Source organism: Letharia lupina (genome assembly GCF_014066315.1).
Source record: "Letharia lupina isolate WasteWater1 chromosome Unknown contig_8, whole genome shotgun sequence".
Lineage (NCBI taxonomy): Eukaryota > Fungi > Ascomycota > Lecanoromycetes > Lecanorales > Parmeliaceae > Letharia > Letharia lupina.
This window is the reverse complement of record NW_023502977.1, coordinates 818,936-879,883: the sequence shown is the minus strand read 5'-3', so window position 1 is coordinate 879,883 and position 60,948 is coordinate 818,936. Positions and strand designations below refer to the sequence as shown.

General features: G+C 32.2%; 12 protein-coding genes across 12 annotated transcripts; 6 read left to right on the top strand and 6 right to left on the bottom strand.

Moving 5' to 3' along the window:
- Nucleotides 1–12,592: 12,592 nt before the first annotated feature.
- HO133_010075 (uncharacterized protein) lies at nucleotides 12,593–13,210 on the top strand (the record flags this gene model as incomplete). Its single annotated transcript, XM_037300931.1, has 3 exons — nucleotides 12,593–12,795; nucleotides 12,854–13,070; nucleotides 13,130–13,210. 3 exons carry the CDS (start codon nucleotides 12,593–12,595, stop codon nucleotides 13,208–13,210), a joined length of 501 nt encoding a protein of 166 aa, XP_037153748.1.
- Nucleotides 13,211–13,599: 389 nt separating this feature from the next.
- On the bottom strand, nucleotides 13,600–14,150 carry HO133_010074 (uncharacterized protein; the record flags this gene model as incomplete). The annotated part of the gene is made up of 4 exons (XM_037300930.1): nucleotides 13,600–13,740; nucleotides 13,802–13,939; nucleotides 13,998–14,033; nucleotides 14,091–14,150. The coding sequence occupies 4 exons, from the start codon at nucleotides 14,148–14,150 to the stop codon at nucleotides 13,600–13,602; spliced, it is 375 nt and encodes a 124-aa protein (XP_037153747.1).
- A 578-nt stretch (nucleotides 14,151–14,728) lies between these two features.
- Nucleotides 14,729–16,117, top strand: HO133_010073 (uncharacterized protein; the record flags this gene model as incomplete). Its single annotated transcript, XM_037300929.1, has 2 exons — nucleotides 14,729–14,992; nucleotides 15,050–16,117. The coding sequence occupies 2 exons, from the start codon at nucleotides 14,729–14,731 to the stop codon at nucleotides 16,115–16,117; spliced, it is 1,332 nt and encodes a 443-aa protein (XP_037153746.1).
- Nucleotides 16,118–16,948: 831 nt separating this feature from the next.
- On the top strand, nucleotides 16,949–19,524 carry HO133_010072 (uncharacterized protein; the record flags this gene model as incomplete). Its single annotated transcript, XM_037300928.1, has 2 exons — nucleotides 16,949–19,360; nucleotides 19,516–19,524. 2 exons carry the CDS (start codon nucleotides 16,949–16,951, stop codon nucleotides 19,522–19,524), a joined length of 2,421 nt encoding a protein of 806 aa, XP_037153745.1.
- A 48-nt stretch (nucleotides 19,525–19,572) lies between these two features.
- On the bottom strand, nucleotides 19,573–20,937 carry HO133_010071 (uncharacterized protein; the record flags this gene model as incomplete). The annotated part of the gene is made up of 5 exons (XM_037300927.1): nucleotides 19,573–19,673; nucleotides 19,728–20,075; nucleotides 20,139–20,592; nucleotides 20,652–20,794; nucleotides 20,856–20,937. 5 exons carry the CDS (start codon nucleotides 20,935–20,937, stop codon nucleotides 19,573–19,575), a joined length of 1,128 nt encoding a protein of 375 aa, XP_037153744.1.
- A 980-nt stretch (nucleotides 20,938–21,917) lies between these two features.
- HO133_010070 (uncharacterized protein) lies at nucleotides 21,918–23,427 on the top strand (the record flags this gene model as incomplete). The annotated part of the gene is made up of 3 exons (XM_037300926.1): nucleotides 21,918–22,150; nucleotides 22,211–22,391; nucleotides 22,450–23,427. 3 exons carry the CDS (start codon nucleotides 21,918–21,920, stop codon nucleotides 23,425–23,427), a joined length of 1,392 nt encoding a protein of 463 aa, XP_037153743.1.
- A 320-nt stretch (nucleotides 23,428–23,747) lies between these two features.
- Nucleotides 23,748–26,224, top strand: HO133_010069 (uncharacterized protein; the record flags this gene model as incomplete). Its single annotated transcript, XM_037300925.1, has 4 exons — nucleotides 23,748–23,847; nucleotides 23,901–23,932; nucleotides 23,983–24,057; nucleotides 24,113–26,224. 4 exons carry the CDS (start codon nucleotides 23,748–23,750, stop codon nucleotides 26,222–26,224), a joined length of 2,319 nt encoding a protein of 772 aa, XP_037153742.1.
- Nucleotides 26,225–28,060: 1,836 nt separating this feature from the next.
- On the top strand, nucleotides 28,061–29,183 carry HO133_010068 (uncharacterized protein; the record flags this gene model as incomplete). The annotated part of the gene is made up of 3 exons (XM_037300924.1): nucleotides 28,061–28,610; nucleotides 28,667–28,789; nucleotides 28,840–29,183. The coding sequence occupies 3 exons, from the start codon at nucleotides 28,061–28,063 to the stop codon at nucleotides 29,181–29,183; spliced, it is 1,017 nt and encodes a 338-aa protein (XP_037153741.1).
- An 826-nt stretch (nucleotides 29,184–30,009) lies between these two features.
- HO133_010067 (uncharacterized protein) lies at nucleotides 30,010–33,069 on the bottom strand (the record flags this gene model as incomplete). The annotated part of the gene is made up of 3 exons (XM_037300923.1): nucleotides 30,010–31,071; nucleotides 31,127–32,726; nucleotides 32,792–33,069. The coding sequence occupies 3 exons, from the start codon at nucleotides 33,067–33,069 to the stop codon at nucleotides 30,010–30,012; spliced, it is 2,940 nt and encodes a 979-aa protein (XP_037153740.1).
- Nucleotides 33,070–33,773: 704 nt separating this feature from the next.
- On the bottom strand, nucleotides 33,774–35,351 carry HO133_010066 (uncharacterized protein; the record flags this gene model as incomplete). Its single annotated transcript, XM_037300922.1, has 3 exons — nucleotides 33,774–33,981; nucleotides 34,032–35,184; nucleotides 35,300–35,351. 3 exons carry the CDS (start codon nucleotides 35,349–35,351, stop codon nucleotides 33,774–33,776), a joined length of 1,413 nt encoding a protein of 470 aa, XP_037153739.1.
- Nucleotides 35,352–35,965: 614 nt separating this feature from the next.
- Nucleotides 35,966–36,607, bottom strand: HO133_010065 (uncharacterized protein; the record flags this gene model as incomplete). The annotated part of the gene is made up of 2 exons (XM_037300921.1): nucleotides 35,966–36,352; nucleotides 36,410–36,607. 2 exons carry the CDS (start codon nucleotides 36,605–36,607, stop codon nucleotides 35,966–35,968), a joined length of 585 nt encoding a protein of 194 aa, XP_037153738.1.
- Nucleotides 36,608–37,033: 426 nt separating this feature from the next.
- HO133_010064 (uncharacterized protein) lies at nucleotides 37,034–40,409 on the bottom strand (the record flags this gene model as incomplete). The annotated part of the gene is made up of 2 exons (XM_037300920.1): nucleotides 37,034–40,035; nucleotides 40,088–40,409. The coding sequence occupies 2 exons, from the start codon at nucleotides 40,407–40,409 to the stop codon at nucleotides 37,034–37,036; spliced, it is 3,324 nt and encodes a 1,107-aa protein (XP_037153737.1).
- Nucleotides 40,410–60,948: the final 20,539 nt, after the last annotated feature.

Sequence of the window (60,948 nt, the reverse complement as noted above, 5' to 3'; positions counted from 1 at the left end):
AGAAAATAAAAGGCCTCTTAATATATTGAGAACTAATTAAATATAATCTCTTTTATAATAAGTTTTATTATAGATTTAACTATTTTAGAGAAGTCTCTAATAAATTATTAATAAAAATTATAAAATCTAATAAAGGCTTATATCTCTTTAAGGTTAATAGATATAGTTTACTCGATAATAGTCTAGATTTTAATAGAGTTTATTTATAATTCGTCTATAGATATTAATAAACTTAAAAATTTAATTTTCTAGATATAGAATTTATATTTAAGAATATTTATCTAGAGATCGATATCTCTTAATTTCTAAAGAATATATTTAATATATTAGATGTATTTCTTTTTTATCTTACTATAAATAAGTATATTATTAAGATAAATCTAATAGAAGTTATTTAGATACTCGAAAAGAATATTATTTATATATTATTAATATATAGCTAGGCCGTTAATTAGATTAAAGAAGAGAACTCGACATTTATATACTCTAAGAAGAATAATAAAATTAGTAAAATTCTCGCTATTGAGATATATACGTAGTTTATTAAATGCGGCTATAATATCTAATCGAGTAAGATATTTATATCTCTAAATTCTTATTAAAATCTTATTTATTAATAGAATTAAGTATTAGTTTCTTTTAATAATAGCGTTTAACTTTCAATAGTTTATATAAAAATGTAATTCTTTATTCGACTTTTTCGTAAATAGAATAGATAAGATAAATAGCATATAGCTTAATATTATAAATCCCTTCTTTAAATATTCGTCTAGATACTTCTTTATCTATTCTAATTTATATCTTAATATTAAATAGATTTTACTTTTCAAAAATTTTATTTTATCGAAGTTATTATTAAATTCTAATTTATAATTATAAGAATAATATAAAGAAAGTATATTCGCTTTAATTCTATTAAAAATATTAAGATAGTCGTAATACTTTATAAATAGCTTACGTTTTATCTTCTTAGAACTAATCTCGTTAATATTATTAATTTAAATAAAATAATTAGAATCGTAATATTACGAGCGTATTCTTAATATACCCCTTAGCCCTATAGCTAGCGGGCCTTAACGGAGACATCTCCTATTATATTATACCTTCTTTCTATCTATATAATTCGATATCTTAATTATCTTATTTAATATATCTATATTAATATTATATCTATATCGATTCTAATACTATAACTAAGATTAACTCACTTATTTCATTTATATTAATAAACGAATTCAAAGAAACGCGCTAGCAGAGGCTTTAGCAAGAAATTAAATTAAGCTATTATATCTTTAGATAAATCTATTAAATAGATAAATCGATTTTAAAGAGCCTAAACGAGATAGCGAAACGATCTCGATAAATAGTAATTGAGGAATAAAGAAGATATTAGATTATTTATATAACTAGCGAATTGAAAGAAATAGCTAATATTATCTTATATTTTTATATTCAAAATATACACTAGCAGTATTACTTATAACTTTATATATTATAATATTTAAGATTTTAACGAAGTTTTAATTAAATAAGAAACGATCGAGTTATAGTTAATTTAGAATATTATTCTTCGAAACTTTCTTATATATAACTTTTTTATAAAATAAGAGACTCTCTAAGCGAAGTAAGTATACTCGAAAAATTACTATTTAAAGTACTTATAATCTTCTTAACGCTTTAAATAATTAAGAAATAAGTATATTAAATCTTTATAAAGAAATAACCTTATCTTAGACTTTATAGTAAAAAAATTTATTCTTAATATCGAATAATTTCGACGCGCTTTTAAAAAACTTTACTACTCTCTAATATATCTAATATTTTTAATATCTATTCTTTTAAAGTATTTAAACTCCTCTTTACTTTATTTTAAATCTTCTTTTTTTTTTCTTATAATAAAGTTTAATATCGAAAGAATAAATTAAATTAAGACTTTATTTAAATAAATTAAATTTTAATAAATATTAATTCTATTAGATAATATAGCCGACGAGTTTAACTCGATAAAAATATTTTAAAATATTATTAATACTCTATAATCATAATATTAAATTAAATATTAACTCGATAAATTTATAATTATACTAAATAAGATTTATTAAAAACGAAATAATTTTCGAAAGATTATTACTTAATATTATATCGTTATAATAAAAAAGAATTTAACTATAAACGATTTATTTTAAATCTATAAAATAATCGAGAAGATAAATTAACTAGTTTAAGACTTTTAGAAGAATATAATTTCTTTATAGCGAAAAGTTAATAATCTTAATCTATAATCTATAAAAGATTTATAACTATTTTTAATTAAGAAAAAATATACGCCTAGATAATTAAAAGAAAAATTAATTAAAATTCTAGATTTATCTCTATTTATCGATAATATTAATTTTATTTAAGATAACTAATTCTTTAAAATAGAATAGAAATTTAAAATTAATAGCGATTATTATTTTATTAAGAACTTTAAGATAGCTTATATAATTTTATAATTTAATAATAAAACTATATAATATATAATATATAGAAGACTTTAAAACTCTATTAATCTATATTAATCTTTTATTAAAATTATAAATAAGTTATTTAATATTTATAAAAATTTAGATTAACGTAATAATATATTATATAATATATATACTCTATAATAAAAGATTTAAATCTTTATTAATTTTTATTTAGACTTTATTTAACTAGATATTATTCTTAATATTAATAAAACTTTTATATTAAAGAATTATCTTCTTAAGAAATTAAGAAAGAAATTAAGAGAGTTATAATAGATTATAAAAGATTTTATTATTTTAAAAGTTATAAAAGAATATCTTTAGAAATTAAATAACTTATAACGTATTAAATATAAGAATTTTAAATTTATAAAGGTTATTATTAAGTTAATTATAATACGAACATCGACGATAGTATCTATAATTAATATATATCTTATATTCATTATTAAGTCTAATTTAAATATAATTACTATATCTCTAAATATTATAATTAATTTAAAGCTAAGAGAATCGATATACTATAACTACGATAAGAAAGACTATTATCGAAAGAATTATATAATAACTATTTAAACTAAGATCGATAAAAAGATCGATAAAAAAGTATAACTTTACGCGATAGAAATAGACGAAGAATTCGAAATTAATAATATCGATATTATAAATAGTAATAATTCTTCTTTAGATTTAAGAAATAAATAATCTTTTCTAAAGTTATAATAAGAAATACTTATAAAGTATATTTAATAGATACTCTTAATAACGTCTTAACACGTTATTCTTTTCATATATAAATTATACTTTTCTTATAAGAGAGAATTTATTTACTTAAAAACTCTCTTATAAATAATAAATATATCGATATTTATATAATTATAAATAAATTCTTAATTCTAGCGATATATAAAGCTTTATATTTAGAATTACTCTTACTATTATAATCTAAATTATTAAAAAATTATAATAACTAGATTATAAAACGACTAATTATATATTACTTATTTTTAATAATAATAATAAAAGACTATTAAGAAGAAATATATTTAATATTAATTATATTATTAAAATATAATATAATAATTAAGAAATCTTAAATAAATAAATATAAGATAATTCTTAATATATTATAGAATAAAATACTCTTTCTATTTAATTAATATAATTATAATAATAATTAAATATTAATAATAAACGAACTCTTTTTTCTACTAACTTCGGAGCTTTAACTATTTATATTACTTACTTTTCTATCTATTATACTAAAATAATAAAGCCCTCTTTTACTTATTTACGATAATAAGATTAATTCGAATATCTTTTTATTAAATAAGAATAAGAATAATAAGAAGTTTAAATTTATTAATATCGCTAAGATTAATATAGCGATTTACTATTAACTAATCTATAAAAAAAATAATAAACTATTTATATTAATAATAAATGAGATCTATAATAACTTATTAATATTATATATATCTTTTATTACTTAAATATCTCGCGATCTTCATATATTAATTAATAAACCTTATCTCTATAACTTAGAAAAGAAATATAAAAGATATTACGATTTTAATTATTCTATTTAAATTAATAGTATTAACGAGATTAGTTCTAAGAAGATAAAATATAAACTATCTACGAAGTATTACGACTATCTCGATATTTTTAATAGAACTAAGACGAATATACTTTCTCTATATCGTTCTTATAATTATAAGCTAAAATTTAACGATAGCTTCGATAAAACGAAACTTTCGAAAAGTAGAATCTATTTTAATATTAGAATATAAACTAAAATAGATAAAGAAGTATCTAAACGAATATCGAGAGATTAGGCATTATAGTTAAGCTATTAATAGTCTTCTATTCTAAAATCGATAAATAGACTAAACGAGCGAATTAGAATATAAAGCGTTATCTTCGAATATACTATAACTATATATAGGACGATTAAATAAGATAGCTATTTATTACTAAGTTTATCGATAATAATACTATCTTATCGACTATTAATATTCTATCTTTCCTTATAAATAAGAGATTCTATTTTCAAATAACTTTTAGCTTAAATATTATCGACTACGAGATTATATATAAGCGTCTTAATATTATTTAAGCGAAGAATATTACGAACTATATAAAATAAGCTTTTAAATATATTTAAAGTAATATAGATCGCGTTTAGAAGACTATAATTATATAAGTTAATAAATATTAATAAAAGATTACTTTTTAAATAGATAATAAGATCTTTCTAAATAGTAAGAATATTATTTTTAATTATTCTTCCCGTAAATTAGAGTATAAAAGACTCAATTTATTTAAGATTATAAGTCTTATAAAAACTTTATATCGTCTAAAACTCTCGCTAAATATAAGAATTTATAACGTTTTCTATCTTAATCTCTTAAGTCTTATAATAAATAATCTCTTATTAAAATAGATAAACTCTTCGTCAAAATATATTATTATTAATAATTAAATCGAATAGATTATTAAAGAAATACTTATTTTTAAATTAATCTATAATTATCTTAAGTATAAAGTTAAATAAGAAGATTTTAATAATAATCTTATCTAATATAATACGAATAGCGATAAATTCGAAAATTACTAGAATCTAATAGACGACTTCTATAAACGATATTCCGAAGAGCCTTATCTATAAAGAATTAATTAATAAAATTTTAAAACTACCTCGAATACCTCGTTTTTAATTAAATTAAAACCGTTTAATATCTTTATAATAGCCTTATTTTTTTAGAGCCGAGAATCGATTTCTTAGACTTATATCGATCGGAAATTATATTATATATAATCTTTCGCGTAAGATTCTCTTACTAACTAATACTTAAGTATCTTTCGAAGTTATAATATATTATCTATAAATCTTACTATCGTCGTTAATAGTCTTTATTAATATCGATTATATAGCACTCTACGAAGAAACTTACTTAATATTAGATTAGAGTTTTTTAATATCTACGATTTAATTCGATTTGAGAGCTCTTAATTAATTACGTCGTATTATTCCATCGATATTTTACCCGCTTAGATATAAATTTAAAAATTATTATTATTTATCTCTACGTCTATGAAATTTATTTTCGCTATATTATATCGATTTCCTTCTAGCTAAACTTTTTATATACGTCTAAATTACGATTAATAACGTCGCTATAGTACGACTAAGAAGAGCTACTATTATTATTAATACCGCCCTTAAAGAAAGATATTATACTAAGAAATCCTAGATACGATTATTTCTTTACTACTTTTACTATTTTTTCAGGCGTTAAGCGTATATATATACCTATTTTTCTATCTTTTCACTTACTAATTATAGAATATAATTTAATAAAGAGAGGGGGTAGTATTATAAACGTATTCTTAATATACCCCTTAGCTCTATAGCTAGCGAGCCTTAGCGAAGACATCTTCTATTATATTATACCTTCTTTCTATCTATATAGTTCGATATCTTAGTTATCTTATTCAATATATCTATATTATTATTATATCTATATCGATTCTAATACGTAATATCTTTTATATTTCTTTTTTAAGTTATAGAGATAAGATTTATTAATTAATATATAAAAATCGCGAGATATTCGAATAATAAGAGATATATATAATATTAATAAATTATTATAGATCTTATTTATTATTAATATAAATAGTTTATTATTTTTTTTACGAGCTAGTTAATAGTAAATTACTATATTAATCTTAGCGATATTAATAGACTTAAACTCCTTATTATTCTTATTCTTATTTAATAAGAAAATATTTAAATTAATCTTATTATCATAAATAGATAGAAAAAAGCTTTATTATTTTAATATAATAGATAAAAAGATAGATAATATAGATAATTAAAGTTTCAAAGTTAATAAAAAAGAGAGTTTATCTATTATTAATATTTAATTATTATTATAATTATATTAATCGAGTAAAAAGAGTATCTTATTTTATAGTATATTAAAAACTATCTTATATTTATTTATTTAAGATTTTCTAATTATTATATTATATTTTAATAATATAATTAATATTAAATATATTTCTTCTCGATAATCTTTTATTATTATTATAAAGAATAAATAATATATAATTAATCGTTTTATAATCTAATTATTATAATTTCTTAATAGTTTAAATTATAATAGTAGAAGTAATTTTAGATATAAGACTTTATATATTATTAGAATTAAGAATTTATTTATAACTATATAAATATCGATATATTTACTATCTATAAAAAAGTTTTAAAATAAATACTTTCTCTCTTATAAAGATAGCGTAATTTATATATAAAAAGAACGATATACTAAAGCGTTATTAAAATTATCTATTAGATATATTTTATAAATACCTCTTATTATAACTTTAAAAGAGACTATTTATTTCTCGAATTTAATAAAGAATTATTACTATCTATAATATCGATATTATTAATTTCAAATTCTTTATCTATATTTATCGCGTAAAGTTATACTTTCTTAAAGACCTTTTTACTAATCTCGATTTAGATAATTATTATATAGATATTTTAATAATAATCTTTCTTATCGTAATTATAATATATTAATTTTCTTAAATTTAGATTAATCTTAATATTTAAAGATATAGTAATTATAATTCTAATAATAAATATAAGATATATATTAGTTATAATTCATATTATAATTAACTTAATAATAGTCTTTATAGACTTTATATTTTTATATCTAATACGATATAAGTTATTTAATTTTCGAAGATATTTTTTTATAATCTTTAAGATAATAAATTTTCTAATGATATTCTATAACTCTTTTAAATTCTTTCTTAATTTCTTTAAAAGATAATTTTTTAATATAAAGATTTTTTTAATATTAAGAATAATAGCTAATTAAATAAAGTCTAAATAAAAATCGATAAAAAATTGGATCTCTTATTATAGAGTATTTATATTACGCTATATATTATTATATCGATCTAAGTTTTTATAAATATTAACTAATTTATTTATAATTTTATTAATAGATTAATATAGATTAATAGAGTTTTAAAGTCTTTTATATATAATATACTATATAATCTTATCGCTAAATTATAAGACTACGTAGACTATTTTAAAATTTTTAATAAAATAATAATCGCTATTAATCTTAAATTTCTATTCTATTCTAAAGAATTAATTATCTTAAATAAGATTATTATTATTAATAAATAGAGATAAATCTAAGACTTTAATTAATTTTTCTTTTAAATATCTAGATATATATTTCTTCTTAATTAAGAGTAATTATAAATTCTTTATTAATTATAAATTAAGATTATTAACTTTTTATTATAGAGAAATTATATTCTTCTAAAAGTCTTAAACTAGCTAATTTATCTTCTTAATTAATTTATAGATCTAAAATAAATTATTTATAATTTAATTCTTTTCTATTATAACGACGTAATATCGAATAATAATCTCTCGAAAATTATCTCGCTTTTAACGAATTTTATTTAATATAAATATAAATTTGTCGAGTTAGTTCTTAGTTTAATATTATAATTATAAACTATTAATAATATTTTAAAGTATATCTACTAAGTCTATCTTATTAAGAATATTATCTAATAGAATTAATATTTATCGAAATTTGATTTACTTTAATAGAATCTTAATTTACTTTATTCTTTCGATATTTAACTTTATTATAAGAAAAAAGAAAAGAGAGTTAAGAAGAGTTTAAATATTTCGAAAGAATAGATATTAAGAATATTAGATCGATTAGAGAATAATGAAATCTCTTTAAAATATTTCATAGTTATTTAATATTAAGAATAAAAAATTTCACTATAAAGTTTAAGATAATGTTATTTCTTTGCGAAGATTTAATATACTTATTTCTTAATTATTTAAGATATTAAGAAGACTGTAAATACTTTAAACAGTACTCTTTCGAGTATATTTACTTCATCTAGAGGGTTTTCTATCTTATAGAGAAGTTATATATAAAAAAATTTATAAATAGTATTTTAATAATATTGGCTATTTCTTTCGATTCGCTAGTTATACAAATAGTCTAATATCTTATTTATCTCTCGACTATTATTTATCGAGTTTAATTCGCTCTAAAATCGAATTATCTATTTAATAGATTTATTTAGAGATATAATAGCTTAACTTAATTTCTTACTAAAGCCTCTATTAACGCGTTTCTTTAAATTCGTCTATTAATATAAATAAAATAAGTAAATTAATCTTAGTTATAGTATTAGAATCGATATAGATATAATATTAATATAAGTATTTTAAATAAGATAACTAAGATATCGAATTATATAAATAGAAGAAAGATATTAAATAGTAGATAAATGTCTCTACTAAGATACGCTAGGCTCGAATAGATTAGAGGACTAAGTGGTATATTAAGAATATAGAATACGCTCGTAATATAATTAAGGTTCTTATCTTATAGTAATTATAAGATTAAATTTTAAAATTCTTAAATCTTTAAGACTCGTAAACTATACTATATAATTTAAAAAAAAGTCTTAAAATTTTAATAGAAAATAAGAAAGTTATCTTAAATTTAAATAATATATATTTAAATTTTTAATAAGAGAGCTTAAGAAAGCTAGTAAACTAACTTAGATAGTCTAGCTAAAAGACGTAATAATATCAAATTTATAATTAGCTATATATATAAATTTAAGATTTTTTAGCTTAGTTCTAACTTATTCTTTTATATATATTAATAAAATATATATTACGAGTAAAGACCTATAAATTAAATTTTTAATTTTTTTTAATTAGAACTATCGAGTAAATAGATAAGCGATCTTTGTTAAGCGAACTTTAATAAGCGATATTTGAATTCCTTGCACTTTAATAACTATAGAACTATATTTAAGAATTCTTTTTTTATCTAAAAGCTTATATTTCGTTCTAAAAATTAAAAAAAAAATCTTAAAAATTTAATAGAAAATAAAAAAGTTATTTTAAAATCAAATAATATATATCTAATTAAGGCTATCCGACTGTCGAGCGAACTTTAATAAGCGATATTTAAATTCCTTACGCTTTAATAATTATAAGACTAAATTTAAGAATTCTTTTCTTATCTAAAAGCTTATATTTCGTTCTAAGAATTAAAAAAAAATCTTAAAAATTTAATAGAAAATAAAAAAGTTATTCTAAAATTAAATAGTATATATCTAATTGAGACTGTCCGGCTATCGAGCGAACTTTAATAAGCGATATTTGAATTCCTTGCACTTTAATAATTATAGAACTATATTTAAGAATTCTTTTTTTATCTAAAAGCTTATATTTCGTTCTATAATTAAAAAAAAATCTTAAAAATTTAATAGAAAATAAAAAAGTTATTCTATATGTTAATAATATATATATATTATTTATTAATAGTTACGAATACTAATTTATTTATCCGCGATAACTTAATCGATTTAATTAAAGAGCGTAGTAATTCTAAGATTATAATTAGCTATATATATAAATTTAAGATTTTTAAGCTTAGCTCTATCTTATTCTATTATATATATTAACGAGTAAAGGCCTATAAATTAAATTCATAATAATTTTTTTTGATTAGGGCTATCGAGTAAATTTGATAAGCGATCTTTAGTAAGCGATATTTGAGTGCCTTGCCTTTTAATAATTATAAGACTAAATTTAGAAATTCTTTTTTTATCTAAAAGCCCATATTTCGTTCTATAATTAAAAAAAGAAATCCCAAAATTTTAATAGAAAACAAAAAGGTTATTCTAAAATCAAATAATGTGTATCTGATTAAGGCTGTCCGGCTTGGTGGCTGTCGAGCGAACTTTGGTGAGCGATATTTGAATTCCTTGCGCTTTAATAATTATAAGACTAAATTTAGAAATTCTTTTTTAATCTGAAAGCCCACATTTCGTTCTACAATTTAAAAAAATAATCTCAAAAATTTAATAGAAAATAAAAAAGTTATTCTATGTGTTAATAACGTACACCTATTTTTTTGATGAGGGAGGTGGGGAGGCGTGGGAGGGCGAGATTTTGATGGTTGCGGACGCTAATTTATTTACCCGCGATGACTCAGCCGATCTAACCAAAGAGCGTAGCGAACCCGAATTGATGATTGGCTACACATATAAATTCAAGATTTTCAGGCTCAGCTCTATCTTATTCTTTTATATATATTAATAATATTTAATATAAAGAATTAGATAGTAATTATATAATTAATAATTTAAAAAAAATTATATTAAAAAAAAAAAAAAAAAAAAAAAAAGATATAAAATAAGAGAGATTTTAATAAAATAAAAATTTAAAATTTATAGAGCTCGCTAATTAAAATATAATAATAAATTTAAATTTAAATTAATATATTCGAAAAGTATAGAAGCTAATAAGAGATTAAAAGAAAGTAGAAAATAAATATTATATTAAAATTATTATTAATTAAAGATTTTTAAATAAATAAGAATACTAGTATAATAAGAGAAATTAGAATTAAATTAAAGATATTTTTAATAAAATCTAATTAGAGTTAAAAATTTCGCTTTTATTTAAATATATATAAAAAAGATTAAATTTATATATTTTCTCTATATAAATAAAATATTAGATATTATTTTAAATAGTTATATTTATAATTAGAGAAAGTAAAATATTAAATATATTTTAATATTCTATTTAAAGTAAATAGAAAAGAGATAAATCGTAATAAGAGAGATTAAAGTTAGTAATATATTAGTTATATTTAATATTTTTTAAAAAAGTAAAAATAATTATTAGATAGATTATTTAATTAAATCTTTTAAATTAATACTAGCTCGCTAATATATAGCTATATAAATTAATTCTTTAAAGATAAATAAAGAAAATAATTAAATTAGAGATTTAAAAGAGAAATTAAAAAGTTCGAGATATAAATATAGTAAAAGAATTAAAATATATTATAGATATAATAAAAGAAAGAAAAATAAGAGTTTTAATTCTAATTTAAAGAGTCTAGATAAGATTTTCTTTATAAATATATATTATCTATTATCTCGTAACTCGTAAGATAGTAAGTTACACCCTCGAGTACTAAGCCCTATAGAGCTATATAGATAAAAAAGTAGTATTTTATTACTCTTCTACTACTGTTAACTATAATATTCACATAATTCTATATAAGCGTCTTTCTATACTATACGCGTCGACGAGTATAAGATTAAGAGGCCCTCGGACGATATTAAGTAAACTAAAGACTAGAAAGCGACCTATGAAAAGCGTTCGCTATTAGAAGCGATTAATTGTAGATTAAATATAGGCTAAAAGTTATAATATTAAGTATTTTTCTTCGAGCTAAATAAGTTACCTCTAATTTAGATAATTTATATAAAGAATTAAAATAGATTACTATAGTAATATCTAAATTTATAAATAAATCGCTTTATTTATTATATATCTATATAGCTATATAATAAGATCTTCTCCGCTCGCTTAGCTAGCTCTTAGTGTGAAAATCGAGAAGTAACGTTAAAAGTCGATATTTATATAGAATTTATATTATATTAGACTTAGTATTCGAGAGTATAACTTATTATCTTACGAGGTAATATAGTAACTCGTAATTACTCTTTATAATTCGAATAGAAATATATATAAATAATTAAATAATTAATTATTCTATCTATATTAATTTTAGTAATAATAATAAAACGTAATAAAAGAAGAGATAATAATAATTTCTTTTACGAATTAATAGATTAATAAGATTTAAAAAATAATAAATTTAAGTTTTTAAATATATTAATATTACTAGTAATAAAAGTTTAATATTATTTATTATTATTATATCGAGTAACTATAGAATTTTAGTAAGAAGTAGATATTTTGATATTACGCCGGATTTATCGGATTTTAAACCGTGCATTATTACTTTTAGCACGCCCTCGTCGTTTCCATTGATACATGGTCGACTTCTAGGTTATCATGTGAGCTTCCCCATCTACTCGCTCATCCAAGATACTCAAAAAACATTACAGATAGATCAAACTCCTCTTTTCTTCTACCAAGCCTTGACAGTCATTCTACAACAACTATGAAGCTCACTACCACCCTTTTGCCGCTCCTCCTTTCTTCTCTTGCCACGTCCAGCTCCCTTTCCTTTTTCGGTAGCAATCAACAAGTACTTGATGACGACCTCAAAGTGCCTGGTGACAACCCACTCGAATTCTGCGCTAAGAGTGACGACTTCATTCTCACCATCAACAACGTTGACCTAGAACCAAATCCTCCTTTGCCGTAAGTTCGCTATCCGGCGCATTCAAAGTCCGCCTTGGATTGCTAACGCCTCTCGCAGTGGCAAGACACTCACCATCAAGGCCAAGGGCAACTTCACAGAAGAGGTCTCGCAAGGTGCATACGTCGTCCTGGTTGTCAAGTATGGCTTGATACGTTTGATCAACCAACAAGCCGATCTTTGCGAGCAGATGAAGAGTGCCGTCGATGAGGAGTGTCCATTGATCGGAGAGAAGACTATCACAAAGGATGTGGATCTACCAAAGGAAATTCCACCTGTGAGTGGCAGCTTGTTACGTGGCGCTGCGAGCTTATGCTGACCGCAACAAACTCGTAGGGCCATTATACCGTGTCTGCAGATGTCTACACCGAAGATCATGTAAAGGTCACATGCTTGACCGCATCGATCAAATTTTGAGGTCCCCATAGCGTCATGTTTCCAAACTTCGCTTTCAAGGATTCATCATGCGTGACTCCCTACGCGGATTGTCCACTACTGTCTGAGGCAAGGCAAACCAGCGTGTACAGAGGATGTTCCGAGATGACTGGGAATCCTGTTTTGGCGTCTAAATGGCGGGTCTATGTACACAGACCTCTTAAGCAGCCAACTGCCTGCTTTGCGAGTACAATGTATATCATTGAATTTCTTCCTCAGATATTTGTGAATCATCCAGTTCCAACGCTCGCGTCCATTGACGAGGTCATTTTCCGATGTATACTCCTATCGCCTGTCATTTCACTAGGGTGTAACCATTTGGTGGGTAGCCTTGACTGGTCCAGAGAGCTTCACTGGTGTCGTCCGCCCTTTCACTCTCCGAACAACCTCCTCACCCTTTTCAAGACGCTATCCTTCTCTGGATCGTAGGGATGGTCTTTGCTCGGTATCTCCAATACTGCGGGAAAAGCTTCTGTGTAAGTATCGACCCGACCCCTTATCTTCTCCGCAATCTGAGTGTATCAGTCAGCTGAAAGGAGAATGTCATAGTTCGCCTTGAGAGTCCTGGCGCACATGTTGATTGATGAGTACTATAGCGATGTCCTTTCGCTTCTGTGTAAAGTTGTCGAAGGCTTGCTCTATAGTTGAGTTTTCTGTTTTGGCATCTACGACGAGAAAGTTTTTCTGGGCGTCTGGAGGTGGAGTGACATGCTGTTTTCCCATGGTCAGCCTACTTTCATAGCGGCTATGAGGTTGAAATTGGGCATACACCAATACCAGCAAGCAGCAGACCTGTCACAGAATCCTAGATCACATTGTAAGCATGAGGCAGTCGATTCACCAGAGGTAGATAGACGCCCACCTCATCACCTATGACAGCTAGAAAGTGGCGATCTTTGTACGCGGATGGTGGAGCTGCCATGACAATAGATGACTGTGTTAAGTGAAGACTGGGCTGATGAATGATTCCCTGCAAATCCTCAGAGGGGACTCCAAGAATGGGATGCTTCTAAACCTCAGCCAACGCTAAGTGTCAATACAGATATAAGCTGCCTCTTCACCCGTAGATTATTTCTTTAAATCTTCCACGAGGGAGAACTTAATAGCTTAACTACAACTTCTTAGATCTTATAGTATCTTTAAACCAAGATTATATCTTTTATTCGAAATATGTGTTTGATCCTCAAATTATAGCGTGGCGGGATCAGAAATGTAGAATCTCCTCTGTGTATACTTGGTCCTACTAAGTGTATTATTACATGCGCTATACTTTACATTGGCTGAGGTTTAGACGCATCTCCCCAAGACCGGCGCCCGCCTCAAATGCCTACCTAAGTAGCTTTTATTCTTCAACACCTTCATATTCGCGTTCTCAATTGCGCGTTCGTCGTGTGTCTCCTCGCTGCGAATGAGCCTGTGATGGGCTCACATTTCATGATCAATGTTGAAGACTAAAGATTGTTGTTTACGCTCTTCATTGTGATCAGAGAAACGTCGAGTATGGCACCACGACTCATTCGGCGACGGCCGCTGGTAGAACGTATCAAAGCCTATCTGAACCCGCTCGACTTCCTACTTTGGCTCTCCGAGGAATTGGATTCGAACGACTGGGATCAGTGGAAGAAGGAGTGGGCTAATCCTATCGGCTTTCTGTTAAACGTGGTGTTCCTGATTGCAAGAGCAAACACTGCATACAGCGCTAGGAATATTGGGGATGATGTCTTCGGAGACGAGGTAGCTTATACACCCTGGTTGGCCTGGTTTGTAAGTCTCCGTCCCACAGCAGATCAAACAACAGTCATCTAAGTGGGATTGTAACAGGCAGCCTTCCTTGTCCATCTCCTTTCCCTACTGTCCTTCGTGAACGCCGCCTATACTTTCAATCGCCGACGGCATTACAGACTTTTCGAAAGCTCTGTGGACGCTCCGCCGAGCACGCCGTCTGCTCACCGTGTCCATGTAGACTCCTCCCCTATGGCTTCATCTCCTCTACGCTTTTTATCGAACATACTTGCCGGCGAGAATGCAGAAGCTCGATCACATCCGGATGCCACAAGAGACGTCTGGGAAGTTGCAGTCTGGGACCCGACTCCAATTTCCCTTCGAATGTTTTGTTTGTTCAGTCCCGGACATATCTTGGTGTATTGGCTTTTCCTACCAACTGCAGTTTCCGATCCTAGACCGAGCACCACTGTTATAACAACAATGGTGCTTGCAGGCCTACTGTCTGCGCAAATGCTGCTCCTTCAATCAAGCTTCTCGCAGCAGTCGAAAGATGCATCTGTCATACATAAGGAGGTCATGAATGAGTACGACACTAAATACGTTCATCCGCGCACTCAGCCCCAGATGCGGAATGTTGGGACTCAATACTGTAATTCGGGAACGTCCACTGATGGCATGCCACAATACGCGGATGAAGATGATTCTGTGGATGTTTACGCGCCTACGTTCATCATAAATAGAGGTTTTCACACTCGACCGAACCCCAATTACGCCAAACATGTAGATCTTGATGGCTCTGCTTGGCGAGCGATGCCGTCAGGAGGTATCTCAACAAGTACAGCACCATCTGCGCAGACTCCAGCTCATCTCCGGGATTCATCATCGCCCATACGTCCACAGACCGCCATGCGACAGCCCCAATTCAGAGCTGCTGGTACTGGAGACGGTGGGAGCTTAGGAGTTTTCTCTCATGCAAACTCGCCACTTCGCAAGTCAGCGTCTACAAGTTTTGTTGGTCCGCAAGGCCAGCGGGAAAGAAGCCTGAGTCCCGCGAAGAGGGAGGGTAGTCCGTTGAAACGAAGTAGTCTTGCTCCATTGCCGAACGGACAGCGATGGGGGCATTTGCAAGGGGCTGGACCAAGAGGAGAGAGCAGGAGGTTCTAAGTTGCAGAAAACTGGAAATTGTGGCAGTACTCTCCGTGGTGACCTTCACGATGAGTCTAGCTTCAAACCACCACGTCACCCAAAAATAACCGATTCAGCTCAAAACATGCTCAAGTTCTCGACACCGAATCTGAACTGCGCACAAACGAATTAGACCAGCATGACCAATGTAACTATAAGCGTTTGGTATAGCTTATCTATCGTAATACCCCTGGACGCCTCAACCCTGTACCAGCATAGCTTTAGAATCCGCACTTGGGAACTCAGTGTCATCTCAAGCTCTCCAGTCCGGTGTGATAGCACCTGCCAGATGCGTTCGGAAGCGGGTATCGTATTATTTCGCGAAAATTTTCCATCTTATGTCAGAGTGTGTTTTCACAGTAATTTCGCCCTTCTGCTCAAGTCAGTTAAGACGAGCAAAAATCCATGACTCAAATTCGGGCCTTTAATGCGATCAGCAAGCTGGACGGTCAGAGTGTGTAAGAGCTCGTCGCGACCCAGAATGTATAAAGTGTTAGCTACATTGCTGACTCGATTTGTAGGGCTCAGGAACAGTAAGGCAGATCTGGGAAGAGAATCTTCAATATTTCGTGCGTAGAATAGCCATGGGCGAGAAATGACGATAGCGAGGAAATGTGTGGTCAACCAGTGGCTCTTTCCATCTATCGAATGAAAGAATTATGAAGAGATAGCTGCATCATCAACCCATCGAATTTTTGCAAATCAGTCTTATGAATGCTTCACCGTATATGTTTTGCCCTCATCTAATCCATTATTCTTAAGCGACTATCCCTGAGCATTGAGGAATGCACTGGCGTTTCCACCCAAACAATGTCGTCCCCGCCTACTCCAAACCCTTCTGTTAGAGCGGCTCCCTTATGCACCTCTAGGCATAAGAAAAGAGAAAATCCATCCTCATTTCCGTCAATCGCAACATTCAACCTCTTCCGCAAGAAGCCTCCTCAGCCTTCCTCACCTGTCGAGCCTTACGAGATCGCCCCTGAAATATGGAGTATCGATGCCACAGTCTTCGGCTACCTTGACACTAATGACAAGCGAGCCAAGTCGAGGGTCCAGAACGCAGGACCAGACATCCAAGCTCCCAGGCAGAAGGCCAAGCGGAAACCGGTGCCCGTCAGAGGTCTACTTGGCGAGTGCAAACAAGCACATTTTGCGGAAGGGACTGAGCAATACAAGACTGATACAATTAGAGACGAAGTAAAAGCTTCGAGTCAATTCAGGCAAGAGCGGAGAGACGAACAAAGGATCAAGAGAGGAAGCAATCGTCCTGGGGCCAGGCGAGGGAGCATGAGGACTGTGAGCAGAGATGATCAATTGGTGGAGCGTGGAGCCAACCCTAGGACCGGACTTGTGAGTCCATTTGTTGTTAGTGATGGCAGCGAGGAGTGCCTTGGGGGTGACTACATTGCTGTGGGTAAAGTCAGACCAGCCAGTCCATCGCCGAGGAGAAAGACCCGCAGTGAGAAGTGGAAGCAGGACAGCCTTGGATGGAGTCTGGTGGAGAGTCCGCTCTTGAGCCCCATTGCTCAGAGTATGAGCGACAAGACTGGTCGAACAGTTTCTATAAAACAGTTGGGAGATCGATTGCTGGTTGAGATGCCCGGTGTGGATAACCACGACCCACAGAATATGACGGATGGGCAGATCAAAAAATACCAAGAGGGGATTGCTCGGGCATACAGACATGGAGGAGGGAGTATTGCCATGCTTGACCCTGATACATTACCATCCCCCAGACAATGGACGCCGGAAGGACCTAGCACACCCCCTACCAAATTGCACAAGATCCAAAGAAAGGAGGTCGGAAGCGGTGTGGTTCGCAAGAGTGGTTCCGGTGACACGGTCATCATTAACGCAAACAGCCGAGAATCTTCTCTACCAACGCCGAGGAAAGACATCATGAAGCGGCAAAGGGTCAGGATTATCACTCCAAGCAACACACCAACAGGGTCGTCGTTTGAATCCCACACAGACATCAGCAACGCCATGAGAAAGACGGATCCTTATTTAGGCCGAGAGTCCCAAACGACGTGCAGCCAGACAGCGAGCGCTACCCAATCCCAGTCTTCTCTGGTTACTGGGCAAGCACACCAGTGCCTTCCAAACGAATCAGAATCAAGCCCATCCCCAACGCTGTCAGATCCTCCACCGGCTTCTCTGACCTTGAACCAATACCTCCCACACTTGCAATTTCTACATCCCAGCCATTTCGCCAACCTAGGAAAGTCTTCCTACCGTCGCCCAACGCAGCGATTGCCGGCAAGGCTGAGGCCTTTAGAACAACAAAGGCAAGCTGTAAAGGATGTGTGCACCACCACTTTCATTACCACTTCAACAAAGGGGCCAAGGTGGGGACAGAGGCCGAAAATGCAGAGGCAAGAAGAGAGCAGCGTCGTTCCGAGAGTGAATTACCTTTCTCCCGGGTGCGAGATGCCTCTGGATGGCTACCGTCAAGCAAGTGTACCCAGAAACAAGCAATCCTACCCCAGCACCAACTCAGTGGACAGTCTCCAAACTTCAGGCTTGATGACAGCAAGGAGCCGAGCAATCAGACCCACAGAGAAGGCCGATTCCGCAAGAGACCAAGCAGAAACAAGATATCAGAGGAAGGAACCGATGCCCGCAGACTGTCTCAGGCAACCACCGGGCGAGAACTGGCCGAAAAACCTAGCAAGCCCCACGCAATTGACTCAAGGACTAAGTATCGGACGTGCAAATGTTGCTCGAGAGCGCATTCAGCGGGACCAAAGTGGCGATGGATGCACCCCTATATACGGCCACCTTGGTAACGAATCTAGAGCGGTACCAGGAGTGAAGCTTCAATATGCTGCTGACGACAAGGAGCAGGCAACCCTACCCGCAGAGCTTGCTATTGGCGGTGATAGCGGGGCATGGTTTGCTGGACAATGGGCTGAGGCCGAGCCGGAAGGTGAACATCCAGACCTGCCGGCCTTGATGCAGGAGGACACTCTGGCGCATAGACGATCAATTTTGAGGAAAGCAGCAGACGTGAAGTGGTGGTTTTACGCCGCAGAAGCTTGCGTCGAACTTTCATCTAAACTGGGCTTTGTCCAGCAACTTCTTCACCAGATGATTTGCCATGTCATGAGGACACTGCATCATGCTTCGCCTGCCTTGACCACCTTGAGAACGGCAAATGCAACAACACAGGATCATTTTCGAGCGATGAAAGATCTTGCCCTTGCCGCCGCATACTTGCTGGTGCTTCTGAATTTATTCATGGTAGTGACAAGAATGCTTGTCTTTGTAAATAAAGTGCTGTACTGCGTCTGGCATCCCGTGCAGACGATCCTTGTGATCATTGGATGGTGTATTGTCGGCTAGGGAAGCGAACACCCTCGCTCTCGCTTCCGCAGGGGCTATGAGCCTCTAGCAATGGGGAAAACAGTATCATCACTCGTCCACTTCGTCCTTCACACTGGCTCGGTCTCTGCAAAGTCAACGTAGTCGCCACTTAAGCTCTGCTTCCATAAGTGGACCTTCCCGTCATCGCCTGTCGAAGCCAAAGCACTGCCTACGTAGGAGGTCAGACAACGACTACAACATATTCACAAATGCTTGTAATTACCGTCGTATATCCATCTTATCTTCCAGACAGGTGCCTCATCATGCGACAGTAATGCGGCTTGTTTCCACTCATGCTTGATGTTCAAGCTATTCATGACCTCGCGTGGAGGTGCATTGCGAGACATGTCTGCTAAACCAGCACCTATACCAGAGGGCGCATTACGCATAGTCGCTGGTAATGCTCTTCGCGGTCCATTGGGTTTGTATGCTTTAACGGCCGGGGTCCTTGACGATGCATCAACTTCATGTGGTGTGTTGACTTCGAAAATACGAATTGTACCGTCATTACAGGCCGCAGCAATTATATCGTACGGATGAAGGCATCCCGGTGCCCAGGCTATTTCATTGACTGTGGCATCGGTCTGTATCTCGATCATTTCGTAAAATAGGTAATTACTTTCCGAAGGCTCACCAGACTTAACGGCGCGATATATTTTTATGTGTTCGATCGCGGAGACAGCGAGTGAAATTGCATTCGGGTCCAAACCTGCGAAAACTGCGTTGGTACTGGGGCCCTCGCCTTGGTGGAAAGATAATCTGAATCTAGCCTCGGTGCCTCGATGGTGCTGCCCGAAGGGATAGATGTTGTCGATTACGTTCCATGAGCTCAACGATTCGGGATCTGCGGGCTCCAAAAGGGAAAGTAGTCCATCGTGGGTAATTAGAGAGAGGAAAAGGTCATGTCTGATAGTCTTAGAGCCAAAGGAAACATAGGAGACATGGTTGAGCGGCGACTGCGAGAAGATGCACCTGAAGCGTCGTCCACTCTTGAATGCTTGCGATGGGTCCTCTCGCCATAGTTTGAACTTGTTGTCGCCGCCAATAGTTGCAAAGAACTGTCCCAAGCTGGATGCAAGCCATTGGACCTTCAGATTACAAACCTCTTAGCAACGCATCTCCACGGCAGTAGAAGGGCTATACTTGCATCCAGCACCTCGGCATCATGTCCACGCCATTGGTCTACTAAGAAATACTCGTTATCTTCGTCTATATTGTACACCCTGATTTTGTGATCTGCCGAGCACAGGACTATCCGTGTGCCAGAAGAATTGAAGCTCGCTGCAAGCACTAGGGAGGTTTAGCAACAGTATCCAAAAGAAATACATAAATCGTATTACGTATTGAGTACCTATATCGGCGGCCGCATGCTCAAAGCTCTGAAATCCGTTCTTCCTCCCTTCGATGTCATTTACATCGCTATTTTCACCCATATCAGGCTTTTCAAACCAAACTTGGATTACGCACAGTGCCGCTGTCATCCAGAACATAGTACCTAATTGGAAAGCTTGCTTTCTCAATGCTCAAGAGTTGAAATCCCAAATGGCTTCTACGCTAAGAGGCTAGTGACCAATCAGACCATCGGATCTCACCATTTTCAGTCTAAAACACACCTTATTTCTTCATTTTCGATCTAAACGCGGGTGCACACGGGTATATCCAAAAGAGGAAGCTGGAAAAGAACTTCAAAATCCTCAAATCTACCTTTTTTGATTCCTTTTCTTTTATCAAAAATATAATAATAAACTAAATACGTAGAGTTATAGAGTTAACTATGCGCTTTCAAACAGTACAGCGTAGACGAAATTTGATAAAGTATTCGTAAAGATATACTAAGAACTAAGATTTTTACTTGAATTATCGAGCTTGCGAGAAGAGCCTCTCCGGCAGGAGCCCTCGGAGAGCCCTCGGAGAGCCCCCGGAGGGTTAGGGGGGTTTCAGGGGGTCTCCCCCTGATCAGTGAAATATAACATCTCTCTCTCGATTCTCAGGGTTAGACCACTTAAAATCCCTTAAGCCCTTCGGAGCTCTTTAAGGGCTCTCCGAGAGCTTATATCGGAGGGGCTGTCAAAGCAAGCTCGAAATCAATCAAATATCACTAAAACAATCAAATTTCGAGCTTGCTTTGACAGCCCCTCCGATATAAGCTCTCGGAGAGCCCTTAAAGAGCCCCCGAAGGGTCCGAGGGGTTTTAGGGGGTCTCCCTGAGAATCAAATATAGTCAAAAACCAGTACTCGGCAAGCTTTTCACTACTGGGAAGCCCGCGCCCCAGCACATATTTAATTAAAGTCCTTTACTCGGAGCAATGTCAATTGGCTGCGGCTATCGCGCTTATGACGACCGACTATTATTTTTGGCCTGTAGTTACTGCAACATCTTGGAAATAAAAAAATGTCTGTCTTTTGAACTGCCATGACTACCACCTTATCTGGGCCAGAGGCATGGAGCCTTTTGACACTCTCTGCGGCCTGTGTTGCCATCCTAATCAACACGTTCCATGGCGATGGCGAGCCTCTAATCGCCTCGTTGGCATTTAGCGGTCTAGCGTTCGCTCTCACCTTCAGCCTGATTCGATGGCTCGGAGACGTTTTCATGAAAGTGAATCTAAAGGGCCGAGACATGTCAAAGCTCAAACAGATCGAAATGTACATAGGCTGGTAGATATCTTTTTGTGCCTTTTTACGGTGCTAATTATTTGATCATAGCCCGGAGACTATGGGAGCTGTATGCGCTGTAGTCCATCTTCTCACGATAATTATTTTCATACCTTTTCCCTTTTACAAAGATATTGTGGCCGCCACTTCAGGCGGAGGCAACAAAGAACTCGTCATTGAACACCAGTTTGTCGAGACGGGTCGGAGTTTGCATCGCTTTCCACATAACAAGGTCAGAGAATAGCGCAACATTCCAGAACTCGAGATGACTGACTCTACCCCTCTTCTAGTTGGCATCGTATCTATCTGCAATCTTGTCCCTACAATCTGTTGTTCTATTAGGCATCGGCGACGATTTGTTCGACATTCGGTGGCGACATAAGCTCTTCATACCAGCCTTTGCTTCGATTCCTATGTTAGTCGTCTATTTTGTCGATTACGGCGTCACGAATGTCGTGGTACCGGTGCAACTGGAGCAGTACCTGGGCAAGATGGTAAATCTGGGCTGGCTGTATTATGCTTACATGGCTGCAATTGCCATATTCTGCCCGAACAGCATCAACATTCTGGCTGGCATCAATGGCATCGAGGTTTCTCAATCGTTAGTCATCGGGTGCCTCTTGCTCGCCAACGACGTCCTATCTCTCTACGCAGCTCCGAGTACTCCGAATCCTCACCCAGCGACCGATCCTCACCTGTTCTCAATGTATTTGCTTTTGCCATTCATGGGAGTTTCGATGGCTCTCTGGTGGCACAACTGGTATCCAGCAAAGGTATTCGTGGGTGACACATACTGCTATTTCGCGGGCATGGTCTTCGCCATTGTGGGCATCCTTGGACATTTCAGCAAGACGGTTCTCCTTCTATTCATACCACAAATCATCAACTTCATCTACTCTGCACCACAGCTGTTCCGGCTCATACCTTGTCCAAGACATCGTCTGCCCCGATTCAACGCGCGAAGCGGCCTCTTAGAACCGTCAGTGACGCAATGGCAACACCCGCCGTCCAAGCCTGTGGTTCTGCTGATGAGCCTGCTCGCCAATTTTCCCGTACCCTTACTTAGAATGGAAAAGAACAGTGAGGGAGAGATTGTCGAGTCTACCAATTTGACCTTACTAAACATTTGGCTTGTCTGGTTTGGTCCCAAGAGGGAAGACCGTCTTGCAATTGAACTTCTAGTTATGCAGGCATTGTGTGGTATTTTAGGCCTATTTATACGACATGAGCTCGCTCTATGGGTATTTAGACAGGATAATAGGGAATAGATGAGCTTGACGATAGGTCGTAGCATGACGCTGTAAAATATCTTATCAGGTACCGAATCGCGTCAAGTCAACTTCGGACCTGGCTCGTCTTGAGGACAGGAGACCGACTTACTAAGCGCAGAAACTGCGCAGAAACTACGCAGCCAATCAGCAGATAGCTTTAGCCGGTTACCGCGCCGATGTCGGAGGCACCTTTCTCCCCGTCGTACAGTAACTACTTTACTCTCTCTCTCTCTTCCATGATATACCCAATTGTATTCTTTGAGTGGCCGCACCGCCCAAATTGAAATAGTTGAAGCTGCGAACCAGACCCCTGAAACATGCCTTCTGCAGACAGAAAACCCCGAACACTTTACGACAAGGTTTTTCAGGACCACATCGTTGATGAGCGAGATGATGGAACAATTCTATTATATATCGGTATGAGGATTCTCGCAAACAAGGTTTTCTTCATGTACTGAAGTTCTACACAGATAGACATCTCGTCCATGAAGTCACATCACCGGTGAGTATTGCAAACTCATGCTGCCAAGTGGAGACTGATCGAGCCCAAAGCAAGCGTTTGAGGGTTTGAGGAACGCCAAGCGAAATGTGCGGAGACCAGATTGTACTCTGGCCACTACCGATCATGTGAGGATGTGGGACATCTTGTTTCCGTCTCGATTAGATTAGTAACAGCCTACAGAATGTGCCCACTACGCCCCGCAAGAACTTCAAGAACGTGGGACAATTCGTCGAGGAGGCTGACTCCCGCACACAATGCCTCACCCTGGAAGAGAACGTCAAGGCGTTTGGCCTAACCTACTTCGGCTTGGGCGACAAGCGCCAGGGCATTGTACATATTATAGGCCCAGAGCAAGGCTTCACTCTGCCCGGGACCACTGTAGTCTGTGGTGACAGCCATACATCTACACATGGAGCCTTTGGAGCCTTGGCTTTCGGTATCGGCACCAGCGAAGTTGAACATGTACTCGCGACACAGACGCTGATTACGAAGCGAAGTAAGAACATGAGGATACGAGTGGACGGTGCGATACCACCAGGGGTCAGTAGCAAGGACATAATTCTTCACGCCATCGGTGTAATTGGCACTGCAGGTGGAACTGGTGCAGTCATCGAGTACTGCGGATCAGCTATACGAGGATTGAGCATGGAGGCTAGAATGTCAATTTGCAATATGTCCATTGAAGCAGGGGCAAGAGCCGGAATGATAGCGCCAGACGAGACTACATTCAAATATCTGCAGGGAAGGCCATTGGCGCCAAAATTTGACAGCCAGGAATGGATGAAGGCCGTCAAATACTGGTCAAGTCTCAAGACCGACGAAGGCGCGACTTTTGATGAAGACGTTTTTATCGATGCTAAGGAGATCATTCCGACGGTATCTTGGGGAACTTCGCCACAAGATGTTGTTCCTATCACCGGCGTCGTGCCGAACACTGATGACTTTCCCACGGAACCAGCAAGGGACAGTGCAAGACGTGCGCTCGAATACATGGGGTTAACGCCTGGCACACCCATGGAGAATATAGAAATCGATAAGGTATTCATCGGCTCTTGTACTAACTCGAGGATCGAGGATCTTCGAGCCGCTGCTCGCATCGTTGATGGCAAAAAGATTGCGCTAAACATCAAAAGGGCCATGGTTGTCCCTGGCTCTGGTCTTGTGAAGAAGCAAGCTGAGTCTGAGGGTCTCGATAAAACATTCATTGATGCTGGGTTCGAATGGCGGGAAGCCGGCTGTTCTATGTGTCTGGGCATGAACCCAGATATCCTCTCCCCAAAGGAACGTTGTGCAAGCACCTCAAACCGAAACTTTGAGGGCCGCCAGGGTGCTGGCGGCAGGACCCATCTCATGTCACCAGTCATGGCGGCCGCTGCCGCAATTGTAGGCAAATTAGCAGATGTTCGAAAATTAGCAGACGAGAATGTTTCACCAGCAAAGGCTCATCCGAAGGTGCAGCTTGGCCCTGAAGTCTCTGACACTGATACCGACGACGATCTGGAGCGTCTACTCGATTTACCAGAGGACAGCCAGCCTCATGCCAATAGCGCCACTGCAAGTTCCTCAGGGGGCCAGCCAAAATTCAGTACAGTAAGGGGCATAGCGGTGCCCATGGAGCGGTCGAACGTTGACACAGACGCGATAATCCCCAAGCAATTCTTGAAGACGATAAAGCGCACCGGTCTTGGGACGGCTCTTTTCTACGCTCTCCGTTTCAATGAAGATGGTACCGAGAAACCAGACTTTGTCTTAAATCAGGAACCGTACAGGCATGCCAAGATACTTGTGGTTACAGGACCAAACTTTGGCTGTGGTAGTTCTCGTGAGCATGCGCCATGGGCATTGCTTGATTTCGGAGTCACATGCATTATCGCTCCCTCATACGCTGACATATTTTTCAACAATACCTTCAAAAACGGCATGCTACCGCTGGCTATCCCAGACCAAAATACCCTGCTCAAGATTGCTGAAGAGGCCAAGGCAGGCCGTGAGATTGAAGTCGATCTTCCAAATCAACGAGTCAATGATGCTTCGGGAAACAAGCTGGCTGACTTCGAAGTTGAAGAATTCCGGAAACACTGTTTGGTTAATGGTCTTGATGACATTGGCTTGACCATGCAAATGGATGACAAGATCAGGAGTTTCGAAGACAGGCGATCGATTGATACGCCCTGGCTCGATGGGAGTGGCTATCTGAAAAGAAGTAATAGGAATGGTCCTGTCAAGGTGGAGGCTGCACCGGTACCAAAGACCAACAGAGGAGAGCTGCTTGAGGAACCTTTGGAGTGGTAGATTGCCGTCAACTCATACTGAGCTATGAAATATCTTCTCCGAAAATTTCACCTGTCCTGGTACCTAGCGTCCATGCTCTGCCTCAAGGTTTATTGACCGAGGGAATATGTGGTTCACTTCATTTGTACCAAGGAATCTTTGCTTTGATGGTCTCTTGGTGAATGTGCTACTGCAGCAAGCTTCTTCGCAGGACGCCTGCTTACCGCTCGCCTTATCACCTCAAAGGTGGTTTTTGGCGACAGTTTTGGCTAATTCGGTGCTGTCCAGATCTTGCTGGATTACCTATCGGGCCTTTACTAAGTAGTACTTAGATGAGATTTAGACTGCTGCTTTCAGTGGGTTCTCATGGAGGAGTCAGAGCTTCTTTTCGAGCCGATAACATTGCGCCAACAAATCTACGAGACTAGTGACACCTTTGATCTTTTAGAGGAGAAATGACAATAACCCTGTAGCATGTTCAAAGTTGATGGAACGATGTCTGGGATCAAAATATGGAGTTGCTCTCGGTAAGTGACCTGCTGAAGGGACAACATGGATATCATACCACACAAAGTCAGTAACCGCACTGGCTAAGTTCGGCTGTCTCGTGCTCTTGGGGCCATTCGAGTTCCGCTGTCGGCCCTTACCTGCGACACCAACTACTACAAGCATCGAGACAGCTTCGTCCCGAAAAGCACAGAAGCACCCGCAGTCGCAGCGTCATTGCAAAGTATGATGAGGCTCCTGGCTACAGGAAATCTAGTCTACTCCTAATCAGGAAGCGTTCATATTGCCGACCATCCCTCCTCCTCTTTTCTCTTGGTACTTGTTCCTGTTAGATGCTGTCCTAGAGAATTCGTTGGCCTGATGCGATCTGTGCGAAATTAATCTGTTGCATCGCAAACGAGGATACATTTGAGCTTATTAGGTTGTTCGATTCCAGCACCTCGAATGATTTGAGGTCCTTCAAGCCAGCGGCTTCGGCACAATGCTGATTCGGCGCTTGAAAGACGGAAGAATTGTGCAGGGTGCGTCTTCGGATCAGGAACCGTTATCAGATGGATATTGGTCTCATCTCTATGAGCATCTTGTTCTGGCTCGCGGCGCCTTGTGATCCAGGATAACTAAGTTCTATACATGCGCCAGATCTTCTGAGGTGTGCGCTTAAGCGCCAGAAGGCACAGTGCGTGCAGAGGAGCAGTAGAAAGCTGTTAGACCGTCTGGCGCGAAGAAAAGAGTCATGAATCATGGTAGAAAACTTTCCTCAACGTATATCAAAATTTTCACCAAGCTAAGAGTGGCCCAAACCAGACACGGCATAATGCAGCATGACAGATGTGCTCCACGTTTGATCTTGCGAACGGCAAATGGCGAATGGCGAATGGCGGCGCGTAAGTCTTGTCAACGTCCTACTAAGCTATTACTGACCATTTACACTGCCGGAAGAGCTTGCGCACGGTCTTCCCCACATGATGAGCATGTGCATATATCGCAAGAAGAGTTGGCCCCATGTTTATTTACCCCATTACCCCATACCCCCAAGGACGCTAATCAAGCTATGACCGTCTTCAGCATCCATTGACCATGTGCAAGTGGCCAGTGTGCTGATGCACGCCAGGGTATGCTGGAGATAGGACAAAATCTGAAACCTGTGCGCATGTAGAATCTCTCAAATTCTCCTCTCAATGTCACCTCTCCTCCTCCAATCAGCAAGTGTGCAAAGATTTTCTAGAATTATATATTCTAATTGACTTGTACCTTCTTCCCATACCGAAAAAATCTCCCTTTTACCACCACTCATACGCCCTAAAGCCAAACATCCGTTCTCTCTTCGTATCAAGAGTTTCCGAGCCTCCCATGTCAACCTTCTACCTCTGCTCGAAGAATCACTCGATAGTCGGCCAAATGGATACATATCTTGCCTTCCACCGAGATAATCGTCACCGAAAGACCGAAGACCACGAGAAGAACTTCAACCCATCCTTTCCTTCCCGGCACAATGTGTCCGAAGAGTCAGCCCGCCCAAACTATGTGAACAACTCGCCCACGTCACCCTACCATCTAGGCAGAGATGTCCCCTCCGACGAAGCTATCAACAAGATCCGTACCGCGAACTCGGTCACTATTAGTCCGGAGTTGTTTGAGAAGATATACCTCAATCCGCAAAACGCCGTCAAAGGCGAGCTCCGGAACACATTCGCGAACCCCACGCCGTTGGCACTCCTAGGCTTCTTGCTTAGTCTCAGCCCGCTTTCGTGCGAGCTCATGGGCTGGAGGGGCGCCGGCGGAGATGGCATTGCCACTGTTGGCGCCTACTACTTCATTGGAGGTTTTCTGATGAGCCTTGGGGGTATTCTCGAATTCTTCCTTGGAAACACGTTCTCGTTTGTGGTCTTCTGTTCGTTTGGTGAGTCCTTCTCATGCGAACGATGCATCTCGGGCAGCTAATCTCTGGAATGAAAGGGGGGTTTTGGTTCACGCTTGGCTCGACACTGACACCATCATTCAACGCCTATGGAGCTTATGCGGCCGATCCAAATCAGCCCGCACAAGGACTCACCAGCCCCGGATTCCACGCGAGCTTTGGTAAGTTAGCCCCAGGATCGCCGCTTCCATACTAATTGGTTGTGATATAGGCTTCTTCCTCCTCTTCATGGGTCTCCTGAGTCTGATCTACCTCATCTGCGCACTTCGGACAAACCTCGTCTTCGTGGCCATCTTCCTCGGACTGCTTCTTACTTTCGTTATCCTAACTGGCGCATACTGGCACACCGCATTGGGACACACAGAAATGGCAGAGCGATTGCAGGTTGCAGCCGGCGCCTTTGGGTTCCTCGCAACTTTGGCAGGCTGGTGGATCTTCTTTGCTCAAATGCTCGCTTCTGTCGACTTTCCATTCCAGATCCCCGTAGGAGACATTAGCCACTTGATCACTCCCTTGAGCGAGCGTGTCAAGCAGAAGGAACGTTACCCAGCTTGAACATTGTATTGGCGTTTTCTCCGTGCTAGTCCTGCGCGCGTTGTCAGCCCGAAAATGAGATGGACGGCGCGAAGAGCTTTGGTCTTGATGTTCGCAAACTAGTCGTGGCAGCGGCATAACTACAGCTTCGTGTTAATTCTGTCATTCAAAAGCATGTTTTCTAAACTGTACAGTTACAATGTCCGGTTCTGAAAATCAAACCTGTTGCGCATCATCTAACTATCTTGTCGTTCATCATCTCATATGAGGCTATCCATGCTGTGATAGGCTATCGCCTTTGCTCTGGGGACACAGATCATACTCATGCAGATGCACCTCTAGACTTGCCAGACCAAACACCGGCGAAGAAAGCGAAGGTTTCTTCGATGCGCATGGTTGCGTCGTGAGTCGTGACACAGGCCACACAGGGTTTGTAGTCTCTGCGGCTCTACCCCAAGTTTCGGCAATCGCAGCTTCGACAGCGCGTGCCGGTTATCGCCACTCATTGGCGCCTGTTTCCGAACGTCTCAGATATGCTGAGGTGCAATGTTTGGACCATCGCTGTCTGAGAAGTGAGACAGAAGGTGATTGACGTGGAATTAGACAGGGGCCCTGAGCCAAATGGGATCCCTCAGTCAAAGTGCACGGATTCCAATTCATACATAGTGAGGTGATGTTTGCCTGCCCTGATGCGGTTGCGGCGGACTGCCCACCTCCTCGGTTAATGTCATCAGCTATCATATGAGATTACAATTTTTGATTGACTGTGGATAATGCGCTATCGTTTTCTATCACATCAATTCGGCCTGCCTGCGTAGGACCTTGCCCGATTAGTGACTGCTTATCATCACTTCCAAGCATTGAGCTCTGACCAGGGATCAGCCTGCGTTTGGGTAGTGCTGCTTTGCCGAGGAGGCACATGGTGAGCGTAGGCGCCAGCGCCGGGTGGATAGGGATAACCAGGAATGCCAAATTTCCCTTGCGAAGCTGGTGGGGGCCCAGGTGGAGGAGGGGGTGGTACATAGCCATGAGGAAGGTACTGATTTTGCTGCGGCGGGTACTGTGGGTGACTTTGAGCCGGCTGAGAAGGAGGCGAAGACGCAGGCGATTGATATGGATACACCATCGGGTTATAGGGATCGGAAGAAGAAGGCAATGTATCCCTGGTGTTTAGATGCTGGTGACTGACATCTGGCGTGTGCTGCGCAAAACCCTGATAGGAAGCCGTAGACACTGGTGACTTCACGGATACATTGCCATTTCCGTAATTTGAAGCTTTCTTCGAGTAGAATGTTGACGATATGACTGGAGATTTGGAGGAGTATAAGTCTTTGGACTGCGATGGCCTTGACGATGGGCTCGGACGTGATAAGCTAGACTTTGTTGGTGACGAGGATGATGGATCGACCGACATTCGCTCCATGAGCTCGCGCAACCTATCTCGCTCTCGGTCCGCCTGGCTTCCAGCATTGCTTGCCTTCTCTTGTTCGATTCCATTGAGCAAATTTGCGCCCTCTGTACGGCGATTGTTGACATACTGCTCGATGTTCTTTTCGAGACTCTCTGCAGTTTGCTTTATCTCGGAGTAGAAGCTTTGCGCGCTCATCAGTCCCTGGACTAGGTCATTGAAAGCTTGAAATACTTTCTTGTACTTTGTCAGGACAGAGTTGCGTTGTCTAGTGAAGGCCTCATATTTTGCCTGTTCTGACTTGACCCGCTTGTCTTGAAGAAGGACACCGTAAGTCTTTGTCAATTCTTTCATCAACGCCGTCTGCTTGTGAGTTGCCTGCAGTAGCCTATTTTGATGAGGTCTATATTTCTCGAGCTCAGACTGGAAAAGCTGGTTCTCATGATTGGATATCGATTTTTTGTTCAGAATAAGTACGTTAGATATATCATCGTTATGGGCCTTCAAAGAACGTCAATTAGCCTTATTTGAGTCGAGGGATTCAAGGGATTCCAACCTTTTCCTTGAGGTCTTTGAGCACCTGTGTCCTGTCCCGTCTGATCAAGTCCAGCTTTCTTAACAGATCTTCAACTTTGGCAATCTGGTCCATGACGCTAAGACCCCCTTCGCCGAAATCGTCGTCAAGGAGGTTTCCTTCTCTGTTTGGTGTCATTGGACTACCAACACCATTCCTGCTCTTACCGCGATTTGCCCCTACACTGAGCAAAGCGCGCTGATACAGCACATCAGCCTCATCAAGTTCGCCAGCTGAGCGCATTTCGTCAAAATCCGATTCATATTGCCGCGAAGTATGAAGTAATTGCGAGTCGCTACCACTCGCTTCTTCGACCGCACCTCTATAGCTCATTATATCGCTGCGAAGCGTTGAGGTCAGCTTGGAGCTTGGCTGTTGCGTCCAATCTCCACCATATTTGGATCTCATTTTCTCACAGATACTTTCCTCCATGTCTAGTTGTTTGGTACATCTCTCCAGCGTACTCAATACGCTAGATCTTTCTCTTTGAAGTTGATCGAATGCGCTTCCGAAAGGCTCGTGGCCTGCGAGCTCCTCACACCAAGTCCGAAATCCCTCATCTAAACTCGTCTCCTGATCCATACCCCCCTTCAAAACGTTGAGACTTCCGGGGAGCTTCAGGTAATCAAGACTGGCGGCCATCTCTCCGTTGGCAGTCTCCACGTTTTCTGCCTCAGCACGGACTAACTTTGCTTTTTCTTCATCGTACAGACTTGCTGACTCGGTAACGGACATTGGGACGATCTTTTGAAAGATATCGGGGCCTATAATGCGTTGGATATCCTGTCCTTGGTATAGATCACTCACGGGTATTGCCTTTGCTGCTTGCAGTTTTGGTATTCCGCTTAAGGCAGCTTCCGCAGGCACTGTCTGGTGATAGATAAAGTCATTGTCCTTGTTGCAAATTGCTAACCTTTCCTGGACGTTCGCTAGATGCTTTTTGGTCATCTCTACGAGACTTGACCCGGTCTCTGAGCCAAGATTCGAGGCAGCGGACACTGTGGACGGAAATGAAATAGCGATTCGAGCCGCGTCCTTGCCTTCGGTTTCTGCAATCTGAAGTCGAGAGATAGCGATGCCATGAGAATTAGCGTCGTCATCGGCAAGTGCTTGGTAGTACTGAGCGATAGACGACAAGTAGTTTGCTTTCACTTGAGTAAGATGTAGCCAAAGCTTATCAAACACTCCCCGAGATACATTGTCTTGGACGCCCTCGGCAGCTTGGGCATACAGAGACGCTGCTTGGCTTGCAAGTTTAGCAAGCAGGCCAACCTTTCTTCCATCAGCTATTTGCTTCTCAAGGAATACCTCTTGACCTTGTGCCAGCATTATGGCAATCAGAGTCTTGACTGTCTCTCGACTCAGGTCTGTAGATGGCGCATGTAAGAAGTTCTCGTTGATGTAGGTAAACATCCCAGCAGCTGCCTGGAATGAGTGATATGCCGTTTTCTGCCCAGTCTCGTCGGAGCGATTTTGGTAGGCAGCATGACACGAGAGCACCGCAGAAATGTTGAATATGATGGATGCTTTTTCATACGCAAGTGAGTACTGAGCAGTAGGCTTATGCGTGAAGGCATCAAACCTAGAGAATCCCACGCTATCAGCAATTGTGTGTGGGTAAATGTTTGCGAGTCGTACAGCACATACCATGTAAACGAAATCTTGATGTGATTCTCATCGACCGGAAACCTAAGGTCTAGCAACTCCAGCTGACCGTAATAGCGATATAGAAGATCTCTTCCAGCTGTGCTATCTTTGCCTGCTCCTCGCATGTCTTGTCGCAATCTATTGAGGGTATTGCACTCCTCTGCATACCTCTCAGGGTCATCGCCGTACGTCTGCCTGATGTAATTTTTTAGGGGGTAAATCCAGTCTATTTCATTCGTCTGCTTTAGCGGGCTCGAGATCATCGGAGGCTGCAACATCTTGGAGAACTATGTGACCGCAGTTCTCACATACACATCGCCTGCCCAGCTTGAAACGATTGCTTCGAGGGACAGTTCATCAAGTAACGGCGGCAAATGTGTATTGGCTACGATGGAGACCCTCCAGTGTGCAAGGCTTGTTTTGTTCCATCCAAGTCTTTGGAACGGTATCGATTATGCGCAGTATGTGTATCATCGATGCGGAGTAAAAAGTGAAATTCAAGTTCTTCGAGCCAGGAGCCGTGTGGTACGGAGCATGAGTGCCGTCAGTATTGAGTCACAACTCACTCTGTACGATTCACAGGGTAGGTTTGATGCATATCAGTTTTCGTGGAAGCGCTTATGTGTGAGAGACTCGATTGCGGGATAAGTAACTCTAGAAATGTAATCACCAGTGTCGTCTGCTGAGAACCAATACATTGACAGCTCCGCTAGCGCACTCAGCGGAGCCGTTTCTTCCTTGCCAACGCCACAACATTATGCGCCCACAACATCCCGAAGCTTTTGTACCTGGACATTCGTAATAGAATCTTTGATCTTGTGCATGTGGAGGGTGTCTGGATCTAATGTACATCTCTAACCTGTGCAGAAATGCCTAACAAGAACCCTGAACGTGCGCCTACACCATCGCTATGTGCCAGAACATGCATACATCGTAGGATTAAGAAAGAAAAAAGAATTCGCAGGCTGTGAGCTACACTCAATCACCCCGATCCTGATCCCGATGCTTTCTTGGGCTCCTCTTCTTGAGCTTTGTTTGCGGCCTTTGAATCGCGAGCCGCTTCTTCTGGCGGTAGATTATCGTGCTGCTGTGTCAGCCTATTCCACGCAGCTTTCAGAAACCCTTCGTTCTTGTGGGACTCAGCAGATGCCGAGGATTTTGATGCATCTTTCGTAGTGGATGGCGGATCACTGTCGACAAGTCAGCCTGAATATGCTTATGCATAGACACGATTTAGTACTTAGCCCTCCCAACGTTCATCACTCGTTTGGCATTCTTATCCTCAAGCTCGTCTGCAAGCATCTCCAAAATCGTCCGCTGGTTCGATGTTAGATACTTAGGCATTGAGACCTTGTATTCCACACGTAAGTCTCCCAGTGCATTACGCCGCCCTCCAAGTCGAGGCATCCCCATTCCACTCAGAGTGATTTTGTCACCAGTTCCGGTACCGGTCGCTACCTTGAGCTTCACCTCTCCTTCCAATGTTGGGACACTGATTTCACCGCCAAGTACGGCCGTCGTGAGTGGGATGGATGCCGTATAGAGTACATCTGCGCCAGAGCGACTGAACTTCGAGTCCGCAGCGACCCTGATGAAAACATAAAGATCTCCTCTCGTAGACTGGGCGTTCGGATTCGCAGCTGTACCAGTAGGCGGAGTGTCGCCTTCTCCGGAGACTCGAATTCGCATGCCGTCTTCTACACCGCCCGGTACATCGATGTTGACTGTTTTCCGCTCTCTCACTACTCCGTTCCCACTGCAAGAGCCGCACTCTCCACCCTTTGGTATCATCACTCCCTGGCCACCACAAGTCTCGCAGGTGCTCGCCATTTGAAAGCCTGCTTGCATGAAATGTACCCGTGTCCCCGTCCCACCACACTTTTTGCAAGGCGATCGTGTTTGCCCCTTCTTCAACCCTGCACCAGAACATGTCCTGCACTGTACGAGAGGTGTGATGAGAATATCCTTACTCGTTCCCTTTGCTGCATCCATGAAGGATATGTTCGTCTGCACCTCAATGTTTTGTCCAACAAGGACTTCCTCTTGAAATGGGGACTGCCGTGAACCTCTGCCCCTTCGGCCTCCTCCTGTGAACGCGCCAAAAAGGTCCTCGAAATTGATGTCGGCTCCGAAACCCCCAGAAGAGAAGCCACCAAACCCACCAGAGCCAGCAGCCCCGCTTGGGTCAAATCCTGCACCCTGATCGAAAGCTGCAGCCCCATATTGATCCCAAGCCTCTTTCTTTTTCGGATCGGAAAGCATCTCGTAGGCTGTCTGAGATTCCGCGAAGCGGTCTTTTGCTCCTGCACCTTTGTTCGTGTCAGGGTGGTACTTTTTGGCCAAGGAGTAATACGCCTTCTTAATGTCAGATGACGATGCATTCTTGTCCACGCCTAGTACAGTATACGGGTTCTTAGTTGCGTTTCTGATAGAGCTTGCATGGAAGGACTAAGCGACGTCAGAACCGGTACACAGAGGATTATTTCATTTAAGGAATCACGGCCCTACCCTTTGACCGCAGGTGGTGAGTTGTGGCTTTCGCCTCGCCCGGGGAGAACATGCTGCATGACCTAGTGTACTGTATCTTATATCATAGAGCGTTCTTCTTGGTGCCTTTCGAATCGTACATTGTCTCTGGCAGGGCGTTGACGAGCGCAATGAATGTATATGGATTGCTGCCCTGGGAGACAAGCTTTGCGCGATGCCACTCATCCTACTCCAGACCACCTCGATAGGCCTGAGATTAGCGGCAACTGAAGTTGTCTTCGAAAACCAAAGTTGTCCAACAACGGTGTTCCGTATTGCAGCAGTAGCTGGTTTTTTTCTGAGTCTCGCTGTCGAAGAAAATATTTCACGGTCGGACCTTCATTTCCCCGATAGGAGCCAACTTATTTTGGTGAACGAGGGAAGTAATAATACTTCTCACACCAGCTCCACCAGCACTCTACGGGGCCCAGGCTCTCCGGTAAGATATTTAAAACAAGCATCTACATTTGAGAGTGGTCTCTGCGGCCCCCGCACACGGGATTTGACGCGCTCTGATATTTGACTCATAAAAGCAATAGCCATGATGTGCTGTACTTCCATGCAAGATAAACGTCAACTACCACCATAACTCGAGGTCCCCAAGAAGAGTGACTTGTTGAGCATTTCAATCGGTAGTGTTGACATTCCTCACCCCTTCTGCCCTATTTGGCCTGCGACGGCTCGAATCGCATACGGAAATTCTTGTCTGCGGAGACTGTTAACAACTTGGGGCATGAATTCCAGTAAGCGCTTGTAATGCTTACCCTGGTTTTGAACAACATACAAAAAAGAAGAGATGAGTTCCGACTCAAGGACTATGGCAGCGTTGAAGTCCTTCCTTACCGCGAGCGCCAGAACGGCTTTGCCAGTACGTCGGCGCGCACGATGCCGTGCCATTGTAGGTGAATGCTGTCCAATGCCCGGTCTTGTAAGCATCCTCTGGTTGTATGACGAAATAAAGGCTGGTGGAGTGTTGAGACGATGCACATGGCGGTAGGCATGTAGCACAGAAGTATCGAAAGTCTGCCAGTCGATCTAGTGGAGTCGAGATTAGTATAATGACTTGATCGCTAGCCATGCGCATGTTCTTACACTCACGGCGGCGTCCCCTTGCTGTCCACTTGTGGGTGTCTGGGCGTTAGTGACATCTTTTAGATTACTTCCTGCCAACGTCGATGTTCCATTTCGCCGTCCTTTTGAGATGCCTGTATAGGCGGGTTGTTTATCTCTTGTACTAGATGCTTCTGATCTGGAGTCGTCAAACCCATTGCGATTGCGCTGCGGAGGCATGATTGGGAATTTATGGATGGGCAAGGAGGTGATATGGGACGAGACTCGGGAGCTCAGCAACGGGCCGAGGGCGGAACGGAAGGCTACCTACATTTACGACTCAGAGACTTAACTAGGCTACGCAGCCAACCACCGTAACTGTAATTTTAAACACATTTCACAACAATTTCTGAGCGAAGTAACGCTCAAAGCAGATCCCGGTAGTCCGTTTTCCTCCATAAGTTGCACATGTGGGCACAAATCTGTGTGGTGACTGAAATGCTAAGACTGATATATTTCCGTTAGAGCTTAACGTCTTGCATACGTCTCGTGATATTCTGAAACATTTACATCGTAACAAATGGAAGTCATCCACCAGAAATACTCCTAGGGGTATCGTGAAGTGCGCTCGTTCTCAAAATGCTCCGTCCATCCCCTGAGTACTTTTCAACCAGATCCTCTCAGCATGTTTATGCAATTCCCAAGCAACTTTGCTGCCTCGTGCAACAACTCCCAACGGCATTTCTCAAACATGGCCTGGAGCACATATAGCATTCCGAGACAAGCATTCCGGTCCTTCATCTGTTCGAGTTCTCGAGGATCTTGAATCCCCCCCACTCTGGTTAGAAACGCTCTCATATCGTACGTTTGTTGCTCCAGAGTGTACAAGTTCGGTACGACTCGTACGGGGCCGTCCAAAGCATAACCGTACGACCAGACAATGAGGGCGGCAAAGTAGAGAACCCATGGCCGGTTGAGCAGAAAATCGTCCCTGGCGGAATATGGTGAGAGGTTCTCCTTGCTCATCAGAGCCGGGTTGCGGTGCGAGCTCGCGGTATCGGGCATCAGCACCTGGGCCAGAAACTTCAGGGCATAGAACGTCGCGTGTCGCGCACTTGGTCTTGGAGCCCAGTTTTCTTTTATCCGCTTCTGTGCTATTGCGTAATCCGACGGTAGAGTTGTCCGACCGAGTAGCCGGCCAGCCTTTGCAAAGATCTGGCAGCTTACGACGTCAACATGCATTGCCATGTGGGCAAGATGGTGCAAGACAGTGCGGCTCTCGAAGATATTCTCCTCGTCAAGCCTACCGGATGGGTAAGCGGCAGACGCTGGTAGCGTATCCTTCCCAATACTCTGATCGAAATCGTTTTTCCAAGAATCAAAAGCTTTGGTCAAAGGTCCGCGCCAAATGTCCTTGCCTCCTAACGCTTTCAAGGCGCCGAGGTGATGGACTTGCACATCACGTTGATTCATGTGCCAGCTCACGCTCAACAACCCAGCCATGATGGCTGTGCGTCCGAACGAATTTGTTCGCACAGGCTTGTTTTTCAAGGTGTTTTTTAGCCCATCAAAGAAAGTCATAGGCTTGATACCGTTTGACCGGAGATTGGTTTCGATACGCCCAACCTCGGCACTGCTGGTGGCAGACCACAATGTCTCATCGCAAGGAAGCTGCAGCTTCATTTCATGAGCAACCATGGTCGCCGAATGTCCAAACATGGTGGCATGGATGGAGTCGATGATGAAAGCGGCAAAGGCCACCCTCCGAGTCGCCTCATTAGTGACCCAATGATTCCACCATTGCTCGGGTGTATGTGAGGTCGAAGCCTGGGTACTGCTTGAGGCTAAGCCAGGACCATCGTCTTTGACCATTGGTGGTGAATCGAGCGCTGACCGACCTATAAGAGAGCTTCCCCGTCTCATCAGGGTGAGGGTGGTTCCATGGTGAATGTGCGCACGTTCATGGAGCACGCGCGTGGAATACATTTTCTCATACACCTCCAGGAGCAGCAGAGTCTGGAAAACCCACAGCTTTGCAGGCGGTAAAAAATCCACATGCTTGAAGATCTCCCCCCGCAAATGCCATGCTAGAAAGTTGGAGAGCTCTGCCCCGGCCTGAGTAACGTCGGGGCCGTGCATTTTGTCAAGACAGGACGCACCGATTGCGATGACCGCAAGTAGCAACACGTTTTGAGTCTTGTCCGCGGAGAAAGTTGGCTTATGCAGGATTGGCATTTGCGGGTGAAAATGGTACCAGTAAGATCCAATGTAAGTCTGCATGGAGCGTAGGCTTAGAACATGACCATCGAGGTCACGATCACCGTCAAGGAAAGCATCCGTCTGCTTCTTAACCGGCGCATGATCTGTGAATCGCATCTCAATAAGATCCAGTATATCTTTCCGTTTCTCTTCCGAAAGAACTATTTGCGGCAAGGCTGGGTCCAGAATACTTGTCACTGCCATGAGATTTTGTTGCGGGATGGCTTGACCCACGGGACCATTCAAAGAGTCGTTGATCGTGCCATATGTCCCACGAGATGTACTGCCAGAGTCATCCATAAAAGCAGTAGTCCCAACGGACATCGAGCCGTGCCGAGGACCCCCGGGCGATGAGATATTCTGATGCGGCTCGTTGAATAGCCAGGCTGTGAAGTCGTCGGCCATTGCAAAAGGGGAGCGACTGTAGCCATCTCCGCCAAAAAGAGGCATCGAAAATGGGTTTCCATTCTGATCCAAGAAGTTCGGATCGAGGCCATACCCTCCGTACATTTCAAAACTTGTGGCAGTATCCACCGGTGTTAGTGGAGTGGAGACAGTCGAGTAAGCTCCCGACGGTGGTCCTTGCGCGGACATTTGGGACATCGGAGACATTACAGGTGGGGGCAAGGGCGGGAGTGAGGGGAAATTCTGATGTGATAGGTATGTACCGCCACCAACGTTATTCTGCATCTGAGACTGGGCCATGGGAGTAGTAGCGGAGTGGCCATTGTAGGTGGAAGTTGGAGAGGGCCGGTAATTTGCAGGATTCGTCGTTATGTGGGTATTGGGCCGAGAGATGCGTGAGTCTGGATACATATTTTTCTGAGGCAATGTCGATTTGTACGAACCAAAGCTTGAATGCCTCTGGCTTGAATCGTACGTTGGGCCAGACGCATTGCGTAGCACCCGTGAATCATATCCTCCAGCCGCATCAGCGTAGTAGTGGTCATCACTATTCGACCTTTGCAAAGACGACATTTTGGGATTATATTCTGAGCTTGCAACGGTGTCCAGAGAGTGTGGCGATTTCAAATCGCTACCAGGTGGGCTGGTACTGCTCGAGTTTGGTTGGTAAGACTCTGTGATTCTTCCTGGCAACGGAGATTGAGGAGGCATGGTATGGATCTCATGAGCTTTGATGAATGATGGAGGAGCAGTTGAAAGATTATTCGTGGGTGGTGCATGAGGACCCGCAGACGGCCCGTACTTTGAATCTGGATGATCTCGTGGGCCATCGACACCTATAGCTTGCGCATTTCGATCGTCACGATCATGTGAATTGTTTTCTTTCCGTTGAAGATGCGAGCCACGTGCTGTGTGCCTCTCACGATGCCTAGTGCACAGGTCTTGCCGGACGAATTTACGCTCGCATCCAGGAAAATCGCAGGTATAAATCTTTTTCGGTGTGTCTGTATTTCAGTCAGCAATTGCACACAATCAGTAGCAGAGGCGATAACTCACGATTCAGCTGATGACGGTACAGGTGTTCCGCTCTGGAATAGCTTTTGCCGCAGCCTTGGTGTGGGCATGGGAAATTTTTCTCCAGGCCCTTCCTGCTCCTCTTTCTTTTTCGAGGCTTTCCACCGGCATCTTCACCTTCATTTTCTTTCTCCTCGCCACTATCATCCTCCGCTTTAGCAGTGGTGCTCCGATCTTGCCGTCGACCTCTTGCTGCCTCATTGTCGTGTGGAGAAGCATCAGATAAGGAGGAAGGCGGACTGTGATAAGAGGTTTCGCTTTTCACAGACACGAGAGCATTCTTGGATGACGATTGAGGACTCATGTCTGCCTGCTTTCAAAGATAAATGAAGATTTGCCAAGAAGTTGCTGAGCAGCGTGGTGTTCGCGGTGTGCTATATCGAGCGCATGTTTAAACCCCCGGAGGAGGACCTTATGTATATCAATGGTAGGCACCGGTGGCTAGATGACAGACAAGGCGCCCGAGCAACTGCCTGGGTGTGCGGATATAACCCCTGGTGGAAAACAAGAGCTGATGGCGTTCTTTGTTAAGCAGGGGAAATTGCATGGGTCGATGATACCTGAAGCTTGCATATAGACGAATGGGAGAAGGCAGAAGGGAGAAGGGTGTTACAATGTATATTCAGTATGAGAGGGAGTGTGTATAGAGCGTAATAGACAGGAAAAGATATTGGCCAAAAATGTCAGTGCCCACGCCAATGCGGTGACAAGGGGGTCAGAGGCCTGCGGATCGGAGGACAGATGCTGAAGAGGAACGCGATTCCCGGGGCAGCTTGCGCCGGTTCTGGATATCGTGGTGTTTCTTCTGAAGACTACTGTAGGGTAGGCCCAGTAGGCAGATCTGATTACTGGCGAGATAGAAGCGCGAGAGATGGAAAGAGTCAAAGCATCGTCGTCGCAAGAATAGGGAATGATAATGCTTCAAAAGGGCCATCTCACTCGAGCGCGTCTATCTTGACACTATTTGAGGATAGTGGATTAGTGTTCGACTTGGACGCCATCGGTCCATCGTTCGAGTCGCTTCCCACTGGTACCACTGCTTGGTACTCATGTGGGGAAACCTAAATCCACTAAATCTAGCACTGACGTTTAGCGCTTAGGTGCATGCACTCCACATCAATGCACGGGCCCCTCGGACCCTTCCCAGCTTCAACCAATTTTATCGCTGCTCTAATAACGCTCTCGTGCTCTTGCCGGAGGTGTGGTCCATAATCCTTCTAGCACAAATCAGATTTCCATTCGATCATTACTGTTACGGGTTACAACTTCCTTCGCACACGTGTCATCGCTTGCCATTTTCGTGGCCTTTACATTATCATCATGGTTCACTTGATGTCTATGAGTACCAGGTCATCCTCACAGGTGAATTGGTCTGTCGGAAGTACCTCCCTGCCCTCTCGTTTCCAACCCGGACTATCTAGCATTTCATACAACGCATCTGGCTCATCCGAGTCTGCTGCGGCCAAATTTTCAGTTATCGTCGCAAGCCATATCTTCCCTTTCTTATGCCATCCCAGAGCTCCCCCGTAGATAGCTTTGCAGTCCGTGCGAATATCAGGACATACCGAATTAAATGATATATGAAGTAGAATTACACTATAAAGTAATACCGCATATAAAGTATAGCTCCAAATGACCATTTTGAAACCACTGAGGGTGGGGTCATATAAAGTAGGTATTTCTGAGACGGTACATATTTGAAAAGCTTGCTTTCTCAATGCTAATGAACGTTTTTTCGAGGAGTGCCAAGAGCGAGAAACTATTATCTAATTAGATTGATTTAAAAGTTATTCGACTATATAGCTAAAATTCGTCTTAACGAAGATATCTTATCTACAATAATAATATAAATCTATTTAAAATATAAAGATAGAATACTTAGTTATATTAACTATAAAGTTCTATAGAGAAAAGAGCGACTTAATATAAACGCGCTTAGACTCGTTACGTAATTATTAAGCCTTAATACTAAGAGTTATATAATTCGAATTTTAATACTCTTCTTTATACGTATTCTCTTATAAGCGAAATTTAATAAATATAAAGTTTAATATTAATAGAATTTAAAATCGATATTATAATTATAATTTTCTTATTTATATTTTAATCTAATTAAACTTAATAAATTAAAGTCTTTTAATCTTTTATTCTATTAAAATATAAAGATAGAATATTTAATTATATTAACTATAAAGTTATTATAAAGAAAAGAGCGATTTAATATAAATACGCTAAGACGTATTATATAATTATATTATATAATCGCTAAGAATTATATAATTTAAATTCTAATACTTCTCTTTATATATATTCTCTTATAAATAAAATTTAATATTAATATTATTAAAATAAAATAAATAATTTAATTAAATTTAATTAATTTTTATTAAGTTATTAAAATAAAATTAAAATTAAGTAAATACGCTATATTATAAGATAAGAAACTTTAATAAAGTTTTAAGAGAGATTAAAGTCGAGATAAGATTTCGAATCGAGATTTTAAGTTTTCTCGAAACTTCGATCTTATTCTAACTCGAAAGCGAGATTTTAAGATATATCTTATTATCTCGATAAACTCTAAGTATCTTTAAGCGATCTCTTTAGATTTTATTTTTATATATTAAGAATAAAATAAAAGAAAATAAGAAATATATCTTATAAACTCTAGTAGTAGCGGAAATTTTAGATTTATTATATATAGATTAACTATTTTAATAAATAGTATAGACTATATAATAAGAACTACTTATCGAATTATATAAAATAACTTATTTTAAGTAATTTACGTTATATATAATATATTAATACGATATATCTACTATTTTTTAATATAATAAGTTTAATAAAATTTATTATTTATTATAGTTTATATATTAATAGATAATTAATAAATAGTTAATAAAAAGCTAATAGTAGAATAATATAATAGTAATTCTATATTAATACTATAAATAACTCTATATAAACTATATTTAAAATCTTTAATTATATACGCGTATTAGTATATCTATTAAAATATAAGATAGAATACTTAGTTATATTAACTAGAGAGTTATATAAAAGAAAAGAGCGACTAGATATAAATATACTAAGGCGTATTATATAACTATATTACATAATCGTTAAGACGCTAAAAGTTATATAATTCAAATTCTAATACTTTCCTTCGCATATATTCTTTTATACGCGAAATTTAATAAATATAAAGTTTAATATTAATAATATTAAAATTAAATAAATAAGATAAAAATAATTTAATCGATTTTCGCTAGAGTTTTAGCGCTAAATAATTAAAGTAAAATTCGAATTAAGTAATTAAAATAAAGTTAGAATTAAGTAATTAAAGTAAATTTAGCGTTAAATAGCTAAAGTAGAGTTAAAGCTAAATAATTAAAGTAAGTTTAACGCCGAGTAACTAAAGTGAAAAATTAAAATCTAAAAACGACTATATCAAATCAGGCCCTTATTATTAAATTTCACTTTTTATTAAAAAACGATTTTTCGGAAATTTTATTTTTAGGCCGTCTAGTATATATTAAAAATTAATTAATTTAAAATCGAAGGATATTTATAGAGATAACTAAATAAAATAATTAGAAGAAATTCTTTATTTTATATATTACGATTAACTATAAGACTTTTATAGAGTTATTTTAAGTATCTAATTTTTAATAATAGTAATTAATAATAATAGTAATATAGATAAAAATATTTTAAAAGAGCTTTAAAGATTTAATAGCGATAGCGATAATAGCGTTAAAGAAATAGCTATTTTAATATAGAATAGCGAGTTTATATTAAGTCTAAAGCTCGATAAGCGACTCGAATAAATTACTTAAATTATAAAGATTAATAAAATAACTTTTTTAGAGTTAAAGTCGATTTCTTTAAATAAGTAATACTATAAACGATATTCTAGCTTAATTAATATCTAAAACTTCTTAAATTTATTCTTAAATAATATTTTAATAAGTTTATTAATTACTTATTATTTAATAGAAATATATTAAAAATAATATTATTAATAATAATTTATTTCTATATATAATAATATTAAATATTAATATACTTAATATATATATAAAATTAAGAATTTTTAATAAAGATTATAATATTTTAATTATTATAATAAATAATAATAATCTATATATATTTAGCGTTAAAGTTAAATTAATTAAAAAGTTTATATAGTTAAATTTTTTTTTTAATAATTTATATTTAATTAATATATTTAATTTTATAAGAGAATAGCGTTATAATAAACTATCGTTTTAATAATTAATTAATAATAATATTATTTATATTAAAGATATAATTAAAGATAAAATATTAAATATTTTAATTATTTATCTAATTCGCGTTTATATAATTAATAAATATTTTTAAATATTTTTTAAATATTAATTATTAGTTCTTAATATTATTTAAATATTAAAAAATACACTTAATAATTTTTTAATAAGATTTATTAAAATTTAAAATATATTTAGAGATTATTAAAATAGCGAATATAATATTAAATTAAGTATTTAATATTATATATATAAGTAATCTTATAACTAATTAATAAATATAGCGAAATTAATTAATAAAGATAAAATTATTTTTAATAATATAAAATTTATTATTTTTTTAAAATTTTTTTTAATATAATCTTTTTAATTAAGATATAGAATTTAATTAATATAATTTTTAATAATTATTATATTAAGATAATAGATATAAAATCTTAAATCGATTATTTTAAATTTCTTATTAAGCTTATTCTTAATATTTTATATTTTTATTTTATTAGAATTTGTAAATAAAATATTATTTATATAAATAGTAATAATAATAATATTATTAATAAATATAGAGAGATTAGTAATAATAGATTTAAAATTTAATTTCTTAAGAATTATAAGAATATTATATTAAACTCTAGAAAATTATTTTAGATTATAAAGCATCTTAATAAGCTTATATATCTTATTCTTTTAATCTTTAATTTTAAAGTTAATAAATTAAGTAATATAAATTATTTTCTTAATATTATTATATAAAAAAGCGATTTTAATATTTATTTATTTAAATTTTTAATTTAAAATAGTTATTAGTATAAAGATTACTTTATAATTTATAAATTTAATAATAAAAACGAAAATTTTATTAAAATTAATTTTTTATTATTATTTAAAATTATAAATAATTTAGCGAGCTTTATATCGTATAATCTTTTTTATAAAATTACACTTAAACTTATAGATTTATTAATCTCTTAAGATATATATATTTAATAGAAGATTTATTAGAGTTTAAATTTTATTAATAATAAGCGAGTTAATTTTTTCTTTTATAATAATTTTCTAATATATTTTATAATAAGAGTTTAATATAATCTTTTTATAAGTTTAAGATTTATAAAATTTAAAAGAGAAGACTTTTATTAATAACGCTAGAGGATTTAAAAAAAATCTTTATATACTTTTAAAATATTAAATAGATAACTTATTATTAATATTAGATTATAATTATTTATAAAATAAATAATAAATTTAAAAAGTGTTATTATAGAAGCTATAAAGAGAGTTTTATTATTAAATATATTAAATAATTATTTTTCTAAAGATTTTAAATCAATTAAGATTACTAATTAAGCTCTTTTAGAGATTTAAATAAAATTAAATAAATTATTAACTTTATTTTTAATAAAAATATTATATCTCTTTTAGCGATTTTTCTTTAAAATTATAAATAAAGAGAGAAGATAATTTTTAGAATAATTAATAATTTTAATAAATCGATAATCGTTGCGATAGATTATTATTTTAATATTATTATATATATTCTTTTTTAAAATAAAGAATATAAACTTAAAAGAGATATTATTAAATTATTTAATATTTAAAATAATAATAATTTTATTATTATTTAAGAGTATATAATAAAAATAATCTTAATAATTTATAAATTATTTTTTAATTATATAATTTTAATATTTTTTTTAATTAATAGCTTTAAATATAATTTAATAGAAATCTATTTATTTAAGAATATATAAATAAAAAACGTTAAAAGAAAAATCGATATAAATTTTAAAAGAAGTAATATCTTATTTAATTATAAATTAGTAATTATATAAATAATTCTTAATATAAATAAATTCGATTTAATACTTTTACGATAGATTATTTTTCTTAAATATTACGCTAACTTTATATTAAATAATAATATTTAATTATTTAAATTTATTATTTATTTAAAAGTTTTTAAATATAATATCTTTTTAGATAATTTCTTTAAATAAATAAAAGATTTTTATTTTATAATTTTAATATTTTATATTATAATTAAAGCGAAGACGAGTATAATAATAATTATTATATTTTATATTATTAAGAAAAAATTTAAATATAATAAGATTAAATTTATTAAATTTATTTAATAAAAGATAGATATTAAAATATAAAATAAAATTATTTAAAAAGATAATTATAAATATATAGTCGTTATAAAAAGTATTAAATAGTTTTTAGAGATTAATATAAATTAAGTTATTCTCTTATCTTTTAAAAATAATATAGCATTTATAAAGCTTTATTTTAAAATTAATTATAAAATATTATTTATGGAAACTATTAAAAGAAGATTTAAAAAAAATTATTTTAATATATATTTTAATTATCTTCTTAACGTTCTAAATATCTAAATAATTTATATAGATATATTATATATTTAGAGTATTCTTATTAATTCGAGACTTTTATTTATTAGAGAATTTTATAGATTTAATAAAGAATTTATTATAAGTAAGAATTTTTTTTATTAATAATAATTAAATTTAGAGAAATATTCTTTTAAGTATTAAGCGTATAAAGACGATTTTAAATATATTTAAAAAAAAACTATTACTTTCTTATAAAAAGATCGCTAAAAATAAAAGAAAACGAGTATTATTATTTTTTTAATTATCTTTTAAAAATTAGATTAAAGTTATATCTAGATATATATTAAAAAATTTTAAAAATTTAAATATACTTAATATTTTATATTTTATATTTAAAATTAATATTATTAAAATTAATAGTTATATAATTATTATTAATAAGTTTATTAATAAAATAAGATTTTAAAAATTATAAAATTATAAATAATATATTAAATATACGCGTAATTATAAAGTTAGAGAGAGAATATTATTATTATAATAGAAAGTATAATAATAAAAACTTTATTTAAGAATTTAATTTTAAAAGATTTATAAATTTTATTATTTAAGATTTAGAAGTTAGTAATAAGTATAATAATAATATAAATAATAAAGTAACGCGTTATTATAGATTAGATAATTATAATAATTATCTTAATATTAAAAAATTAATTCTTTTTCTTTTTAAATTTTTTAAATTTTTTAAATTTAAATTTAATATTAATATTAATATTTTTTTAATTATCTTTTTTATTTTAATCGCTATAATTATTATAATCTCTATTTTTAAAAATTTAAGATTCTTTATAAGCGCGTTTATACTTTAATTATTTAAGATATGCTTTATAAAATAAAATTTTTTATTATAGATAATATAGAATTTATAAATTTATATTTAGATATAAAAGTTAATAGAATTAATATTAATTTAAATATAATATTTAATTAATATAAATATTATAAAAATAAGAATAAAGATATCTATTTTAATATAAATAATTATTATATAAATATTAAAGAACTTAGTAAAGATATTAGAATTAGAAATAATATTTATTATTATATTTTAACGTAAATTAGCGTAAATTTAGAAGATCTATCTTTATTATAAAAATTATAATTTTATAATATTAAGTATATTAGCTATTTAAGTCTTTATAAAAATAATAAATCTTTTAATTCTTATTAATAATAAAAAGATATTTCTTAAGTAAGCTATTAATCTTATATAATAAATTAATAAATTAATTAATATAGATTTAAGACTTATTTTTATAGATAATAAAAATAAAAAACTATAATTTTTAAATAATAAAGTTAAAAATATCTAATTCGCGAAATTTATATTTTTCTAAATTCTTCTAAACGACTATAGCGTTAATATAGCTCTTAATAAAATTACGCGAACTATTTTTATAGCGAGTTTTTATTATAATATAAAGTTTATAATATACTTTAATTTATATTATAATATCTATATTAATAATAATTTTAAAGATATTTTTTATAAATTATTATTTAATTATAGTTTTTATAATAATTATTAAATAAGAGATTAATTAAATTATATTAATTTTAATATAGTATTAAAGATCTAATAGTATAAAGAAATTTTATATATTTCGCTTTTATTTATAATAATTAGAAATATTTTTAAATATAAAAATTTAATAAAATTAGTTTAAATTAATTAAAAATTTAATATTAATATATTTAAATATAATACTATTTATAAAAAATTTATTTAATTTTTAAAATTTAATAAAATAAAGCTTTAATAAAAATTTAAATTTAAAAATAAGATTTATAATATAGTAAGGCTTAATAAATTAAATAAGATAAATAAAATTAATAAAATTAGCTTTATTTTAAATTTAAAAAGCTCTTTATTTAAAATTAGCTTTAATAATAATATAAAAATAAATTAACTTAATATAATAATAGAATTAATGCGAGAAATTAAAGTATACTCGTTATCGATATTATTTATATTTAGAATATTTATAATTATTTAAAACGTATAAAAAAAATCTTATTAAGCTTTAAAATTAGTTTAATATAATTTAAAGTATTATTTAAAAAGAAATTTTATATTATAATTTATAATATAATTAATAATATCTTAAAAAGAAAGACTTTAATTTATAGATATTAAGAGAAAATATAATATAAGTATATAATAATTTAATAAAAAATTATCTCTTCTTATATTTAAAAGAGAGTTTAATTAAATTTTATCTTTTATATTATTATCGCGATTATTTTAATTATTTTCTATTATATTTATAATATAATATCTTCTATTAATTAACTCTTCTATTAAAGAAATTAATTAAAATTAAATATAAAATTATTTATAATTTCACTTTATTTACTTATTAAATTTAATTAAAACTTCTTCGCGAGATTATTTTATTTTTATAAATATAAAGAATAATTATTTTTTAATCGCTATAATAAAGAATAATTTCTCTTTATATATTAATATATTAAGTATATAAATTATAAATTATTTTCTTTTTTAACGTTATATTATTATTTTAAATTAAATTTTTATTTTTATTATAAAAATTATACAATAGAATATTAGAGTTTAATTATTTATTATTAATTTTTAATATAATAAAGTATAAAAATAAGAATATATTATCTTTTATTTTTAATATATTCTATTTAATATAAAGAAATTAATAATATTTTAATAATTATAGCGATTATATAATAAAAAAATATAAGTATATAATATTCTATTATAATATATAATAACTTCGATATTATATAATTAAATATAATATACTTTAATTTATTTAAAATTATCTTATATTAAAAGTAATATAAGAGTTTATATAATAAATTATTAATAATTTCGATATAACCTCCCTTACTCGCGACTCTTATTCTTCTTATTAAAAATATATTTAATATATATTATCTAATTAGAATAATTATCTTAAAATAAATAATATTTATATTATAAAAATTAATAAAAGAGATTCTTCGCGATTATAATTATTATTATTTAATAAATATTAATATAATAAATACGCTAAAAGTAATTATAATTACGATAAATAATAGATAGATTATAAAATAACTAAAATAATTATCAAATAAAGCTCGAATTTATAATCTATTAAAATATAAGATAAAATATTTAATTATATTAATTAGAGAGTTTTATAAAAGAAAAAAGCGACTAGATATAAATATACTAAGGCGTATTACGTAATTATATTATATCATAACTAAGACGCTAAGAGTCACGTGATTCGAATGCTAATAATTATTTTTTCTTTTACTTAATAACTAATCTTCTTATTATAGCGAAGTTCTTAATTTTAATATATTTAATATATAATAAATAGAGCTTATATTTAATATAAGTTTTATATAAAATAAGTTTATAATCTATAATAAGACTATAATTATAAAGATAATTTATTACTATTATAAGCTTTAATTTAAACTTTTAATTAATATTAATATTCTCTATAATAGTATTAATAATACTAAAGAGAATTTAGTCGAATTATTTAATAACTTTATTTTATTCGAGATTTTTAGATTAGACTAGCTTCTAAGTAATATTATAATTAATATAATAAATATTAAAATTATAATTCTTATACTCGTCTTTATAATCGCTTTATAGATATTTAATAATATAATTATTATATTTATTATAAAGCTAAAAGCGCTTAAAAATTATAAAGATATCGCTCTTTTATTTAATAACCTTAATTTTAAAGTATTTATTATAGTTATCTAGAAAGATAATAAAGTATTTATCTTTATCGAAGTCGCGCGAAGTAATAAAACTATAGATATCGCTATAAATTAAATTATTTAATCTTTTTTTAAGGCGAATATAGGATTTATATAGCGTATTCTTCGTCTTTTTAATAGTATATAAAGCGTAAAGCTCTATCTTTATAATCTTTTTAATAAGATCTATACTCTTAAATAATTTAGCGAGCTTTCGAATATTTTAATATCTTAAATAATCTATATAAGTATATTAAAGATTAAAAGTTTCTTTATTAATTTTATAAGATATTTTATTAAAGTTAAAATCGAAATTAGAGTTAAAGATATTAAACTTAGCGAGAGTAAAATTACCTCTATTTATTAAATTAATCTTCTTTTTATATTTCGAAATAGTTTAAAATATAGTAAACTTTATATTATACTATTTAGATATTAATATAAATATTAATTTAACTTTGAATAATATTAATATAGATTTTAACTTCTATATATAAAAGATATATAGATTATTTTCTTATGATTAAGCGATAATATTATAATAATTAATTTTAAAATTATTTAAAACGAATTTTATAGATAAATTATTATATATTAACAAGTTTAGGCCCATGAATTAAATTCATAATCTATTTTTTTAAATTAGAACTATTATTAAGTAATAGTTCTTAATATTATATAATATTAATATAGTATAAAGTTATTTTATTAATCTATGTAATCTATAGATATATATATACGGAGAGAGACGCGCTAAGGTCTAATTAGAAAGGTATATTAAGTATAAAAGATTGATTTATAATAATTATTTATAAAAAATAGAGAAAGATTATATTCTTATAATAAGAAGTATCGAAATATTAGAAAGAAATAAAGATAACGTATTAATTAGTAATATAAATCTCATAATATCTTCTATTATAGTAAAAAATTTCGAATAATAAAATAGCTATAGATATCGAATGATTTCAATTCGTTTAAATATATATTATTTAATATTCTTTCTATAGAGGCTTAATTAGCTATAATCGTTATAATATATTCTTCTCTTATAACGTTATTATAGTAATATATTATATTAATATAGTAGAAATAATAGATTAGATTATAGTAGTATTCTTCGCTTATTAAGTAATAATTTAATATAGAATCGTAAAGAGTATATAATATGGGATCTCGAAGAGCTAAGCTATGTTCTTAATAATAGTAATCTTATTATCGCTTAGTTTCTTCGTAGTATTCTTTATAGTATTCTCCGTAATATTCTTCACATTTATTTATTATAGTTTCTTCTCTTACGATATTCTTTCTATAGAGACTTAATTAACTATAATCGTTATAATAGATCCTCCTCTTATAATGTTATTATAGTAATATATTATATTAATATAATAGAAATAATAGATTAAGTTATAGTAATATTCTTCGTTTACTAAATAATAATTTAATATAAAATCGTAGAGAGTATATAACGTGAAATCTTAAAGAGCTAAGCCGTGTTCTTAACGATAATAGTCTTATTACCGCTTGATTTCTCCGTAGTATTCTTCATAGTATTCTCCGTAGTATTCTTCGTATTTACCTATTATAGTTTCTCCTCTTATTTCTTCTCTTATAGAGTATTAGATTAAGTAGCTAGCTTAGTAACTAACTGAGTAAATAACTAAGTAACTAATTAACGATCTAATTAAGTAGATTATTAAGTTAATAGAATAGATAATATTAATTAAGCGGTTAATTAAATAGTATATAAGAGAGAATAATAGCTGTAAATCCATTTAAGCTCTTTTTAAGGGTCTTCTAACGCGTTTATAAGTAGTAGTAAATAGCTATTAGACTCGCTTATAGCCTTAATTACTAGTAGTAAAGACGTTAATAAGAGGTTTAAAAGATAAGCGAAAGGAATATATATCTTAGATATTTAGTAATATTTAGACGAGGGGTATTAAGAGCGAATATATTTATAATTAGTAGATTAATAGAATTATAGAAGAAATATAATTATATAAATAGATAAAAGAATTATTATCTAATTTCGGACGCGTTTAATATGATTATAATATTTAAATATTAATTTAATTTATTAATAGTAGATTAAACTTTATTATTTTTATATCGTTAGAAAGCGTATATTAAGCTTTACAATTTATAAAATTATAAAGAAATAGTATTTATAGAAAGCTGGTTATTTTAGAGTATAAGATTTCTATATATAAATTTTTAATAAGAAGACTTAAAAGGGCTAGCGGGCTAATTTAGATAGTCTAGCTAAAACGCGTAATAATCTCGAATTTATAATTGGCTATATATATAAATTCAAGGTTTTCTAACTCAGCCCTATCTTATTCTATTATATATATTAATTATTTTTAAAAAAATAAGTTAAGAGATAACTTAAGAAGATAAAGAATATTAATAAAGATTAACTTCTTCTTTTTATTATTAATAATAATACTAAAATATATTTTATTAATATTAATAAGAATAAAAAAGTCCGCGATATTCTTAATTGAATAAATATTATCGATCTTAAGATCGAGGGAATAATATTTAATAAAGGCGTTTTAATAAGAAGTAGAGTATTACGAGTAGATATAATCTAGAGCCTATTATATAAGCGAGTTATCGAATTTAGCGATATACGCGATATATATTTCTCTTTCAATATTAATAGAATTATAATAACGCTTCTTATTAAACTTATAATCTCTATTTTTATTCTTTTTATTATTAAATTTAAAGTTATTATCTCTAATATTATTCTTATTATTATTATTATTAATATCTTTATTTTAACTTTTTTTACTAAATTAATTATATTTTATTTTAATATAATAATACTTTTTATAGTAAGTATAGTATTTAACTTATTTTTGAATTATATAACTATTAAAATTAAATACAACTTTTTTTTATAACTCGATAGTAATAATAAAATTTAAATTATTTAAGATAAAATAATAAAAGCGCTAAGTAGTAAAGATATAGCTAGATTTAATACGCTTAAAAGATAAATTAATAATTATCTAAATAAATCGAGTAATAATATATTTTAGCGAGAAAATAGATTTTATATTTATCTTATTTATTAACTTATAATTTTAAATATAATAGGTAGATAAAATAGATCTTATAGATCTTATTTAATTTGATATAAAAGAGAAAAATAAGAAAGTTAGTTTTTAATTTTAATTTAGATAATATATTAATAATATCGATATAAATACTCTTAAAGCGAGTTATAAAATTTAATATATCTTTATATTAGCTAAGATTTAATTTAAATAATTAATAATAGAGATTATTAAGAGTATTAAATTTTTTAAGCTTATTATTAGCGATAATAGTTTTCTATAAAAAATAGATATTAATTTTACTTTCTAAATTTAATAGTAAATTATTATCGAGATAACTCTAAATAATATTAATAGTTAGTTTATATCTTAATTTTTATTTAGTAATTTTATCTTTAATAATACTAATAAGCTTTATAACTTTAATATTAAGCGTATTTTCGATTAAAATTAAAATAATAAAATAATCTTTTTATTTAACTCTAATAAATTTAATAAAACACTATATCGTAAGATATTAATGTATATCTTATTATTATATTTAAAGACTTTTAAACTCTTTAAGCTTAATAATATAAAAAGCTAACTCGCTAAACTTTATATCTAAATTAATTTCTTTTAATATAATTTTAACTTCGATATATTATTTAAAGCGCGAAGAAATTAAAAGCTTATAAGAAAATTAAATTTAATAGACTATATAGTAATATTAAAAAAGTTTTCACTATTAATTAGTTTAAGAAATAATTTATAAATTAAATTATTAAAAGTTATAAAGCTATTAGAGAGATAAATAAATATATAATCGTATTTTTAACTTTTTAAATACTTTCTAAATTAATATTAGACTTTATTTAATACTTAATTATATCGAGAGAAATCGCGCTTAAAGATATATCTATCCGCGTATATTTTATTATATAATATATAAAATTATTTTTAAAAGATACTTAAAGATATAATAAGCGTGTATAATCTATAGTAGCTTTTAAGCTTATTTTAAACTATAAGAGATATTAATAAATAATTATATTTAAAATATTTAATATTATCTTAATTAAGAGAAAATATTAATATATAATTATATTTAAAGCGTATAATATTATCTTAACTAATATAATTAGATAATTTTTTTTAAGATATAATTAGATTTAAAGGTAATTAAATAGATATAGAATTTATATTAGATAGAAAATCTAAGAGCTCTTTATACCCTTTATCTTATATAATAATTATATTCTTTATTAATTAAGTATTTAATTATTAACTTAATAACTTATTAATTAAGTAATTAATAATATTAATCTAATAATACTTCGCTATAATTTAATTAATTAATATAATTATATTTTGATTAAAAAATTAGAATACTTCTTTTATATACTACCTCTTTTATAATTATATTATTTCTATTTATAAATTTAGCGTTTTATAAATAAAATTAATATTATTCAAAGCGCTTAATTAATTAGTTAACTCGATAAAATTTTTAATTAATTTAATACTTAAGCTCTTTATTTTAATTTCTTATTTTTTAATATAGCGATTAAAAATAATAATAGCGAGATCTTTATAAGAATTATAATTATTATATAATAAATATAATTTATAATTTAAAAATCGTTAAAGTTTAAAGAGTATTATCGAGTTATTATAAAGTAAATTAATTAGATATTTAATATTATAATAATATTATTAAGCGATATAATATTATAATAAAGCTTTTCTCTATTTTTTAAATATTTAATTAATAAATTAGCTAGCTTATAAGTAATATATTAAATAAATACTCTATAATTTAGATTTATAATCTATTAAAAATAGTAGATAAAATATTTAATTAATTAAATCTAACTATAGAGAGTATTACGAATATATATATCGCTAAGCCTCGGCAAATCTTTCTCGTCTCGATAAACCTTTCAATTTAGTCAGATAACACATTTCGATAATAATTACTCTTTTAAAAATTCTAAATTAACTAAAATTATTAGCTAAGCTCTTTTAAAGATTTAAATAAAATTAAATAAATTATTAGCTTTATCTTTAATAGAAGTTATATATCTCTTTTAATAATTTTTCTTTAAAATTATAAATAAAGAGAAAAGATAACTTTTAAAATAATTAATAATCTTAATAAATCGACGACTATTATAATAAACTATTATTTTAATATTATTATACTTATTCTTTTTTAAAATAAAGAATATAAATATAAAAGAAATATTATTAAATTATTTAATATTCGAGATAATAATAATCTTATCGCTATTTAAAAGTATATAATAAAAATAATCTTAATAATTTATAAATTATCTCTTAATTATATAATTTTAATATTTCTTTTAATTAATAACTTTAAATATAATTTAATAAAAGTTTATTTATCTAATAATATATAGATAAAAAATATTAAAAAAAAAATATATATAAATTTTAAAAGAAGTAATATCTTATTTAATTATAAGTTAATAATTATATAAATAATTTCTAATATAGATAAACTCGATTTAATATTTCTACGATAGATCGCTTTTCTTAAATATTACGCTAGCTTTATACTAAATAATAATATTTAATTATTCAAATTTACTATTTATTTAAAAGTTTCTTAATATAATATCTTTTTAAATAATTTTTTTAAATAAATAAAAAGCTTTTATTTTATAATTTTAAAATTTTATATTATAATTAAAGCGAAGGCGAGTATAATAATAATAATTATATTTTATATTATCAAGAAAGAATTTAAATATAATAAGAATAAATTTATTAAATTTATTTAATAAAAGATAAATATTAAAATATAAAGTAAAATTATTTAGAAAGATAATTATAAATATATAAGTATTATAAAAAATATTAAATAATCTCTAAAGATTAATATAAATTAAGTTATTCTTCTATCTCTTAAAATTAATTATAAAGTATAACTCGTAAATATTATCGAAAAAAGATTTAAAAAGATTTAGTTTAATATATATTTTAATTATCTTCTTAATATTTTAAGTGTCTAAATAATTTATATAAATATACTATATACATAAAGTATTCTTATTAATTTAAGACTTTTACTTATTAGAGAACTCTATAAACTTAATAAAGAATTTATTATAAGCGAGAATTTCTTTATTAATAATAACTAAAATTAGAAAAGTATTTTTTTAAATATTAAGCGTATAAAGATAACTCTAAATATATTTAAAGAAAAATTACTATTTTTTTATAAAAAAATCGTTAAAAATAAAAGAAAGCGAGTATTATTACTTCTTCAATTATCTCTTAAAAATAAAAATAAAAATATATTTAGATACTGTCCTGCCCGTTTGTAAAGTTATAGAACTAGCGTATTACGGTTGTGAAACGGTATTACAACGATTCTATGCTAGTTGGAAAACCGTTCTATAACCAATTCATAATCGTTTTACAATCGTTTTACAACCGTCGTAAACTATAGACCTCTTCCCTTAGAACCCACTACGGTTATAGTTTTATAACCGTTCTATAACCGTTTTATAACCGTTATAGTAATTTATTTTAATTTTAATTTTTTTACTAAGTCTCGAATAGGCTAGTAATATTATGTAATATATCTTCTAATATAAAAGTTTCGCGAAAATTTTAAAAAAACGAATTTTAAGTTATTAGCGTTGATATTTAAGCTTATATATACTAAGCGAATTTTCAGCCCTATAAAGAACTTTAAAATTAATATTTTATTTTAAGTTATTATATAGACCATTTATAGTTTTATAAGAATCGTATAATCGTTCTATAACCGTTTTATAACCGTTCGATAACTATTATATGACCGTCACATGATCGTTGCACAACCGGTGTAAAATTATAAATTAGAGTCAATTCTTCTAACGAGTATAAATAAGGTTTTATATCGGTTGTATATCGGTGATATATCGATTGTTTATCGGTTATCAGTTATAGAATCGTTATATAACGATAATATATCTTTAATAATAGCTAGAATAGTATATATTAGATATTATTAAAAATCTAAATTTACTTAATACTCTTTATTTTATATTTAAAATTAATATTATTAAAGCTAAAAGCTATATAATTATTATTAATAAGTTTATTAATAAAGCGAGATTTTTAAAATCTAAAAAAGATTTTAAAAATTAAGAAATTATGAATAATATATTAAATATATATATGATTATAAAATTAGAGAGAGAATATTATTATTATAATAAAAAGTATAATAATAAAAACTCTATTTAAAGACTTAATCTTAAAAGACTTATAAATTTTATTATTTAAAATTTAGAAGTTAGCGATAAATATAATAGCAATATAAATAAAAAAATAACGCGCTATTATAAATTAAGTAATTATAATAATTATCTTAATATTAAAAGATTAATTCTTTTTTTTAAACTTTTTAGACTTAAATTTAATATTAATATTATTATCTTCTTAATTATCTTTTTTATTTTAATTATTATAATTATTATAATCTCTATTTTTAAAAACTTAAAATTCTTTATAAGCGCGCTTATACTTTAATTATTTAGAGTACTCTTTAATAAAATAAAATATTTTATTATAAATAATATAAAATTTATAAATTTATATTTAGATATAAAAATTAATAAAATTAATTTTTTTTTAAATATAATATTTAATTAATATAAGCGCTATAAAAATAAGAATAAAGATATTTATTTTAATATAAATAGTTATTATATAAATATTAAAAAATTTAATAAAGATAACAGAATTAGAAATAATATTAAACTATTATATTCTAATATAAATTAATATAAATTTAAAAGATTTATCTTTATTATAAGAGTTATAATTCTAATTATAAATTTTATAATATTAAATATATTAATTATTTAAACTTTTATAAAAATAATAAATCTTCTAATTCTTATTAATAATTTTTTTTTTTAAATAAGCTATTAATTTTTTATAATAAATTAATAAATTAATTAATATAGATTTATAGCTTATTTTCGTAGATAGTAAGAATAAAAATTTTTAATTTTTAAATAATAAAGCTAAGAATATCTAATTCGCGAGATTTATATTTTTCTAATTTTTTTTAAAAAATTATAGCGTTAATATAGCTTTTAATAAAATTATGCGAGTTATTTTTATAACGAGTTTTTATTATAATATAGAGTTTATAATATACTCTATTTTATATTATAATATTTATATTAATAATAATTTTAAAAATAACTTTTATAAATTATTAATTAATTACTATTCTTATAATAATCGCTAAATAAAAAATTAATTAAATTATATTAATTTTAATATAATATTAAAAATTTAATAATATAAAGAAATTTTATATATTTTACTTCTACTTATAATAATTAAAAGTATTTTTAAATATAAAACTTTAATAGAGTTAGCTTAAATTAATTAAAAGTTTAATATTAATATATTTCGATATAATATTATTTATAAAAATTTAATCTAATTTTTAGAACTTAATAAAATAAAGTTTTAATAAATATTTAAATTTAAAATTTAAATTTATAATATAGTAAAGTTTAATAGATAAGATAAGATAAGCGATATTAATAAAATTAATTTTATTCTAAATTTAAAAAGCTTTTTATTTAAGATTAGCTTTAATAATAAATTAAAAATAAATTAACTTAATATAATAATAGAATTAATATAAAAAATTAAAATATACTTATTATTAATATTATCTATATTTAAAATATTTAGAATTATTTAAAATATATAAAAAAAGTCTTATTAAGCTTTAAAGTTAATTTAATATAACTTAAAACGTTATTTAAAAAGAAATCTAATATTATTAGTATATATAAAAGAATAAGATAGGGCTGAGCTATCAAACCTTGAATTTATATGTGCAGCCAATCATCAATTCGTCAGGTCTACGCTTTTTGGTTAGACACCGCGGGTAAACAAATTAGCGTCCGCAACCATCAAAAAAATAGGTGTACATTATTAACATATAGAAAAACTTTTTTGTTTTCTATTAACTTTTTGAGATTTTTTTTTAAATTATAGAACGAATTATGGGCTTTCAGATAAGAAAAGAATTTCTAAATTTAGTCTTATAACTATTAAAGCGCAAGGAATTCAAATATCGCTCACCAAAGTTCGCTCGACAGCCGGATCAAAAAACAGGTACACATTATTTGATTTTAGAATAACTTTTCTGTTTTCTATTAAAATTTTAGAATTTTTGGTTTAAACTATAGAGTATAATGTGGACTTTCAGATAAAAAAAGAATTACTAAATTTAGTCTTATAGATATTTAAAGGTAAGGATATCAGATATCGCTCACCAAAGATCGCTCACCAAAATTTACTCGACAGCCCCGATTAAAAAAAAATGGTTATGAATTTAATTCATAGGCCTTTACTCGTAATTTATAATATAATTAATAATACTTTAAAAAAAAAATTTTAATTTATAAATATTAAAGAGAAAAATAATATAAGTATATAATAATTTAATAAAAAATTATCTTTTTTTATACTTAAGAGAAAGTTTAATTAAATTTTATTTCTTATATTATTATTATAATTATCTTAATTACTCTCTATTATATTTATAATATAATACTCTTTATTAATTAGCTTTTTTATTAGAAAAGTTAATTAAAATTAATTATAAAATTACTTATAATTTTATTTTACTTACTTATTAAATTTAATTAAAACTTCTTCGCGAGATTATCTTATTTTTATAAATATAAAAAATAATTATTTTCTAATCGCTATAATAAGAATAATTTCTCTTTATATATTAATATACTAAGTATATAAAATATAAGTTATTTTCTCTTTTAGCGTTATACTATTATTTTAAATTAAATTTTAATCTCTATTATAAAAATTATATAATAAAATAATAAAATCTAATTATTTATTATTAATTTTTAATATAGCGAAATATAAGAATAAGAATATATTATCTTTTATCTTTAGCGTATTCTATTTAATATAGAGAAACTAATAATATTTTAATAATTATAATACTCTATTATAATATATAATAACTTCGATGTTATATAATTAAATATAATATATTTTAACTCATCTAAAATTATCTTATATAAAAAACGATATAAGAGTCTATATAATAAATTATTAATATAATATATTAATATATTAATAATTTCGATATAATTCCTTTTATTCGCGACTCTTATTCTTTCTATTAAAAGTATATTTAATATATATTATTCAATTAAAATAATTATCTTAAAATAAGAATTTATTACAATATTAGCCCCTTCGGCTATCGTATATATATCGCGTATTATTAGAGCTAGTAATTATTAGTTATT